Source organism: Rhinopithecus bieti, unplaced genomic scaffold (assembly GCF_001698545.2).
Source record: "Rhinopithecus bieti isolate Rb0 unplaced genomic scaffold, ASM169854v2 scaffold_22452, whole genome shotgun sequence".
NCBI lineage: Eukaryota > Metazoa > Chordata > Mammalia > Primates > Cercopithecidae > Rhinopithecus > Rhinopithecus bieti.
In genome coordinates this window covers 404,805-476,893 of record NW_016810444.1, presented here as the reverse complement: position 1 = coordinate 476,893, position 72,089 = coordinate 404,805, and the positions used below count along the sequence as shown (strand labels likewise).

General features: G+C 39.7%; 1 protein-coding gene across 2 annotated transcripts; it reads left to right on the top strand.

The window, feature by feature from the left end:
- Positions 1-11,619: 11,619 nt before the first annotated feature.
- STYK1 (serine/threonine/tyrosine kinase 1) lies at positions 11,620-67,735 on the top strand. Of its 2 annotated transcripts, none has more exons than XM_017892039.1 (10): positions 11,620-11,726; positions 51,543-51,662; positions 52,109-52,243; positions 54,869-55,132; positions 56,711-56,892; positions 58,612-58,695; positions 61,433-61,641; positions 63,645-63,685; positions 64,350-64,446; positions 66,303-67,735. In XM_017892039.1, exons 2-10 carry the CDS (start codon positions 51,611-51,613, stop codon positions 66,505-66,507), a joined length of 1,269 nt encoding a protein of 422 aa, XP_017747528.1. In that variant the 5' UTR covers positions 11,620-11,726; positions 51,543-51,610; the 3' UTR covers positions 66,508-67,735. The 2 variants fall into 2 exon arrangements, with proteins under 2 accessions (XP_017747528.1, XP_017747529.1); XM_017892040.1 differs by lacking the exon at positions 11,620-11,726 and adding an exon at positions 44,911-44,934.
- The last annotated feature ends 4,354 nt before the right edge of the window (positions 67,736-72,089 follow it).

Sequence of the window (72,089 nt, the reverse complement as noted above, 5' to 3'; positions counted from 1 at the left end):
ACATGCCCTTCTTCACATGGTGACAGGAAAGAGAAGTGCCAAGCAAAAGCGGGGAAAGCCCCTTATAAAACCATCAGATCTCATGAAAACTCACAAGAACAGTAACATGGGGGTAACCAACGCCATGATTCAATTACCTCCCACTGGGTCCCTCCCATGACATGTGGGGATTATGGGAACTACAATTCAAGATGAGATTTGGGAGGGGACACAACCAAATTTTATTAGTTCTGCATGATTGGGGAGGCCTCAGGAAACTTACAATCATGGTGGAAGGCAAAGGGGAAGCAAGGCACATCTTACATGGGAGTAGGGGGCAGGGAAAAGTGCACCACTTTTAAACCATCAGATCTCATGAGAAGTACCTTACTATAATGAGAATAGCATAGGGGAAACTGCCCCTATGATCCAATCACCTCCCATCAGGTCCCTCCCTTGACATGTGGGGATTACAATCTGAGATGAGATTTGGATGGGGACACAGAGCCAAACCATATCAGTAGGTCAACTTGCCAGACCTATGTTTTAATTTAGTTCTCAGTGATCTTGACTGACTTTCTCTTCTTCAAGATATCACAGTGGTTCATTACATTGATGACTTATGTTGATTGAACCTCATGAGCATGAAGTGGGAACTATTCTAGACTTATTGGTAAGAAATTTATATGTCAGAGGGTGGGAAATAAATCTGATGGAAATTCAGGGATCTTCTCCCTTGGTGAAACTTCTAGGATGCAGTGATGTGAGTCATGTTGAGACATCTCTTCGAAGGTGAAGGATATGTTGTTGCATCTGGCCTCTTCTACAAGCAAGAAAGAGGCACAATGCCTAGTGGGTCTCTTTGGATTTTTAAGGAACATGTTACTCATTTGAGTGTGTTACTCTGGCCCATTTACAAGTGAGCTGAAAAGTTGCTGGTTTTGAGTATGGCCCAGAACAAGACAAGGTTCTGCAATGGGTCCAGGCTGCTGTGCAAGCTGCTTTGCTACTTGGGCCATATGGAGCTTGAAGTATCAGTGGCAGATAAGGATGCTGTTTGGAGCCTTTGGCAGGCTCCCTTAGGTGAATCATAGGACAAGTCTTTAGGATTTTGGAGCAAGGCCCTGCCCCATCATCCACAAATAACTATTATTATTATGATAAACAACTCTTGGTGTGCTACTGGGCCTAGTAGAGACTGACTACTTAATTATGGGCCACGAATTTAACTGGACCTGAGCCCCCCACCATGAACTGGGAGTTATCTGGCTCCTCAACCCATAAAATTGGGTATGCCAGTAATACTCCATCATCAAATGGAAGTGGTATATACATGATCAGGCTTGAGCAGGCCTAAAGGCACAAGTAGGTTACATGAAAAGTGGCCCAAATGCCCACTCCGACTATACTGCCTTCTCTCTCCCAGCCTACACTTACAGCTTCACTGGGAGCTCCCTGTGATCAGTGGTCAGAGGAAGAGAAGACTTAGGTCTGGTTTACAGATGGTTCTGCACTATATGCAGGCACTACCTGAAATTACACAGCTGCAGCCCTAAAGCCCCGCTATGGAACATCATTTGAAGGACAGTGGTAAAGGGAAACCCTCCAGTGGGCTGAACTTTGAGAAGCGCACCTGATTGTTTACTTTGCTTGTAACAGAAAATGGCTAAACGTGGTTATGTACTGATTTATGGGCTGTGGTCAATGGTTTCACTAGATGCTCAGGGATTTGGAAGGAACATGATTGGAATATTGGTGGCAAAAAATATTTGCAGAAGAGCTATATGGATAGACTTCTCCTGTGTCCCATGTGAATACTGACCTTAGCAGAGGAAGATCCTGACTCCTAAGGCAAAATGCAACAACTGCTTTGCAATGGAAATAAGGAAGAAAACATGTCTGGAATACAGTAGATCCTTTAGGGCATCTCTTAGATTACATGCTCTGTGATTAAGGTCAGTGAAACTGTAGCAACCCAGTCTAGGGAGGAGGACGAAGGGGGCAGATCCTTCAGAAATGAAGGTTTTGGTCACACCACCTGATAAAGAATCATGACCAGCTGAGGTGTTGCTAAAAGCAAAGGGAACACAGAAAAGGTAGTGAAGACGGTATTACAAATACCAGCTACGACCACTTGACTGCTTACAGAAATAAGGACTGTAATTGTCATGAGTACTTCCTCCTTATTTTGCCATGAATACATTTGTGTTTATGTGCATCTTTGTTTTCGTTCCTCTCTAATTCCCTTATCATGTAACGTAAGATATATTCATTGTATAGACGTAGTGTTTAAGTACAGTTGTTCCTCCGTATCCATGGAGGATTGCTTCCAGGACCTCCTGCTGATACCAAAACTCACAGATGTTCAAGTTCCTTATATAAAGCATAGTATTTGCGTATGACCTATGTACATCATCCCATATACTTTAAATCATCTCTAGGTTACTTATAACACCTAATACTATGTAAATGCTATATAAACAATCGGTATCCCATATTGTTTAGGGAGTAATGACAAGGAAAAAGTCTACATATGTTCAGTAAAGATGCAATCATCCATTTTTTAATGAATATTTTCAATCTGCAATTGGTTGAATCTGTGGATTTGAAACTCACATATATAGAGGATTGATGTTTATTTTATATCATAGTATTTAAGTCATGGGATATTGTTTGCTAGGTAGCATATTCCTGCCAGTACTTATCAAAGAATAGAGCGCAGAGTGGGAAACTTGACTTTGTGTAAAGGGAAAAATGAATAGTATTTTGAACATGATAACTCTTGAGTATTTTGACAGATGATAGCAGTAAAAACAAGTAATTATAATGATTACTCCTGTCATTTTATGGTTTTGCTAAGATCACACTATTTATTGGTTTTTATTTTGTAAACTAAACCACACTGATATCATCATAGGCTGCATTATGTTAAACAGGTACGAACAAATGCATCTTGCACATGAGCAACCCCTTCATTCCATGTATTGCTGTCCTATTCACCAGGATACTAGATGAATATCTCGTCTTCCATACATAATACACAACCCTGTGACATACAGACCCAGTGAGGGTGCCACTGTCATTTCATGATATAAAATATTAGTAAATTTTAGCAAAACCTTATTTTCATATATTTCAAGACACATATATTTTTTCCTCCTGGTTTACATATTACCTACCAAAGTAACCAAAATATCAAGCATTGTAAATATACTATCTTTTACCTTTACTGAAACACATTCTATTTCCCTTTTACTGATGTGGAAAATAGTGGCTCTTGCATTGTAATATGTTTGCATTCTTCAAGATAATGCTAGCTGCTGTAATCAACAATCTCAAATTCCGGTGGCTTAATATATTTTTTTCTTGTGTGTTTGGTTTGGTGGCTCTCTCTGGACATTTCTCCTTCCGGTTGCTACTTAAGAATAAAGTCTCCTTCACACTGTGGCTCTATCACCTTTAACATGGTTTTAGCCTGTTCTGTGCTCATCCAGCCAGTAGGTAGGGAAATGAGGGAGCCCCTGGGCTTCAGACTGGAAGTGACAACTCACTAATGCTTATGGTCTCTGGACAAGAGCTAGTTACATGGTCCTACCCAGATGAGAGGGTGCTGGGAAAGTGCACCTACAGGGAAGAAACAGGTGAGGTGAGCAGAACCTACCACAATCTCTGCCACAGTTCCAAAGCATGAACTGTTTGGAGGTGGATTTAGGTTTCAACCATGGTCTTTCTGATTACAATATCCATGCTTTTGTGTTCATGCTACATTGTCAGTGCAAGGCAAAAGGAAGAACCCATGAAAAGATTAACTGCCTCTTCATGCTGCATTTTGTAGGGGCACAGCATGGTGAAAATGAGATCTGTCTTTAGCTTTGCCCGTTCATAAACTGCTAATTTTAGTTCCCCAAGGATTGTTTAATACTATGTTTGCAAAATCATTTATAAGAAGTGACATTTTAATAACTTTAAAAAACTTCCTCCGTTTATTGAATTTTCTCCTTCCTATTCTAGAACAATTTAAGATGCTTTACTCTCTATATAGTATATGATATACTATATATACTTTATACATAGTATACTGAAATATATTACAATATATACATTATATGGTATATATACTTAAATTTACTATAGTATATATAATATATAGTACACTATATGTAGTATATACTATAGACCATATTTACTATACTATATAGTATATACTATATATTTACTGTATGCTATATCTGTATTTAATATATACTATATTTACTATATACTATATATAGTAAAGCATCTTAAGATTTTATTTTATATATATAAAATATATACATATATGTATACATATGACATATATGACACAAAAGATAAAAATAAGTAAATTGGAAAGATAATGAAGTAAAGGGCAAATAGGTTGAAGTTAAAACTGAGGCAGAGCACAATATGTTAGCCATGAATCCTATACATAATAAAATGGGCCATAAATTTGGTTCTGATATTTTGTAACAAATTCACTTCTAAGAAATACAAGTAGCTATAAGTGAACTGCATCTATAAAAAGAGTGAAATAATTTGCTTCCAAAATGTACAACTACACCTCATGCTTAACCCAGAAGGAAATATGTCCCACGGATCATTGACTCATTCACTCATCCATTTCATAAATATTTATTAAGGGGCTATCATGTACCAGATACTGTTTTAGGTTTTGGAGATACTTCTGTGAACCAAAAAGGACTCTGTCTTTACAAAGTTAAGGAAGAAAGATGATAAATAAAGAAGTAATTGTATAGTATGTTTGGGTATGATAAGCTCTAAAGGGAAAATAATGGCAAGGATGACTATATGTGCCAAGATGGAGTGGGGTTGGGTGGTCAGGAAAGGCCTCACTGATAAGATTACATTTGATCAGAGACCTGAAGGAAGTGATGGTGGCGGGTAGCTGAGGAGAAATCCAGAGTGTTCTAGGAACAATAAATCACAAGTGCATTGCTCCAGGAATATGTTTAGAGTTTTTGAAAGATACTGGGAAGCCAAGGAGACAAAGTCTCCTTGGGGAGACCTGGGGAAGGAAGTATTGGGGATCTTGTGTTATGTAGTAATAGCAACTTTATGCTACACAAAGTGTTCATATCGTGTTATAAAAGCATATTTCCCCTTGGTAATGTTGAACACATAAAAAAATTCACTCTAGTTTTTTTTTTTTTTCTGGACTGTATTCAGACCACGGCATTATTATGATATAAATGAATCCTTGGTGAGGTTTGGGCTTCCTGATCTCAATGCATTTCTTAATTACCTCTTAGAGGCTTTAGCACACAGTTACATTTTTTAAGTTTATTTTACTAGCAATTTTTATGTATTTGGGTACAAACATGTATTTAATAAAGCATTTAATTTGGCAAATATTGACTTTGCAGCTTACTTTCTGTGTGACTACGGACAAGACACAATCACTGAATCTCAATAAAAATTACGTGTTTTTTACAGTATCTGTCCTCTCTGCCTCACTAAGGTTTTATAGAGATCTAACAAAATGATAAATCTGAAAGTATTTTGAGACTTCAATGTAAGACCATCATTTTTTCTTATACTCTTCCAATATTTGACAAACACACCCTGGCACTTTGCAAGGGTCTATAAATAGGATAAATTGGCGTCTCTGTCCTTAGGGAGAATATAGTCTATTAGAAGAAACAGACAAGGAAACTACAAATGAGAAACACTCTGGTGACAAGAAGAAAGAAGGACAGTCTGCATAGGAGAGGATTCAGAGTAAAGCTCAGGGACCATTTACTTCTCAGAGGTGAGCTGCATCCTAAACAGCTAGGTGGGAATTATTAAATAAGTTAGGAGGGGAAGGGCATTACAAGCATAGGGAACAGAGTGTGCAAATGCTTGTCAGGTGAGAGGATTTAGTACTTGTTTCTTTGGTTTTTGTAGAAAAAATGAATATGTAGTATGATTGGTGGATATTAGGAAATATAGATAAGGTGAGGGCTAAGGGAGATTCACCATCAAGAAATTTTATTTTGTAATGATGTAAGAAATCATCTTTAAGAAATTTTATTTTGTAAATATTTTAAATGGGGGTAGGTATTGCATGGTAAGACATACTCATTGGAAAAATATGCTGGCAATAAAATGAAAAATTAGAAGGTGAGATTGAGGAGTGAAGGCCAGTTGGAAGACTCTTACAGAAATTGAGGCAGGAAAAGAAGAGGGGTGAATTCAGATAATGTAAGAGAGAAGAGAGACAAGATAAAGAGATTCAGAAGGTACAACTGTTACTGCTATTTGATTACGTGAAATGGAGGCGAAAAGATTGAACAGCATCTATGTGGCATTTCCCAGCTTCCTGATTTGAGCAGCTCAGTGGATACAGTATTCTTAACCTGAAGCTTACAGTCCATTAGGGAGGGCAGTAGCTATTTGGAAAATCATATTTAAAGACTGCTTATTGAATTAAGTACCAACATTTAGATAATTATTTAGTGGTATTGTAAAACTCTGTTCTTTTACCTTTATCAGTGAAGTAGGTGGAAATAATATTAAAGGGGTGCTTTTTAAAAAAATCAAGTATGTAGTTGAAAATATCTCAGTAATATAGCTAGAAAGCGATAATGTCAGAATTTTGATTCAGAATTATTTTTAATGTTTTACCTGAAGGGGACTGAGATGAACAAATAAAGTGTTTAAAAGAGAGATGTACAATCCACCATAGGTTGCACAAGTATAGATTAATAGAAACGTAAGTTATTATTAGCAATATTAGGTAATAATAATATGGCAATTAACACTTATATAGTGCTTTTGATTTTCAAGAAGTACTTTCAGTATTTTTTTTTTTTTAGTTTGAACTTTCAACAACTCTGTGAGTTAGGCCTTTTTTGTTTCATTTTACATGTAAACAAATTGGGGGTTAGAGAGGTTAAGTATAAGAAAAAAAATTCTGATAATCAGGTGTTATGAATGGAATAAGCTACTTGGTGGCCGGTCCTCAGCACTGAAGAAGTGTAGACAAAGCTGGATGTCTACCTGCCAGAGATGCTCCATAGCATGCAATAGCTCTAGCAGGCAGGAGTTAGGGGGAGAGGAGATTGTGCATGCAATGTTTAGAGGATCATAGAATATGAGCCCTGACAAGAACCTGAGGCTAATGTAGTCTAACCTTTCAATTTTACAAGTGAGAAAACTGACGCCCAGAAAGGTCAACCTGCTGAAGCTGATGCAAGCTCTGGAATCTAGCTGTAGGTCAGTGAACTCTAAACAGTCATTCTCAACTGAACAACTGTATGAGAATCCTGGTGAAAGAAGGAAAACGAGAAGAAAAAAATGAGTGGACCCAAATGGTTGACATCATATCCTTAATTATCACGTTTTTTTTTAATCAGTAGGGAGATCGAATGTTCTTGAGAATAAAAGTAGTTGGCAAGTGGTATACGTTTTTTATGGTCAATAACATTTACTGATTTTTTAGTATTTACAGGAAACAGAGACTATGAAGAGGTGTAAGACATGGACCTTATACTGCACGCTCTTCCAAGCAATGTGTGGTAGGCAGAACAATGGCCCCCAAAGATGTCCACACCCTAATCCTTAGAACCTGTGATTATGAGGCAGGAGAATAGGGTCTGAAGGCAGGGAACCTAAGGCCGATTGGCTCCGACTTCCTAGAACTGAATCAAAAGGAAAACCCCACCTCTCCACACCCAAGTAACAAAACGATCAGGGGCTACTTCCTTTGCAACTCCCCCCTCCACTCTTTTCTGCGTTGCGGATGAAAGGACCTCCGATTGGTCCCCTCCTGCAACCAATCAGACTGGTTGCAGGCCAAGTCTTCATGTGTAACTTTGTAACTTCACTTCAGCTTCCGATTGGTCATTTTGCATCACCAATCAGACTGGTTGCTGGCCACTACTTCATTTACATAGGGTTTAAACCAAGTAACCAACAGGAAACCTCTAGAGAATATTTAAACCCCAGAAAATTCTGTAACCAGGCTCTTGAGTCACTTGCTCGAAACTGGTCAGTCTGTGGAGTGTAATTTATTTTAATAAATCTGTGATTTACTTGCATTGCTTTGTTTGTGCCTTTTGTCCAATTCTTTGTTCAAAACGCCGAGAACCTGGACACCCTCCACCAGTAACGATTATGCTACCTTTAATGGCAAAAGTGACAGTGGAGATGCGACGGAGGTTATGGAGCTTCAGAGAAGAAGATTATCCTGTGGGCCCAATCTACTCATCATGTGAGTCCTTAAAGGTGGAGAAACTTTCTAACCTGTGGTCAGAGAGAGAGCAGGACACACAACAATGGCAGAATAGTCACAGAAACACACACCTGGTGTGAGAGGACTCAACCAGCCACTGTTGGCTTTGAAGATGGGGGGAAGAAAAAGGCTATCAACCAAAGAATATGGGAGACTTTTATAAGCTGGGAAAGGCAAGAAAACAAATTCTTCCCAGGAAACTCTAGAAAAGAATACAGCCCTGATAATACCTTGATTTTAACCCACGTAGAATTATATTAACTTCTGACTTATGGAACTGTAAAATAAAAAATTTATATTGTTTAGGCCACTAAGTTTGTGGTAATGTGTTATGTTAGCAATAGAAAACTAATATATAATGTAAAAAGAAACAACATGTACATGGAAGCTTACCAATGATCAATATTCTGTAGGGTATACCAACCAGGGTTAAACATGAGGTCATATCAGTAGTAATTTCCCATACTCTGTCACTGTCTTTAGTTGGTTGCAGAACCTCTGGTTTTTCTTAAAAGATCCTTTCCCCAACTGTCCCTGAAGATCCTCAAGATAGTAGAGGACCTCATAAATGTTCACAGTCCCAAACCCTAGCTGCTACATAGAATCCACTATTTTTCTTGTCTTAGATTTCCTCTGGTGATGTCTACTGTTCTCTAAATGCCTGGGAAGCTCCATTCAGATGCCAGGCATTGCTGCAGTGACTCTACCGCTGACTCTGTTTATAGCTTTCATCAAAGGGACTCTGATCCTCTGTGCCAGTTTAAGTCTTTCAGGTAAGCCTCAGGCCCATGTGGAGCTACCTCCCACTAGTAGCCACTGCTTGCCCTTTTGTGAAAGTTGAGCTGCATTTCCAGATAAAGTTGGAAGAATTCACCTGCCTCGCTTTTGTGTTATATTCCCTTGAAAACAGTTCCAGAGCAAAGCTACCTTGTGTACACAAGGTCTCATACAGTTTTATTGTTGCTGTTGTATTTTTCTGTGAAATAACTCTACCAGTTGTACTTAGAGTCCCCTCTCACTAGGACTCTGTTAAATTTCATAAGGGCTTGGCCAAAGGACATTGAGATGCAGACACAATGCTGAACCCCAAGCTATTCTTGTTAGTGGAAAATACCTTTGTGCTTTGATTTGCTTTTTTCTTATAATGAATGACTTTCCAGGAATTCCTCCATGCCTTCTGTAAATAGATTCCACCCCACTAAACCAATAGATTCCTTCCTCACGACTGCAGAATCATACAAGAGGGAATATACTAAGTAACACATGGATGGATGGCTTTAACAGTTTAGAGGAGAGCAGGATCTGGCAGTTAGGATTCATGTAGACTAAACTGGAGAAGGAAGAGACCTCCAATGTGTATTTCAGTGTGACTTCCCACTACTGTTCAGTACTTAATCTGGACAGAGAGATAATGGGCATTCAACAAATTCCTACGGAATTAATAATGAGGCAGAAATAATGAGCTGGTGGAAACACTGGAGCCAAAGCATCGTTGACAATGAGTTGGAGGCTCATAAATTTGAGATGGAGGTAATAATTGAAATTACAAGGGAATGAAAACTTGAAAAGAGAAATAATGGATATTCTAACCATCTTATTAATGAGTATAATGTGTGGGACTAGCTATACATATATACCTCATTGTGTATTTCTGCTGTTTAACTCAGACTATGTGGTACTTACTTGTTTCCGTGTCTGGGCATTAGCATTTCCAGTGTTTTCTCTATCTCGAAATGTTTTTAATGTATAATTTATTTGATTTGCTCAACAAAATTGGAGAGTAAAATTTTGCCTCCCCTTTCTGTACCATATATATATATTTTTTAATCCTAGAGGTTATAACCTCTATTACCATAACAGTAACAAGATTTTAAACAAAATTCTGTGCATCAGAATGAGTATCTAGCAATACACTGCAGAAATTTAAAAAATGAGTAAACCACTTTATCTATCATCAAGGAGCATGCTTGGGGAGGTAGAGTAGAAAATTACATCATATGAAGTTCCAAAGAGTTCATTTGGCTTTGATTTATCACTTATGACACAAAGGATGGAAAGAACAACTAACTGATGAGATATCTTCCTCTCTCCTTTTGAGGTAAAATTCACATAACATAAAATCAACCATTAGCCATTTAAAAATGAACAGTTCAGTGGCATTAAGTACAATTCATCCTGTTTTTAAAAAGCCCTAAAGGAAATGAAAATGCCAATAGAGAAAGCTCTAGAGAATTGACATATCTCAATCCTAAATATTCCACATTACATTGCACCCAAGTTCTTTTTGCTCTAATGAATGTCAATTTGTGTTTCGTATGCGTTCAATGCTGAACAAACTGGTGACATATTCAAGTTTCCTATGACCCATATTTCTTTAATAGAATTTGTATTAGGTGTCAATATCTAACAGAATTCCTTCAGGTATCTATTGTCTTAAGTATTTTCTATTATTTTAGTTTCCATGTGGGCAGGTAACATAACTTATTTGTTCACTGTTTCCCCAGAGGAGAACCCAGGACATAATGGGATACACACACACACATATACATATACATATACATATACATATACATATACATATACGTGTGTGTGCGTGCGCGCGCTCTAAATGAATGATCAATTACGTAATATTGGGATTTTAATTCCCATTAATTCCTTATAGGTTCCCCCACGTCTCCGCAGTGATCAGTACTATCTTTTTTTTTTTTTTTTTTTTTTTTCAGACGAAGCCTTGCTCTGTCGCTCAGGCTGCAATGCAGTGGCACAATCTCGGCTCTATGCAATCTCTGCCTCCTGGGTTCAAACGAGTCTCCTGCTTCAGCCTCCTGAGTAGCTGGGATTATAGGCGCCCGCCATCACGCCCGGATAATTTTTGGATTTTTAGTAGAGACGGGGTTTCACCATGTTGGCCAGGCTGGTCTCGATCTCCTGACCACAGGTGATCCACCCGCCTTGGCTTCTCAAAATTCTGGGATTACAGGCGTGAGCCACCACTCCCGGCCCGTCAGTATTACCTTGGAACACCCCGGCAAAGCCTTCAGGTGGAGAACGTTCCTGGCGCAGAATAATCCACCTGAATGTGAATCCTGACTATTTTTAGGCGCCAATGGAGGCCGCTGCTTTGGGACCGGCCGTGAGGTGGCGCTGTTGCCCTGTATCGTGACTCCGTTTTCACCTGGACTGGAGTCTCCGTGATACCTGGCATCTAACGATCACTATAGATCAGCAACAAGTCCAGCTTTTACAGTTTCAGCAGAGGTTTCCTGTGGCTCGCGTGTGGCGAGTCCCGGAAACCTCGGAGCCCGCAGACTTCCCTTCGCGGGAGCCCGCCCGAGCTCCATCCTTTGCCGGCAGCCACGCCCCGCAGTGGGAAGGAGGGACTGAAAAGCATTTCCTTGAGGCTGGCACACCTTGCCCTACCCAACCCGGTCATTATTTCCCCTCTGACTGGGCCGGTCCCACCTGAAACCGGAGTGACCACAGGAGGGACACGGTAGTGAACGGGGTATGGGGGGCTGGCGCGGCGGGGAAGGTAAAGAAGGTGGGAGGGGAATGGCGGCGAGGCAGCTGGGGGTGGACTTTGCAGTTGGGGAGGGAGAAAAAGGGAAGAGGCTGGGAGCAGAACGGTTGTGATCTGCTGTTTGTGTTTATGTGAACAAACAGAAATCACCAAGTGAATTAACCTGTGTTTCTTCGGAACAAGCATCTTGTGGGGTTTGGCTTCTGTGTTTTTATATGGTAAGGGACTAAACCTGCCTCAGCAGATTTGGTGCGGAGAGAAACATGAGAAAACCCAGGAATGGGGGACCTCTGTTTATTCCTGGAGAGGGGACATCAGGAGACGGGGAGGGAAAGAATGAACTTACAGGAATTACTTGTCAGAGGACTGCATAGCCTTTCAGACCATGGGCTCATTGCTTTCAGCTTCAGCTTCTTCAACTGCAAAGCATAAATACTGGAATTACTTTCCAGGGTTGTTGCGATATTTAAATGAGATATCAATAACCATGATTAAAAAGGGTACAGCGTGATGTGCTATCCCTTGTTGACTGAATCTCTGTTTTCTTTCTTTCTTTTTTGGGGGGTGGGGAGAATGGGGGAGGGAGTCTTGCTCTCTCACCCACGCTGGAGTGCAGTGGCGCGATCTCGGCTCACTGCAACCTCCGCCTCCCAGGTCCAAGCGATTATCCTGCCTCCGCCTCCCAAGTAGCTGGGATTACAGGCGCCCACTACCACGCCCGGCTAATATTTTGTATTTTAGTGGAGACGAGGTTTCACCTCTGTTTTCTTTTAACGTCTTTTTCCCTCTTTCATTTTTCTCTATCAACCCCTCATCCCCCCTTTGTCCCCTTTCTTTCTTTCTTTCTTTCTTTCATTTATGCGATTGTTGCTTCCTTCTGTAATGAGTCCTCTCCACATTGGAGTTTCTTATACCTATGAGACCACACTTCCTTGCCACTGGGTGGGAAGTAGTTGTGGCAATAAAGGAGTCGAGTTACTATAATGTGCAGCACAGCTCAACTGAAATACACCTGGAAACGGAACTCTGTGCTTTCTACCCGGTTTTTCCCCCTCAGTACACCGGAGTCTCCACTGACAGCTAGCTGGGCGGCAGCTAGGTCTTTCAATGAGACATCATGAAGTATTTCTTCAATGAAAATCATACGCTTTTTCTTTCAGTGCCTCCATTACTGTATGCGTTTGCTAGGGCTGCTGTAACAACGTACTACAAACTACATGGCTTTTGGCACCAGGTACCAGGGACTGATTTTGTGCAAGACAATTTTTTCATAGATGCGGATGAGGTTGGTGGGTCGGATGAGGTTGGTGGGAGATGGTTTCAGAATGAAACTGTTCCATCTCACGTCATCAGGCGTTAGATTCTCATAAGGAGTTCACAACCTATATCCCTCACATGAGCTGTTCACAATAGGGTTCACGCTCCTATGAGGATCTAATGCCTGCGGGCACAGTGGCTCACATCTGTAACCCCACCACTTTGGGAGGAGGTGGTGGGTGGATCGCCCTGAGCTCAGGAGTTTGAGCTCAGGAGTAGCTGGGACTATAGGCGCCCGCCACCACGCCCGGCTAATTTTTTTTTTGTATTTTTGGTAGAGACGAGGTTTCACTGTGTTAGCCAGGATAGTCTCCATCTCCTGACCTCGTGATCCGCCCGCCTCGGCCTCCCAAAGTGCTGGGATTACAGGCGTGAGCCACCGTGCCCTGCCCCTGAATTTCCCCTTTTTTATAAGGACACTAGTCTTATTGGATTAGGGTCCATCCTAATTACCTTATTTTAATTGATTATCTCTGTACTATCATCTCCCAATAAAGTTACATTATGAGTTCTGGAGGTAAGAATGTCAGCATATTAATTTTGGGAGGGTTTACAGTTCAACCCATTAACAACTAAAGTCTTTAATCATGCACAAGTTAGTTGAGCATTGCATCTATTTCAGTTGTCTCTGGCAGAAACTAATTCCCACCTTTCCCAAACCCTCACAACCAGTCCCAACCAACACGTGCTCCGAAGTTCTGCCAGGAGTTATGTGATTCTGCAGCTCTGTTTTCTTTTAACCTGAGTTTATACATTTCCTGTTGCCGCTGTAACAGATTACCACAAAGGTGGTGGCTTAACACAACATAAAGTTTTATCTTACAGTTCTGGAGGTCAGAAGTAAAAATGGATGGGTACGTCTCCAGATGGATGGTTCCTTTTGGAGGTTCTAAGGGAGAATCAATTTCCTTGTCTCCTCCAGTCTCTAGAGGCTGCTTACAATACTTGGCTCATGGCCCCTTCCTCCATCTTCAAAACCAGGAATGGCCGGTCGAGTGTTTCTCATGTCTTCTCATGCTGACGCTCACACTTTTGCCTTTCTCACACTTAAGGATTCTTGTAACTGCACTGAACTCACTGAGTATTCCAGGGTATTCTTTCTATTTTAAGGTCAGTTGATTCATTCCATCTGTAACCTTAATTCCCCTTCGCTATTTCAACGCTATTAAAAATCAACATATTCATAGGTTCTGGAGATTAGGACATGGACATCTTTGGGAAGCCATTATTCTGCCTACTATACCTGAGCTTTCCCAACTGGGTATTCTTTATTTTTATTATATGTATATTTAAAATTTGTTTAATTTTAAAAAATTAAAATTATATATATATTTATCATATATATGTTGTTTTGAAATATGTATATATTGTGGAATGGTCAAATTAAGCTAATTAACATAGTATTATTTCACATATTTTTGTGGTGAGAACACTTAACATCTACTCTCTTAGCAATTTTCAAGAATACAATACATAGTTATTAACTATAGCCACCATGTTGTAAGTAGATCTCTTGAGCTTATTCCTCCTTGTTAGGAAGAATCCTTTCATATCCTCTGACATCTTTCCAACCCCTCTAATTCCCCCAACCTCTGGTAACCACCTTTCTATTCTCTACTTTTATGAGTTCAACTTTTTTAGATTCTACATATAAGTGAGATCATGGGATATTTCTCTCTTTCTGCCTAGTTTATTTCACTTAACATAATGTCTCCTGGGTTCATCCATGTTGTCAATTTCCATTTTTCAAAAGGCTGAATAATATTTCATTGTGTTTATACTATATGTATTTATACTTTATTCGTTTATCCATTGATGGACATTTACATTGATTCCATCTTTTGGCTATTGTGAACAATGCTGCAATAAACATGGCGGGCAGACAGCAGTATGTCTGAAATCAGACACACTGATTTCATTTTCTTGCTATCTATACACAGAAGGCAAAACATTGAGCCTTCAGAATAAAAGTAAGATAATGTACTCAATAAAGAACACCATATACAAAAGTCAAATCACTATTGGATGTATACCCAATAGTGGGATTGCTGGATCATACAGTAGTTTACTTTTAATTTTTTGAGGAACTTTCCTACTGTTTTCCCTAATGGTTGTACTAATTTACATTCCCACCAACAGTGTGCAAACATTCCCCTTTCCCTATATCCTCTCCAACACTTATTTTTCATTTTTTCGATAATAGCCATTCTAACAGGTATGAGGTAATAGCTCATTGTAGTTTTAACTTACATTTTCCCTGATGATCAGTAATGTTGAACATTTTTTCACGTATGTGTTGGTCATTTGTGTGTCTTCTTTTGAGAAATGTCTATTCAGGTCCTTTGTTCATTTTTAATGCGGTTATTTGTTTTCCGCCTATTGTTTTAGTTCCCTATGTATTTTGGATATTAATCACTTACCAGACATTAATCACTTCTCAGATGTTTCTCCCATTCCATGGGTTATCTCTTCACTCTGTTGATTTTTTCCTTGGTTGTGCAGACATTTTTTAGTTTGATGTAACCCCATTTGTCCATTTTTGCTTTTGTTGCCTGTGCTTTTGGATTTACGTCCAAAAAAACCTCACCTATCCTAATATGATGGAGCTTTTCTCTATGTTCTCTTCTAGTACTTTTAGTGTCAGATCTTACATTTAAGTCTTTAATCCATTTTGAGTTGATTTTTGTATGTGGTGTTCTTTATTGAGTATATTATCTTATTTTTATTCTGAAGGCTCGATGTTTTGCCTGCTGTTTATAGATAGCAAAGAACTTTAAATATTTTATCTGAAGAAAAACAACCTGCTTAATGATGGAACAAAAAATGTGTCCCTATTGAGCAGAAACCTGGGTACCATGGACTTGCTTGCTATATATACTGTTAAAACTACTCCCCATTCCCCTTGTACTTTTAGTATTGTAGTTAAATTCTTTATGCGTCATTAGTTTCTATAGGTTATTTTCTATAAAATTTCTTGCAGAACCAATGCTATTTTCATAGATGAATTAGCTACTTATTTATTCAACAATCATATGAATTCCGATATATGCCAGACACTACTCTTGGTGCTAGGGATACACCAGTGAACAAAATAGCTGGTCCCTAAATTTTTATTCTCTATTTCATGCTTTTTCTTCTTACTTTGCCACTTCATTTTTGTCCTCCCCACCAGCCCAGGCTCAGCCAGTCTCCAGTTCTCCAACATGTTTTCTGAATTTAGATGTAGCTAGTGTTCTGTGCCTACTTCTGGCCTGTGCTAATGAGGGACCTAAAGAAGCTGCCTGTGCTCTCCAGGAAATTACAGTCTTGTTGGGAAGAAACAGATAATAATAGGCAAACTGGTTAAGTACTGAATAAGGAGGTTGGGTATTAGCATATCATGTCTTGGCATAGTTTCTAACTGGAGAAAGTGAAAGTAGAAGGGAATGAATATGCACGAAGGTAAAGAAGCTAATTATGGCCGGTGGGGTGCAGTGGCTCACGCCTGTAATCCCAGCACTTTGGGAGGCTGAGGCGGGCGGATCACCTGAGGTCAGGAGTTTGAGAGCAGCTTTGCCAACATAGTGAAACCCCATCTCTACTAAATATACAAAAAAAAAAAAAAAAAAAAATTAGCCAGGCATGGTGGCAGCTGCCTGTAATCCCAGCTACGCGGGAGCCTGAGGCAGGAGATTAGCTTGAACCCGGGAGGCGGAGGTTGCAGTAAGCTGAGATCGTGCCACTGCACTGCACTCCAGCCTAGGCAACAAGAGTGAAACTCTGTCAAAAAAAAAAAAAAAAAAAAAAAAAAAAAAAAAAAAAAAAAAAAAAAGAAGAAGAAGTAGAAGCAGCAGCAGCAGCAACTAATTACACAGACATCAGTGTAGAGTGGATAGAGTCCTCTCTCAGTCCAGGGGACCTGAAATCTGTTTTAAGCTCTGTCTTTGTGAGCAAACTACAAGGCGTCTACCTCAGGGGTCCTTAGTTGTTTGATTATTATTTTTATTCCTTTTAAAAATGAAGGGTAGAGGTTGACTGGGAAATTGCTGGAGATTCTTCCAGGTTAAAAAAAAAAAAAGAAGTCTTTTATTTTTGAACTTTGCAGAATTTCTTTGAGATTTCTAACCAGAATAATAATAAGATAGTTTAGAGTTTAGAGGAGACGGTAACTTCTGGATAGGGAAAGGATAATGAGGATGGAGTAAGGGGTTTCTATCCATCCGTTGGCTTAAGACCTCATTTCCTGCAGAACCCTCCTCAGCCCAGGTGGCCTTCCTCACTAGCTTTTCCTCCCTATACCTTCTGCTGAATTGGGCCGTTAGAGTCCAGCCCTATCACATTGTGAGTACTACCTCCTAAGGGTGAGTCTTCAGGAAACATGAACATTTCCTGATGATCACTCTTTCCTTAGCCCCCAGCAGTCTAGGTCGTATCCAAGCTTCTGAGTATTATGTGCTTCCCTGAAAGCCATCTCAATCAGTTTTCTCATATTTCTCTTTCACAATAACCCTTCTTGGCATAGTGACAACAAGGAATATCGACAGTTAATTTGTTTTGTTTTGTTTTTTGAGACGGAGTCTCACTCTGTTGCCCAGGCTGGAGGGCAGTGGGATGATCACAGCTTGCTGCAGCCTTGACCTCTCAGACTCAGGTGATCCTCCCATCTCAACTTCCCCAGCAGCTGGGACTACAGGCGTGCACCACCACGTCCAGCTAATTTTTGTATTTTTTTTTTTTTTTTTTTTAAGAGACAGGGTCTTGCTGAAGAGCCTGGCTAACCAGGCTGGCCTGGAACTCCTGGCCTCAAGTGATCCTCATGCCTTCATCTTCCAAAATGCTAGGATTGCAGAAGTGAGCCGTGGAGGCCAGCTGACCGCTAATTCTTAACAGTTGCCATGGTCAGAGCAAATCAAAGGTAGTGTTTTAACTTTTATGACCCAAAATTTATACTTTTATGCTTTAAATTACTGGCCAAAATAAAAAATGAAAAGGAAACCTGCTTTAGTTTTTTTCCTCTGTAGCTGTTAACCTTTTATAACCTCAATAACTAGCCGCATCTTTATACATTTAAGGGTATTTTCAAAAATTGTTAGATAACAATATATAGAAATATGGTAGTTTTAGAATATTGATCTAAATTAAAAGTATTATATGTATATAATTCTAGGCTAAGTTAGAATTCTAGTAAGGACACAGTAGTGGATGCCAAAGGTTTAAGGCAAAAAAAATGTATTTCAAACTATACATTGTGGTTATAGAAAAATCACAGTAATATACATGTGTATTAGTCCTTTCTCACACTGCTATAAATTAGCCAAGACTGGGTAATTTATAAAGAAAAGAGGTTTAATTGACTCATAGTTCCTCATGGCTGGGGAGGCCTCAGGAAACTTATAACCATGGCAGAAGAGGAAGCAGGCACGTCTTACACCTCTTACAGAAGAGGTGGCAGGCGAGAGAAAGCATGTGAAGGAAGCAAAGGGGGAAGAACCCCTTATAAAACCATCAGATCTCGTGAGAACTTATTCACTATCACGAGAACAGCATGGGGGAAACCACCCCCATGATCCAATCACCCCCCACCGGGTCCTTCCCTGGACATGGGGGGATTATGGGGATTACAATTTGAGATGAGATCTGGGTGAAGACATAGAGCCAAACCATATCAACATGTAATATCCACATATGAAGTCAGATGCCTTTCTGGAAAAAGCCTTGAAATGATTGGTTTTAGTTGCACACTCAGACATTGAATGATTTAACCAGATGTACTGTGTTGTGGGAGATGAATGCAGGGTTTGTGTTAGACAACTTTAGGAGACAGGATTACTTTATATTCATATTATGCTACCAAATAAGTGGTGAAAAATACTTGCCAAAGGTGCTAATTTGATGTTTAGAGAAGTTGATCTCAAGTACTTTTTTTTCTGACAATAGTCAGCTACCAGGACCAATTGTATGTCAAGTCACCCCTAGTTTGTGTCAGTGAAAAAAGGCTTAGAATCAACTTCTCCAAAGTCTCGGTTAAGTCAGATCAGGCTGGCTTCACCTAGATAGGAAAAGCTCCTGGTTGACCCTCACCTACAAAAATTAGCTGGACGTGGTGGTGGACGCCTGTAGTCCCAGCTACTGGGGAGGTTAAGATGGGAGGATCACTTGAGCTTGAGAAGTGAAGGCTGCAGCTCTTTGACACCTCTTCATCCTGGGCCCAAATTTAGTACCACTTCTGGCCAGTTAGAAGCTATAATAGCAAGAAAGGACTTGTTTTAGTAGTAGAATGAACAGGTTTGGCTTATGATTCAAGGAATGAGGAGAGAGGAAACTGGAATGCTGAAAATTGATACTGACCTCCTTGTGGTCACATTTATTCTATAAGACTTATTCTCCAATTCCACAAATCCAGCCCATCTGATGTGAAACCACATGGCTTCCCTGACTCCTACTTTTGTGGTCTTTCCTCACAGTGCTCAAGGCCTGACTCCTTTAACTTTCCTTGGGGCTGATATCTCAGTATAAGTCAGAGCGAGTTTTGGCTGAGGAAGAAAAAAGAAGCAGAGTATTAATTAGAATATTCTTAAAGCCCCATCAATGAAAACACAACTGAGATATAAATATTGTAGCCTTCATGTATCTGGTAGAGATTGGCAGAGGCTAGTCTGGATACATGTGCATCCCAAAGGCCCAGAAGAAACTATGAAAGTGTATGCATATTGTGAATTGCAAGGGCCAGCGTCTTCTTCCTCAGTCTCATCCCTACAAAACTCAACTGAAAAAAATAGATGGAATATCCAGTCAGCCGTATGAAGGGTGGGAAATTGTAGCAGGAAGAGCACCAGATAGAGATGCCAACATACAATGCTTAGGTGCTAATTAACTATTGGGAGGTATCTGAACTCTGTACCTTAGTTCCCCCACCAGTAAATTTGGAAGTTAGGTTTTTGTTGTTGCTTTCAAAGCACCCTTGTTATTGTACACATAGGGCATTCTTTGGCATTTGTGAAGCATCTGCTGTATTTCATAGTGTATTTGTCAAAGAGATCAAGAAAGAGACAACAGAGTTGCTGTTCTTATGTTTTTTGTTTCTGTAACAGGGAGGTGTGATTATAGTGGTACAGAGGGTATGGGATGGTTACCTCATTTACAGTGTGTGAACGGCATGGCTTTCTGACACTGAGAATTGAACCTGCTGTGTTTGCAGTCTTTCTTGAAGCCCAGGTGGTTCCCATAACCCCAAATGACCTTGATTTCACTCTCTGTCTCTTTTCCTCACCCATGTTTCATACTTAGAGACAGTCTAATAATGGATTCATGATTGGAAGGTCCCACATCTGATTAGATCTCTGATTCATTTTCTGACTTATGCAAGTCACCTTTTCACTTAAACTTAGTTTCCACATGCAATATGAAGTTGGTAAAATATCCATGAATTATTGTGAAATGGTTTTCTATTACAAAATAATTTTGAAAATACTCCAGTTTTACAGCATTAGAAAAAAAGAAATGTAGGTAAACCAAATGTGATTTAAAACTACAATTATAATCTCCCCTCCCACACCAAAATCATTTTTTGTAGGTCTCCTTTTTTGGGGGGCTAACATTAAAATGAATTATTCTTAATTCGTTAACATTTACTAGGAAATAGAGTCAGGCTCACTTGAACTAAGGTCGTAAAAGTGTGACCTTAGGATATCTACAAACAGACGGACAACACAAATTTGACAGTATCAACAAGACATAACTAGTGACAGGTTGTGGGTTTATAAATATTCAGATAGTGTGTGAGATAGATTGCTCACAAAAAGAAGTTCATTGATCCTTGGCATAGAACTCTCTGTTCTGTGCTAGATGTACTAGCATCTTTACACCTGAGTTTAGGGTTTAGCAGGGATATTGGGGGCTGCATCTTTCTGGGCTTTTACTTAAATCTCAATCAGACATATTTTTGGTGCCTAGGGAGCGGTGGTCTCTGTAGGAGGATGGATAGAAGTAGTTATGTTAATAGGAAGTTAGGGATGCAGATTCTTTGGACACAGTCTCTCGTCCCTGCAATTCATGACAACCTGAGAAATTTAGATCATCCCCTGTGGGCTCTCAGGGGAAAATGAGCTGGGTTCTGACATCAAGACAACTATAGAATGTAGTGCCCTATAGTCTGTCTACTTATCCCAGGTATGAGAAGGATCAATAGTGGCACTGTATTACACCATGCTACTTCACATAGAATGCGTTTCTGGCCAGTCTCTGGGAGGCATTTGTCGCCCGACCTGTCCTAGAACAGATTCTTCCAGAAACAGAACATTCTGTGGTCTCACCAAATCGCACACAAATTCTGATTTAACCTTTAGAGGCCATGGAACTATAAAGTTTATTATCAACAAATGTTACTTGTATACGAAAAACTGCAAAATATCCCAAATATCCATGAAAGAAGCTAAAGAAGACCTAAATGAATGGAAAGACATATTGTTTTCTTCAATGGGATGACTTCATACTGTTAAGATAGTGGTACTCCCCAAACTGATCTACATACTCAACATCATCGCTATCAAAATTCCACCCGTTTTGTTTTGTTTTGTTTTGTTTCCGAAATGGTCAAAGTGATTCTAAAATTTATGAGAACACCAAGGGACTCAGAATAGCCAAAAACGTCTTGAAAAAGAACAAAGTTCGGAGGAATCACACCAGTGATTTTTTTTTTTTTTTTTTTTTTTATTTTTTTTTTTTTTTTTTTTTTGAGACTCTGTCACCAGGTTTGTTTTCACTCAGTAACCGAATATGGAGCGCGGTGGCGCAATCTCAGCTCACTGCAAGCTCTGCCTCCCGGGTTCACGCCATTCTCCTGCTTCAGCCTCCCGAGTAGCTGGGACTACAGGCGCCCGCCACTGTGCCCCGCTCATTCTGTATTTTTAGTAGAGATGGGGTTTCACTGTGGTCTGGATCTCCTGACCTCGTGATCCGCCCGCCTCGCCCTCCCAAAATGCTGGGATTACAGGGGTGAGCCACCGCGCCCAGCCACACTTAATGATATTAAAACTTATGACAAATCTACAGTAATCAAGACTGCGTGGGCTGCGTGCTGTGGCACGCGCCTGTAATCCCAGCTACTTGCGAGGCTGAGGCAGAGGGAATCCCTTGAGTCCAGAGCTTGAGGCTGCAATGAGCTCTGATCACACCATTGCACTCCAGCCTGGGGGACAAAGGGAGACATTTTCTCTAATAATAATAAGCCTGAAAAAGACTATCTTTAATAATAATAAAGAGCAGAAAACGAGTGTTTTTAACAAATTGTGCTGGGACAACTGGATATTCACATGCAAAAGAATGAAGTTGGACCTTTACCTCTAATTCAAAATGAACCAAAGGCCTGAATGTAAGAACTAAAACTATGAAATTATTAGGAAAAACGTAAGTGTAAATCTTTGTGATATTGGTTAGGCAATGGTTCTTTTTTTTTTTTTTTTTTTTTTTTTGAGACGGAGTCTCGCTCTATCGCCTAGGCTGGAGTGCAGTGGCACGATCTCGGCTCACTGCAAGTTCCGCCTCCAGGGTTCACTCCATTCTCCTGCCTCAGCCTCCCGAGTAGCTGGGACTACAGGCGCCGCCACCTCGCCCGGCTAGTTTTTTTGTATTTTTTAGTAGAGACGGGGTTTCACCGTGTCTGCCAGGATGGTCTCGATCTCCTGCCCTCCTGATCCACCCATGTCGGCCTCCCAAAGTGCTGGGATTACAGGCTTGAGCCACCGCGCCCGGCCTGGCAATGGTTTCTTAAACACACATCAAAAGCACTAGCAATCAAACACAAAATTGTCAAAATTAGAAACTATTATGCTCCAAAGGACATTATCAACAGTGAAAAGACAGCATAACAGCATGGAAGAAAATATTGCACGTGATATATCTAATAAGGGTTTAGTTTCTGGAACATGTACTGGGTACTTATACAATAAAAAGACAAATTGTCCAACCAAAAAAAATGGTAAAGGAGTTGAATGTACATTTCTTCAAAGAAGATATACAAATGGCCAAGGAGCATATGAGAAATGTTCAGCATCAAAATGCAAATCAAAACCACAATGAGATATCATTTCACACCAACTATTTGGGTTACAGTAAGAAAGACAAAAAGCAAGAAGTGTTTGTTAAGGATGTGGAGACAGTGGACTCCTTATAAATTACTGGTGGGAGTATAAAGTGATGCAGTCACTTTAAAAGACAGTTGTCAGTTGCTCAAAATTTAAACATAGAGTTACCATGTCAACAATTTCACTCCTACATATATACCAAAGAAAAATGTAAACATGTCCACACAGAAACTTGTATGTGAATGTCCACAGCAGCATTTTATATAAATGTGAAAAAGTGAAAACTATCCAAATGCCCACCCACTGATAAATGGCTAAACAAAATCTCTGTGTATATCCATACAATGCAGTATTATTTAGCCTCAAAAAGGAATGAAGTACTCTTTCATGCTACAACATGGATCATCTTTGAAAACATTTGCAAGCAAAAGAAGCCAGCCAGTTACAAAAGTCCACATACTGTATGAGTCGATTTATATGAAATGTCCTGAATAGGCGAATCCATAAAGACAGAAAATAATTCATGAATCCCCAGGGCTGGGGAAGGGAGCAGTAGGGTATGACTGCTATTGGGTAGGAGTTTCTTTCTGGGGTAATGGAAATATTCTAAAATAAGATAGTGGTGATGGTTGCATACTTTTGTGACTATAATAAAACCACTAAATTGCACACATTAAAAGGGTAAATGTTATGGTATATGAATTATATCTCAATTTAAAAAACAAGTAATATTAAAGATAATTCTAATTTTACAAAAAAAATACTAGTTTTTGAGAATTTACTGGAGAAACAGTATAGGACAGATTTTAAGAACATGGATTCTAAAGCCAAATGATCTGGGTTGGAATCCATCTTCAGTGCTTACTAGCTGTGTGATCTGGAGCAACTTACTTAACCTCTCTGTGCCCCAGTTTCTTCATCTGGTAGAATTAAATGACTAAATATTTGTGAAGTGCTTGGAAGAGTGCCTAACACACGACTACCACAGTACAAATGTTTGCTGTTATAACCACGTGCAATAAACTGTACTAGGTAATAGTGGGAATCAAAACCAGTATCGAGGAAGTTTGTGTAAAACACAAATGTCAGTTAAGGAAGAGCAGAGCAGGGTGGATTCCAAAGCAGATTGCTTCACTCCGTTTATTGGCTGGACTCTGCTCCATGCCGATGTGTGAAAAGAGTCTGGGTTTTGTCCAAGAGGAGGAGGCGATGATATGGATCGAGAATATAACATCTAAATTTTGCCTTCTTACTTGGATCCTGGGAAAAGGTCCAAAAATATGTTAGAGGAGACAGATGGGGACTAGCAAGGAATGGTTAACAATACTTAATATATACTTGTTGTTTAATGTAAATAAAAATTAGGCAAAAAATTTTTCAGGATTTTCCTCTGGAATTTTGGTCATAAACTCATGATGTTTCTCCTCCTGTTCTGATTTGAAGATTACTTTTTTCTTGAGACAGTTTTAGTATTTCATTTCAAAAAGTAAAGGTCAGACTGTTACCGGAAAGGGGTTCCAATCCAGATCCTAACAGAGGGTTCTTGGACTTTGCTCAAGACAAAATTCAGGGCGAGTCCATAGAGTAAAGTGAAAGTAAGTTTACTAAGAAAGTAAAAGAATAAAGAAATGCTCTCCATAGGCAGAGCAGTGGTGTGGGCTACTTGACTGAGTATACTTACCGTTATTTCTTGATTATATGCTAAGCAAGCGGTGGACTATTCATGAGTTTTCTGGGAAAGGGATGGGCAAATCCCAGAACTGAGGGTTCCCCCTTTTTAGACCATATAGGGTAACTTCCTGATGTTGCCATGACATTTGTAAACTGTCTTGACACTGGTGGGAGTGTCTCTTAGCATGCTAATACATTATAATTAGTGTATAATAAGCAATGAGGACCACCAGAGGTCACTTTTGTGGCCATCTTGGTTTAGGTGGGTTTTGGCTGGCTTCTTTACCACATTCCGTATCTTGTGACCTGTATCTTGGGCTGACCTCCCATCTCACTCTATAACTAAGAATGCCTAAACTCCTGCGAATGCAGCCCAGTAGGTCTCAGCCTCATTTTACCCCATCCCTATTCAAGATGGAGCTGCTCTGGTTCAAATGCCTCTAATATATTTCTCTCCTCTCCTTTACGAGGGGACCCTTAATCCTAAGGGTTGTAGAGGGATGAAGATCCATCTTCTGTAACTTCTTCAGGCTGAATAGTGGCAATGATATTGCTGCCTAACTATCAGTGTCTTTTGTATTTAGGGTAGATAGAAGCTCAGTCAGAAAGCATCAATATGCAGATGGTCATTCATAACTCTTGATTTCCCACAAAAGGTAATATCTGGAATATTAATAAGTGTTCAATTTAAGAAAACAATCAGTAAGCTTATACTGCATTCCTACACAAAGGGTACAAAAGCAATATATTCTACAAGAGTAGAGCAAAATAAACAAAATTATCCTAAGTAAACTAACAAGATTTTTGTGAAGTGAGCAACTGTTGGAACCAAGATGATATGGGGTCACTAACTGATTCCAGTACTTACCCAGAATTGGAATACTAATCCAGATTTTTATATTACCCATCCATCTTGTTTCTTCTGAGCTGCAGTCAGAGATCACTGGTTGATTCACAGGAATAAGCAGGGTCAGTCTAAATTGCAGAAAAAAACTAAAAGCTGATGGAACTAGAATCTAACAACAGGTGTACCATAGTTCTTGAAACATAGTTTTTCTATCTCCTCATTTTGACTAAAGACAAATCATAATAGAACTAATTTGTTTGCAAAAATAAGCTTTAGTCTTATACTTGGCCTGATTATTTATATGAAGTTCAGCAAGAATAATTATTTTTCACATAGGTTCTTTTAAATTATCTCTGATGAAACTTTATTCCATCGGGAATTTCAGTTAAGAGTTTTTAAAACTCCTTGAGCTCAGCCACGGTTTTGTACCATAAAATACCTATGAGTTGGATAAATTCCCCTCCTCTTGAGGTCCCAAGATAACTTGGGGCTCCTGGGCCCATCAGAAAATGACATTCTTCACTTACCAGAGATCAGGAACCCTGTACAGGGACTGCATAGACGAGGTATGTGGCCAGTTTTCCCAAGGAGCTTTTATTGGCTGTATAAGTCAAGTTTAATTCCTTAAAGGAGAGCACGCTATTCCAGTCAAAGACTTGGTAATAAAAAGTTTATTCAATTGTATCCTGTTGCAAAAGAAAGCATTCTTTTTCACTTATGCAAATAACTATATTGCCGTAAATTAAGCATACTCACAAATAGTTTCCAAATTCTGGAGAAATCAGAGAGAAATATGCTCTAAAATTTTGTTTACAGGAGTATTGCCACAAGCTATAGAAAACTCAAAGATTTTCTCTACTCTGAAAAACAAAGCAAAGAATTAGCAATGTTTTAAGCAAAAAGTCACAAAATGATTATTTCAGTCATTCCTCATTAGTTCAATCCATGCAGTTAACTCCTGTTCTGTTTGATATTCATGAACATTTCAGCTCTCCATGAGAATCATGAAAGTTTTCTCCTCTATCCTAATGTCACAATCTCCAAAGTTATTAGAAACCTGCATTCAAGAGCACCTGTCAAAGTCCTATTGCTGATTATAAGGCACCTTTAAAAGAGGATCAAAACAAGACAACAGTTGTCTGTGAATGACAAAAAGTCTTAGGGCAGTCACAGTCAGACATGATTGACAAGGAAATGTGGTTACCTCTATGGCACACAATAATATTACGTAACAATTATAATTACTAACAATACACTAAGTTATATTAGAATTATAGGAGCTTCCCATAATTTTGGAACACATAACCAAGAACATATTTATTCAAATACAGCCCAAAGAAAGTCAAACATAATTTTATATTTTATAATGCTTCCTGTATGATTTCTATAGATTTCTATACCACATTAAGCCAAATACGGCTCTTCTGGACTTTAGGGGACCTAATATGAAAAGATTAATTAGGTCAGAAAAAGACATAATTAATCATTTGATTTTAGAAAGTTTGTCAAATATCGAAGGTTTAAGCACTTGATGTTACAAACATAGAATCTCAGGTCACCATAAGTCATTCATTTAGCCAAAATGATAACTCAAAAATTTTAAAAAGACAAAAAACTTTACTTATTAATACAGGGAAGACAGCTTTCCACACAATGCCTCTTTTCCTTCCTGTCTTTTTCTTATAGTTTAGTCAAAAGGCAAACAGAGTTTCATTTTAAAATATTACACAAAATCTTATTCAAGAGAGAAAGCCAGATTTTACCCTTTGCATTAGTGTACTGTTAATATCAATCCCAATTCTTAATAAAACCTTATAGACAAATCTATTCAATCTTAAGCAGTTACACCAAAAGGTAAGATTCCCATAAGCCTTTTTAAACTCTTTAAAAGGAGCAGATCAGTGCTCTAAGAACACCCTGTTGTGCTTTTATTCCAATGTTCAATTTACATAAAAACTGAATAAGACCCCTTTAACTTTAGCCAATATGTTCACACAGAATTTCCTTCACAAGATTAATTTTTCACAGATCTTCCACAATTTGCTCAAACTTTCAGGATAAAGAATACTTACAACCCCTTAGCCTTCTAAACCAGGCTAAAATATTCACATTCCCATGCCTTCTTATAATCTTTTACCAAAAACACATTTCACTTTCCTTACACACCTTGCATGTTAAAACTGTTTTTCGCCGGGCGCGGTGGCTCAAGCCTGTAATCCCAGCACTTTGGGAGGCCGAGACGGGCGGATCACGAGGTCAGGAGATTGAGAACATCCTGGCTAACACGGTGAAACCCCGTCTCTACTAAAAAATACAAAAAACTAGCCAGGCGAGGTGGCGGGCGCCTGTAGTCCCAGCTACTCAGAGGCTGAGGCAGGAGAATGGCATAAACCCGGGAGGCGGAGCTTGCAGTGAGCTGAGAACCGGCCACTGCACTCCAGCCCGGGCGACAGAGCAAGACTCCGTCTCAAAACAAAACAAAAAAAAAAACTGTTTTCCGGTTGTCTCAATTATATGTTACAATGTTAACTCTTAGCAACTTTTATTTTTGGTGAAAAACCTGGTAAGTCATTTTAATTAGGTACTAGGTGTGAAGCTTAGGACACCAGACAGAAGTACAAGATAAGATCTGATTCTCTCCAGCATAGCCAGGGGGCATGGTGAATTGTACATATCCCCAGGCCTTATCTAGAATCTAATGTCTCTAAAGCAGGTACACCAAACAATTTTCAGAAGTCAAATAAGCAGTTTATGACCTTAAAGCATTTAGTAAATCTAATATCTTATCTGCCTAATTTAGACCAAATATGTAAGTTTGGAAGACGTTTTATTTTACCAATAATCTTTAAAACTGTCTTTATTTCCCAAAGCTTACTAAAGTTACATGAACTAAAAGCCTTACAGTTTTATTTTCTGACAAAATATTTGATTTAAGTGCTTATTATTTTTAAACCAATTAATCAGAGCTCTTTCATATATAAACATTACACATACAACACATACAAATACACAACAGACAGAAGATCCAGTAGTTGTAAGATTTTCATTTGCCAGTTTTAAGTTTCTTAATTGAATTACTGGCTTCAGGGAGGAGCCCTTTGAGGAAGAGGGTCAGGAAAGCATGTAATTTCTAGAGCCTAACAGGCAGGCATAGCTGGAAGGCAAAACAGATTTAAAAAAATTAAGGGTCCCATTTTTATACCAGATGTTGAATCTCCAAAAAGAGGAAATCAGTCCACATCCTTTGGGACTCTTATCTCTCAGTGTGGCAATGGGGACACTTCCATATCTTCCAGGTGGCCAAGAGTATACTTCTCTGATCCAAACATGCAAAGAGCCGAGTATCCTCCCCCCATAACTTCCGTTAGCCATCCCTAAAAGTATGTTTCCTAGTTATTACAAACCAAAGCTCTCTCATAATGAGAAGTAATTTCTGATACCCACAAAAGTCAAAACCATCAGATAACACAATACAAAATGAAACACAGCATTCGATTTTGAGAGGGATTTATTTATCCCCTTTCAATTCCAGTGGTTTCATAAGGAAAACAGAAGCTTTTTTCCAAAACAGGATCTGTGGCAACTCCTCTGCTTTCCCCAAGGACTCCCAGGCTGTTAGAAATTGTTTTAGATCACCTCATGTATATCAAGAGTGGCAAGAAGACAAAATGGAGAAAAGTAATTGTATTCATCCATTTTTTTTTTTTTTTTTTTTTTTTTTTTTTTTTTTTTTTTTTTTTTTGAGACAGAGTTGCCCAGGCTGGAGTGCAGTGATGTGATCTTGGCTCACTCCAAGTTCCGCCTCCCAGGTTCACACCATTCTCCTGCCTAAGCCTCCCGAGTAGCTGGGACTACAGGCGCCCACCACCTCGCCCAATTTTTTGTATTCTTAGTAGAGACGGATTTCACCATGTTAGCCAGATCGTCTCTATCTCCTGACCTCATGATCCGCCCTCCTTGGCCTCCCAAAGTGCTGGGATTACAGACGTGAGCCACTGCGCCCGGCCCTGTATTCATCCATTTTCACGCTGCTGATAAAGACAAACCTGAGTACTCGACGATTTACAAAAGAAGAGCTTTAATGGACTTACAATTCCATGTGGCTGGGGAGGCCTCACAATCATGGTGGAAGGCAAGGAGGAGGAGCAAGCCATGTCTCACGTAGGCGGCAGGCAGAGAGAGAACCTGTGCAGGCAAACTCCTACTTTTAAAACTCTCAGGTCTCACGAGACTTATTCAGTATCACAAGAACAGCATGGCAAAGATCCACCCCCATAATTCAGTTATCTCCTACTGTGTCCCTCCCACAACACATGGGAATTATGGGAGCTACAAGAGGAGATTTGGATGGGGACATAGCCAAACCCTATCAACAATTCAGTCAACTGAGAAGAAAAAATTTTTTTTTCCTCAGAGAAATAAGATCCAAGAAGAGAAAAATTATAAAGACCTTTTAAATATACATATAGCTCATATATCTGCTTTTAATTAAAGCTGACTTTTAACCACAGCACTTTAAAAATCCTCTTAAATCTCTTATTACCTGACTTTAGCCAGGCCAAACAATCCATTTTTCTGGCTTTTAAACTCTACCAAAAGTAACCTCCCAGATGAAACCGGTAAGCCTTCACTAAGGTTATGACTTAATCACAAGTGTACCAGTATTTTAAAAGAGATGGTTAGCAGTTTTTACAAGATTTAGAGTCTACAAGGTAGCTTGGAGAAAGGAAGATTCAAGAAGGGAAGATAGAAGTTGTTCATGGAGGGGAATAAAATCAACAAATGGCAAAGATCACACAAATATCAACCAGAAAGTACTAATTCCCTAAACCAGAAATTAAACCCTGAACCAGGGATGCCACTGTGAAAAGACAAAGCCTTAACTACTAAGCTACAGCATTGGGAAGTTTCCATTGCCTTCCCAGAAAGGGCCTAGAGCAGACAGTTTTGAGCCAATGAAGGCTTTTAACCGCTCAAAACAATTTTTAGAGCTAACTATGTCATAAACTCCAAAATTGCTGTCCTCTGGATGGCAGAGACTAAGAGAAAGTACTGCCACGTGGTTACAAGGTCAAGCTCCCAAGGATGTAAAACAAGATGAGAGAGAAACCCTATCCAGCTTATGGAGTCCTAAGCCTGTGTTCTATCCCAAGGTACCTCCCCTTTATGACTGAATAACACAGAAAGACAAATTCAACCACAAAATACACCAGATTCGCTACAGCGTTAAGACAAGCATCGTGAATCCTTTTACTCATTAATCAAAATGTTGCAAGAGCTGGTGATTTCTACCATTCCTGCAACTGGTTTGTACAGAAAGAGGAACAGGAAGGGATAAAAGTGTTGCCTACGGTGGGGTGGGGAAGCCAAGGAGCTCAGGGAGACTAGAGAAAGACCCAGGTGGCCACTTGTCAGTAGTGAAGGATGTTTTCTAGCAGTCCCATCAGCTCTCAAGTTTCCCCCTTTGGGGAGAAAAAAGCTCCCCATGTCTGGTGATCCTGTACATGCCTAATCCTGTCACCCATGGCTGTCAGCAAAGAGTGCAAGGCAGATTAATCCAAAGAGAATAGCAGTTAACATCCCATAGTGTTAAATCCACTTTTAACCAAGAAGGACTTTACTGAGAGGAGCCTCTAACCCCTAAATCTTCGGAAGGACTCTAACCTTTCTAAATTGGGCCTCAAACTCACGTTCCATTAAGCATCCTTGCCTTTTATTAGGAGGGACCTTAACCCTCTCTATCTTAGGAGATAGTCTCCTAAGTTCGACCTCTAACCCAATCTGATCCTTTGCCTGGGCAAAACATATCCCGCCCCTTACCTAAAGTTGGCCAATTGGCAGTGCTATAGTCTATTTCCTTTGGGTCCATAGAATTTTCCTCAGTATAGTCTCTTCATGGTTTCCAGGAAGATGTTACTGGAAAGGGGTCCCAACCCAGACCCCAAGAGAGGGTTCTTGGACATTGCTCAAGAAATAATTCAGAGTGAGTCCATAAAGTGAAAGCACGTTTACTAAGAAAGTAAAGGAATAAAGGAATGGCTGCTCCATAGGCAGAGGAACAGTGTGGGCTACTAGACTGAGTAGACTTACAGTTATTTCTTGATTATATGCTAAACAAGGGGTGGATTATTCATGAGTTTTCTGGGAAAAGATTGGGAAGTGAAATTTCCACCCCTTTTTAGACCACGTAGGGTAACTTGCAGATGTTGCTGTGGCATTTGTAAACTGTCACGACACTGATGGGCGTGTCTCTTAGCATGCTAATGCCTTATAATTAGCGTATAATGAGCAGTGAGGATGACCAGCGGTCACTTTTGTGGCCATCTCGGTTGAGGTGGGTTTTGGCTGGCTTCTTTACTGCATTCTGTTTTATCAGCAAGGCCATTGTGACCTGCATCTTGTTGACCTCCTGTTTCATCCTATAACTAAGAATGCCTAAACTCCTGGGAATGCAACCCAGTAGGTCTCAGCCTTGTTTTACCCAGCCCCTAATCAAAATGGAGCTGCTCTGGTTCAAATACCTCCAACAAGACCAATCTTTAAACATTAATGCAGTGCCACGTTTTTGTTCCCACGACAAGTCAAGAACCCACGAGGGTAGCAGGTATTGCTAGCATCATTCATATACCTTTGCTTTAAACTGCTTTCTGTATCATTGTAGGGGCACATCTACCATTCTTGATTTTCCAGGAGCTCTGACTCTTTCTGTCAACATACAGGATGTACAGATTCTACTAAAAGGACTGCAAGGACTGGATTTTGAGGAAAGGATATAAGGTGTTAAATTTCTTGCTTAAGATGATAGAGAAAAACTCTTATCCACTTTTTCTCAGGTTTTACACTTCTGAATTCTCATATGTAAATATAGTTTATATATCTTAGTTTCATTATAGTTCTACTTTCTTGAGTACTCCTCGTGAGATATCAATAAATAATGATAATACCTCATATTTGTACTGATTGTTATACATCTCAAATACTTTACATGCAACTCTCTAGAAAAGATATGTTAATTGGGCCAGGCACGGTGGCTCATGCCTGTAATCCCAGCACTTTGGGAGGCCGAGGCAGGCGGATCACAAGGTCAGGAGATTAAGACCATCTTGGCTAACACTGTGAAACCCCATCTCTATTGAAAAAAAACAAAACAAAAAAAATTAGCCGGGCATAGTGTCGGCGCCTGTAATCCCAGCTACTCGGGAGGGTGAGGCAGGAGAATAGTGTGAACCCAGAAGGCGGAGCTTGCAGTGAGCCAAGATCGCGCCACTGCACTCCAGCCTGGGCAACAGAGCGAGACTCTGTCTCAAAGATAAAAAAAAAAAAAAAAAGAAAAGATATGTTAATTGATTTGCCAAAGGTCACACAGGAAGTCATTGACCCAGTGTTATAACTGAGATCTCCTGACTCCTTTCCCTGTTTCAAGAGAAGTTTCTTCCTTTCAACCAAGCATTTCTCCTAGAACTTTCTATTGAGACAAATTTAGGTGAGGAAAACAAGATGAATTTCAGAGCAGAAGGAAGTTGAAGCCAAAGTGAAGATTACTGTCAGGACCTCATCATACTGGAGACCATATTGGTGTGCAAAAATAGCATTATTTTAAAGTTCATTTATCTTAGATTTTTTCCAGAGTGCACCTCATATTATTTCTCCGTAGACTCGTTAACCCTTTTCTCTCTAAAACTGTAAGTAGTGACATAAGACAAGATAAAAGTGTGGTCAACCAATGATACAACCTTGAGTAAAGTTGGCTTGAAAGTCTGTGAAAGAAATACCAAAACCTTAAGAGTTTAACAGATCCTCAAGTTATTTACCATAGAAAAGCTTTACTTCAGGAAGCAAGGGTACTTCAAAAGAGATGGCCTTGCACATGTCTACATGAGAGGAGAAGGAAGGATGTGGGGAATATGATAATTCTACCTTGGATTTCTGAAATACTTGTATTCTAAAACTTTAAAGTACTTTCATATGTTTTATCTCATTTGTGCTGTCAAAACATCTCTGATTACATTGTGCAAGACTATGACCCATTATTTTACAGATTAGGAATTAAACCCCAGGGAAATGATCTCACTTGCTGAAGATTACATACAAATGAGGGAGAGATGAATGAAGGGAGGAGGGGGAGAGAAAGAATGAGAGAGAGAAAGAGAGAGAGAGAACTAGAATAGTGGATGTCAATGTAGAATCTTATCTAATAAATTAGAGTCTGGTGAATTTTCTCTGGATGAATTAAGAAAAGGAGATAACAAGGGTTTAAGGCAGGATTCCCAAACTTGGTCGCATATTGGAATTACCTTAGGAGCTTTACATAAATCTCAATGCCTGGTTCCTATTCCCAGAGTCTGATTCTGATTTAATTGGTTTGAGATGCATCCCGGGCAATGGGATTTTTAAAAAGCTCCTCAAGTAGAACCACTGGCTTACGTTTTGGTTGTTAGAGCCTAGGAAAAGAATAGTATAAAATCTGCTACATCCACTTTAATACTCATATGACCTTTTAAATTTGAAAACTATGAAGTAATTTACAAAAAAAGTATAGAACAATTGACAATTTAAGATTTAAAAAAGCAGATACATTGCAGAAGGATGGTAAGAAAATTGTACTGAAGCATAAGTAAGATTTTCTGTAAACTCAGGCATCAGGAAATAATTCTTATTCCTGTGGAATATACAGAAATGTGAGTGGTATTATGTTATCATATTGATGTTACATAGAATGAAGGTCTTACCCACAAGGAGAGGTCATTCAAAAATGTCATAATCTGAGGAATAATAATAGTAATTATTATAGAAATATTCTTATTTTTATAGCTATCATAGGAATAATTAGTAACAGCTACTGCTTACTATGTACTAGGTATTGTTCTAGGTGCATTATCATGTAAAATTGGTTAATTATTACAATGGCTCTTTGTGTTAGATACTATTGCAAACCCAATTTGCAGATGAGAAACTGAGGATTAGGAGAGACTAAGTAATTCACTCAAGAGTACAAAGCTAATTATAATAGTAGGAGAGATGGGTATACTGAATTTCAGAAATGGGCTGGGCTATGCTTCTGAGACTTATAATAAAAAAAACTGGAAAGTGAGCTGAAACCTAGGAGTCTGAATAGTAAATATGCCTTTATCATGGCAGATATAAAAGATGAAAAGGAAAGGAGTGAGTGAGCCCAGCATTTCCCTCACACATACAAGTTCAAGGCAGGAGGCTGTTGGGCTCCAGCATGGCCCTCTTAAGACAACAAGCTAGCTGCAGTAGAATTGCAAACTTCAACTTAGGAAAATACACACTCCTGCATATACACCTCACACACCCACAACCACACGTGCACACACACTGCTCCTGCACTTTTTTTTTTTTGAGATGGAGTCTCGCTCTGTCACCCAGGCTGGAGTGCAATGGCACAGTCTCGGCTCACTGCAACCTCCGCCTCCCAGGTTCAAGTAATTCTCCTGCCTCAGCCTCCCGAGTAGCTGAGACTACAGGTGCATGCCACCACACCCGGCTAATTTTTGTGGGGTTTTTTTTGGTAGAGACGGGGCTTCTCTATGTTGACCAGGCTGGTCTTGAACTCCTGACCTCAGGTGATCCACCTGTCTCAGCTTCCCAAAGTGCTGGGATAACAGGCATGAGCCACCGCACCCGGACCTGCTTCTTCACGTTTTGTTCACTGAATTGGTTTCCTAAATTTACTTAACATTTAGCAAGTCTTCGGGCACTTTCATTTTATTGTGCCTGTGCTGAGAAGAAAGGAATTTTAGCTACATTTATGCTAATGCATTGAAGGAAAGCCATCAAAAAGGGAACCTTGATCAGGAGCACAAAGTTGGAACCCTTTGTCTGAAAAGTAATTATGTTACACAAATACATTCTTGCTAGAAGAGGCACTTTTAGCTACTATCACTGAAGAACAATTTTACATTCTTATTAATTCTCACTAGAATCCTCTGATGTAGGCAGGCAGAATTATCTCAGCTGTATAGGTTAGTAAACCAAGGCTTCAGTACATTAAGATAAACCCACCCCTAACTCTGACACGGGTTATTTTATTCTTTCTCCTTTACTACAGTTGAATGGAGATGATACATTAACTTTGTTCCTGGGAGTTCCAACTTGGCTTTCTCCCAGGTAGGCAAGATAATGCCTTCAACAAGCAACAGTGAAGCTTGTTAAACTCCAGATCTTTACCTTGGCTGTAGGCCAGGAGAGCCCTCTTTGAAGCCATTAATCTTGATTTAATGATTGTACTTTGTCTTTAATTCTAAACACTAGTTCTTTAGGAAGATTGTTTTCCCTCTTTGACTTTTTTTTATTACCCTCAGCCAATTTTCTCTTTTGTATTTTGGCTATCAAACTTTTCTGCCTTGTAACCTTTCTTCTTTTGCATGTTCTTATTATAAAATAACTAAGGCTCAATCCATTCCATTTGGAAAATAGAAAATAGAGGAAAAAATTATTCATACTAACCATCATCACTGTTGCTATAACATTCTAATATACTTCTCTTTGGGATTCCCCTACACAGGTGTTTTTCTCACTCAATTTCATTGTACTCTTGTGGTATATATATTATTAAAACATGCCTTTTTACTTAACTCACTAACATTTTAAAACTTTGTCGTGAACCAACTAGAATTTAATAACATGGTGTGTGTATGTTCATGGTCCAACTATATCAAAATACTTTGAAACACTCCCCTCCTCTTAGATGAAACTTTAGCTTCTTTCATTCTATCTTCTGCTATTTTTCATCTTCAGAAATTTTCAATATGATCTACAAAAGCACCCGCCAAAAATGTAGTCAGAACTCCGGGCTTCCCCATTATATCCCTGAATTCAGTCCAATTTTGAACACATGGTTAATTTTTTTTTTCTATTTACCATCTCCACCTAGTTTCTCCTCCTTCAAGTTTCATGATTATTTTGGAAGCAAATCCCCCTATTTAGTATTTTCAACAACAGTCTAAATAAGTGTCACAGATTTTTTCTTGTGCTGTTCAGAAACATCTTCCCATTCTCTACTAAAAAACATATACATACTGCCACTTGGGAGAGATACTTACCAGAGTCAATAATCATTAAGGCATTCAGACGTCAGTTTTCCATAGTGCCAGAGTTGTTTTTTCAAAATGTAGACATTTAGATTCCTTGTCAACTCTTATACCCAGTCCGGTCCTTTTTAATAAAACTCTTTAGAGCATAATACCCTAGTTTTCCACAATTTTGTTTTCTGACTGCGGTGTGGTAGCTCACACTTCTATAACCTTCAGCACTTTGGAGGCCTGAGGTGGAGGATACTCAAAGCCAGAATTCTTAGATCAGCCTCGGGCAATCATGGCAAGGCTCCACCCTCTTCTCAAAAAAAATATTGCAATTTAAATAGCCATGTGGTGTGGCCACCTGCGCTGTGATCCCACGCTACTCAGAAGCTCAGGTGGAAGGACTTCACTTGAGTGCTGGAGATCAAGGCTGCATGAGCCAAGATCCTACGCCTCTCCCACTCTAGCCTGCCAACAGAGCACACGGCCCCAGCCTCAAAACAATTAAAAAAGTAAATAAATACATAATAAATACAATACAATACAATAGGAATAAACTACCTCTTTTTGTTCTCTTAAATGGTTGGCAAAAATGTATCTTGTTCTTAGTTTTAACAGAAAGTATTTTAAAATTACTAGTTAAGATAAAAAAATTTCCATCTTAGTTCACCATGCTTCCACATTTGTGAAACATTTTGTTTTGGTGAACTGGTTTTCTTTTGTTTTTCGTGTTCCTTGACTATTTATTTATTGGCAGATTAGTGGTTTTCTTATTACTATAAAAGTACTATGTTTTTATTTGTTTATTGGTTGATGTTTTCGTTGTGATTTTTTTTTTTTTTTCCTGTTGGAAGACAGTTTTTTGTTTAAGCTTAGGAAGTTATCACAAACCCAATATAATTTATAATGTTAATTTTTTATGTCTCTCAAAGCATCTAGCTTTTTTCCCAAAATTAATTTTGTGTACAGGTGGATCAAAACTATACTTTTTGTTATCCAACAAGTATTCTATTGCCTAAATTCCATTTGATGAATATATCTTAGTAGTTCTCAACCCCAGCTGTACGTTAGTATCTCCTGGGAAGCATTTCCTTGATTGAAGCTGATATGTGAAGTCATAATCTATGGGGTTTATAATCATCATAATCTCTAAGAGGAGTAGTGTATTAGTCCATTTTTATGCTGCAGATAAAGACATACCTGAGACTGGGCAATTTACAAAAGAAAGAGGTTTAGTGTACTTACAGTTCCGAGTGGCTGGGGAGGCCTTACAATCATGGCAGAAGACAAGGAGGAGCAAGTCACATCTTGTGTGAATGATGGCAGGCAAAGAGAGAGAACTCTTTTGTGCAGGGAAACTCCCCTTTATAAAACCATCAGATCTTGTGAGACTTATTCACTATCACGAGCACAGGACAGACCTACCCCCATGTTTCAATTACCTCCCACTTTGTCCCTCCCATAGCATATGGGAATTCAAGAAAAGATTTGGGTGGGGACACATCCAAACCACATCATTTTATACCTGGCCCTTCCCAAATCTCACGTTTTCACATTTCAAAACCGATATTGCCTTCCCAACAGTTCCCCAAAATCTTAACTCATTTCAGCATTAACTCAGAAGTCCACAGTTCGACACCTTATCTGAGACAAAGCAAGTCGCTTCCACCTATAAGCCTGTAAAATCAAAAGCAAGTTAGTTATTACTTAGATACAATGAGGATATAGACATTGGGTAAATACAGCTGTTTCACAGGGAGAAATTGGCCAAAACAAAGGGCTACAGGCTCCATGCAAGTCCAAAATCCAGCAGAGCAGTCAAATCTTAAAGCTCCAACATGATCTTCCTTGACTCCATGTCTCACATCCGGGTCATGGTGATTCAAGTGGTGGATTCCCATGGTTTTGGACATCTCTGCTGCTGTGGCTTGGCAGGGTATAGCCCCACTCCTGGCTGCTTTCATGGACTGGTGTTGAGTGTATGCAGCTTGCCCAAGCACATGGTGCAAGCTGTTGGTGGATCTAACATTCTGGGGTTTTGGAGGATGGTAGCCCTCTTCTCATAGCTCCACTAGGTGGTGCCTCAGTAGGGACATTGTGTGGGGGCTCCAACCCCACATTTCCCTTCTGCACTGCCCTAGCAGATATTCTCCAGGAGGGCCCCGCCCCTGCAGCAAACATTCTCTGAAATCTAGGCAGAGGTTCTCAAGCCTTAATTCTTGACTTCTGTGTACCCACAGGCTCAACACCACATGGAAGCTGCCAAGGCTTGGGACTTTCACCCTCTGAAGCAGCAGCCCAAGTTCTACTTTGGCCCTTTAATCACAGCTGGAGCAGCTGGGACACAGGGCACCAAGTCCCTAGATTGCACATAGCAGAGGGACCTTGGGCTCAACCCATGAAACCATTTTTTCCTCCTAAACCTCTGTGTCTGTGATGGAAGGGGCTGCCTCAAAGATCTCTGACATGCCCTGGAGACATTTTCCTCCTTGTCTTAGTGATTAACATTCGGCTGCTTGTTACTTATGCAAATTTCTGCAGCTGGCTTGAATTTCTCCTCAGAAAATGGGATTTTCTATTCTATCACATTGTCAGGCTGCAAATTTTCCAAACTTGTATGCTCTGTTTCCCTTTTAAAACTGAATGCCTTTAACAGCACCCAAGTCACCTCTTGAATGCTTCATTACTTAGAACTTTCTTTGCCAGATACCTTAAATCATCTCCTTCAAGTTAAAAGTTCCACAGATATCTAGGGCAGGGGCAAATGCCACCAGTCTCTTTGCTAAAACATAACAAGAGTCACCTTTGCTCCAGATCCCCAAAAAATTTTTTTTTCTTCTTTAATTTATCTTATATTTTTTTTTTTTTTTTTTTTTTTTTGAGACAGGAGTCTCACCGTCGCCCAGGCTGGAGTGCAGTGGCATGATCTTGGCTCACTGCAACCTTCACCTCCTGGTTCAAGCAAGTCTCCTGCCTCAGCTTCCCGAGTAGCTGGGACTATAGGCGCCTGCCACTGCACCTGGCTAATTTTTTGTATTTTTAGTAGAGACTGGGTTTCACCATGTTGCCAGATGGTCTCGATCTCCTGACCTCGTGATCCAACCTCATGATCCGCCCACCTCGGCCTCCCAAAGTGCTGGGATTACAGGCATGAACCGCTGCTCCCAGCCTGGCTTTTTGGTCAAAGTCATTCAACAAGTCTCTAGGGAGTTTCAAACTTTCCCACAGTTTCCTGTCTTCTTCTGAGCCCTCCAAACTGTTCCAACTTCTGCCTATTACCCAGTTTCAAAATCACTTCCACAGTTTTGGGTATCTTTTCAGTAGCTCCCCACTCCTGGTACCAGTTGACTGTATTAATCCATTTTCATGCTGCTGATAAAGACATACATGAAACTGGGCAATTTACAAAAGAAAGAGGTTTAATGGACTTACAGTTCCCAGTGACTGGGGAGGCCTCCCAATCATGGTGGAAGGCAAGGAGGAACAAGTCACATCTTACATGGGTGGTGACAGGCAAAGAGAGAGAAGTTGTTCGGGGAAACTCCCCCTTATAAAGCCATCAGATCCCATGAGACTTATTCATTATCATGAGAACAGCATGGGAAAGACCTGGCCCTTGATTCAATTACCTCCCACTGGGTCCCTCTCACAACACATAGGAATTCAAGATGAGATTTGGGTGGGGACACAGCCAAACCATATCAAGTGGGAAATGAATATCAGGACTGATATTTTAAAAAAACGCCTCCTAGGAGATTCTAATGTGCTCTCTGGTTTGAGAACCACTGATCTGCTCATTTTGATTCATGCTGACTTCTTTATTTTAAAGTCCTAAATATGTGTCTTTTTTTCTGGGTTATTTATGTATTCTAGTAATCCATCTTAATGTTTTTCAGTATCTGTGTGTGTGTGTGTGTGTGTGTGTGTGTGTGTGTGTGTGTTTAGGCTTTGTAAAACATTTATGCCTGATACAGGCCTCTCCATACCAAACTTTGCTTTGTTTTTTTTAGAATGAGAGATTACTGCATGTTGGGGTATTACCAGTTCCCTTTCTCATCTTGCTGGAGCCCTAAGTTTTCAAAGAAATCAACTATAAAATCTCTCTCTGAACTCCTCTTTTCAGTCCTCTCATTCATACAGGTGTCAAAGATCACAGAAGAGCCCCCTAAACACATTTTCTCCACATCCTCACCACCTATTTATTCCCAGAACCACCCTGCTCTCTGGCCACTACACTATAGCTATTCTTTCTATGACGAGTCACCTCCATGTTGCCTGTATCCACTACTTATTGTTTTCCTGACCTCTCATCAGATTTTAGTCCAGCTGTTGTCCATTCTCCTCTCCTTTGCTTCTACAACAGCACAAATTCTTGGTTCCCCTTTACTTCTCTAGTTTTTCCCTCTTAGGCCCTTTTTGAGTTTCTTCCTGGACCCCAACTCCTCTTCCTTCATGTAGCATTATCCATTGGAACTCCATGCATTCTTTCCTAGGGCCTCTTTTTCTCTCTTCTCTTTCCTTTTTGTTTATTTTTTCCTCTTTCTCTCTTATTCACTTTCAAGCTTTCAGTATTATCTAATGACTCCCATATATTTATCTCTGGTCCAGGCTTCCCTTATAAATCCTAAGAACTGTACAGCCAAATGCTTATTTCTAATATTCTACTTAAAAGTCACACTGGCATCTCAAATCAAAATGTCCAGAACGACTCATCACCTTCTCCTCTTATTTGATTTCTCCTTCTTCTTCTTACCTTCTACAACCACTGTGTCCTGTTGGCTCAATCTCCTCAAGGTTTCCAATCCATTCTTTTTCATTTTTTACTGTCACTACTGTAACCCAAAAATGATTATGAAATTATTAGTTTCACAATTGATATTCTCGTATGTATTTATTATCACCTGCAATTTGTTATTCAATGGCTGCAAAAATAATACTACTTTTACTTTTCAATTTGAAATGATTAGAAGTTCACAAGTAGTTGCAAAAATAGTATAGAATCCAATGTAACAATTACCCATTTTCCCAATGGGAACATCTAAATTACTGTAGCAAATAATCCAAATTATGAAACTGACAATGGCATAGTATAATTAACTAGACTATAGAGCTTCCTGGGATTTCAGTTTTTGCATTCACACGTCATCTTGTTCCTCTCTGTGCATATTTCTTTGATATTTTATCACATATATTCATGTAATTATCACCACAGTCAAGATACAGTATTGTCTGTCACCATAAAGGAACTCCCTCATGCTACCCCTTCAAAGTCACACCTTCTCCCTGTTCCTACTGGTAAACACTGATTTATTTTCTGTCTCTCTAATTTTGCCATTTTGGAAATATTATACAGATGGAACCATACAGCATGTAACCTTTTGAGACAGGCTTTTTCCACTCAACATGAAGTCCTTAAGTTCCATCCAAGTGTTGCATGTAGCAATAATTTGTTCCTTCTTATTGCTGAGTAGTATTCCAAATAATGTTTTTTTTAAAAAATACAAAATGGATTATGTCACTCTACTTAAACACTTCGATGATACTTAGAATAAAACAAGCAATGTTTAACATGGCCTAAAGGCTCATTATGATCTGTCTCTGGACTACCTGCACAGTGCCATCTCTTCGTGTTTTCTCCTCTCTTGTTACTGTCCAGGCGCACTGACCTTCCAGTTCTGAGAATGTATCAAGCTCTGTTCTCATCCAAGGCCTGGATACTCCTCCTCTCTTGCCTTGTGCCTGTGTCCACCTTTATCTAGTCAGCTCCTACTCATCATTTGTTTAAATATTGTTTACTTAGAGAAACTTTTTTTGACTTCCTTTCTATTGCACCTTTTTTTATAGCACCTTAAACTTCTCCTTCATAGCGAAACATATTTAATAACTTTTATGGTTAGTTATTTAACATCTGAGTGAATGACTTGGAATAAGGCTGGCCCCCCAAGGAATGATGTGAGATAAACTCACTAGATTGTAGAAGTGGAAGAAGTAGAACTGTCTCAAATGGATGGTCCAGTTTTAGAGTAAAATTCAGGCAAGATTTAGCAACTCAGGTTTTCAGTGTGGTCGGCCGAAAAAAAGGCAATGGGGTTCAGGGGTGTGAATGAGGTAGGAATGAAGTAGAGTGGAGCAGGATGATGGTCAGTAAAGAGGCATTTGACCATTGTGGTTGCATTTATCTGGGAGGCTTTTACATTAGTAGCAAGAGCACGGTAATCAGAGTATAAAGCAACATTTCAATCTTACTTAGGATTGATTTAGGCAAAGGGAGGACAACAAGGCCTCATCGACTTGTGTGGCATTCAGGTGAGGGGTCCAGATTTGAGAGAGTTCTGTTAACAAGCATGAGTAATTGGGCAGATTTTGGGAAGCGGATAAAGACTACATCTTCCCCAAATTGGGAAGTATGTAAGATAAATAGGATGAAGAGGACTGAGACTGCTGATTGCCATAATGCCCTCATCAGAATTGGTTCAGGAACTGGGTGGAAATTAGCCAGAATATAAGTGTTATCAGTGGAATCAGTACGAGGAGCTGAAAAATTTAGAGGCAGAAGAAATCAGGCAGGTGCTGATACATTTTCCCTGATAAATACCATACCACTATCTAGCATTCTTTCCATTTCTATACCTTAGTTTACAGCATTATGCTATTTGATTTATCTGGTTTAAATCTCTCTTCCTCAGCGTGATTGTTAAATTCAGATACCTACTGGCAGCTGTACTATTTTTGCTGTCAAATGACACCTAATTGAAGTATAAGAAGTTTTAAATCCTGCATTAACTTTTTGATTACTTTAACTCCCTCTCTGTACATGGAGATGAGTATATTTACATCCACAAATATTATAAATATTCAGATGACAGGTTTTTTGTTTCATTTTGTTATTTTTGGTTATACATGTTTACCTGATTGATACAGCTGTATGACTATTTCCCAGCTGGAAAGGCAAGTGAAGAAGTAAGGGAGGAAGAGGGACAGCAACACATATTGATGATCCGCCATGGCTCTGGTAATGTTCTAGGTATTTTACAGAAATTATGCTATACAGCTCTCAACAACCCTGGTAGGTAGATATCATCAGCAGCACTTCACATATGGGAAAACAGGGGTTCACAAAGTTAAAATACCTATATGAAGTCATAATGAATGACAGAAATGAGATTCAAACAGAAGCCAAACTCCAAAGCCCCTTTTCTTACCATTATAGCATAGGAAATTGTATGCAGGGTAAGGGTAGGAATAGATACCTATCAGATTCCAGGGCTGCCATGATATGGGTGGGAAGATGTGGATGAAAGGAAGCCTCCAAAATTTGGGAGCTCTTGCAGGGACAAGCAGAGGTAGCATAACTGGCTGAGGGTACTTATTGATTGGCATGCCCGTTTTCCAGTTGATAAACTTCCTGCTGCTCTCTGCAGCAGGAGAGAGACACACAACCCTTAGGAGACATGCACGTTTCCTGCTTCCTAAACTAGGAAGGCAAGGAATGGCAAGGTCAGGTGACATGCTTCCGGATGCCGAATGAATCACCCACCCAACCAGAACTAGAACTTCAAACCTCTCACTCTGTTATTACGGCACTAAGTCAGGGCTGACTCCACTTCCCTTAATTCCTGGACTGCTCAGCTCTGAACCACGCTGACCCACACCCTAGGGAGGGGAACCTGCCCTTGGATACTGGCTGTACAGAATGAGGCAGGAGGTTATGTGTTCCCAGGGGTGTCTTTTTCCGCTTACCAGGAGTTTGTTATTGTTTACCTGGAATTACATTCTACATATAGAACTTTTATAGTGACACACCCTGTCCGGCACAGCACTGAGGTGAGCAGCAGCTGAGTTAGCTTTCTGATGGTGAGACCTCATGGCCACATCTCTCTGTCTGCCTGGGCCCGAGTCTCATTTATCAGAGAATGAGAAAGTGCCTGTATGTGTATATGTGCCCCTACAGCCTGTGTAGCCTGTCCTCCTTCAGTCCTCCTCAGCTTGGGCCCGCCTCTCTGCCAGGGGGCAGTGTGTTAGATAGCCTGGAAAAGTGGCCAGAAAACAAAACCGATCTCCTCACTTATGGGGGGAGACTTCCAAGAGACTTTTAGAGAACCCAAAATCTTCCTTAGAAGGAAAAACCCAGCAGACTGAATACCAAAGAAGAGGACCGATCCTTGGAAATGCAAGGTCACTGACAACAGTAGGAACAAGGTATTTGAAAGCAGCCCCAAGCCGTCTTCTGGTGCATTAATCAGGTAGGAAAAGGAGACGCGGATGGATCAGAGATAATCCTGTACTGAGTGGGAGTGGCGTTGTGTGTTCTAGGCGTTTCCCTCTTGCTGATGATAGCCCTTATTCTGAGCTGCGGAAACTGAGGAGCTGGGGAAATTGTTATTCATTAGGAATCTCAGGAAGAGAAAGTAATCAGCAGGAGAATATTTAGTTTAAGATATGCTATTTCTGGGCTTTTGTTTGAAACTGGTAGATGAAGGATTATGGAATTGGGCACATAAAAAATAGCAAGATAATTATGATAAAAATAAGCTGTTTTGAATTTGTATAATACCTCAAAGGAAATAAAATGTGTTTATCTGTGAAACCATATTTAAAATCTGATGCTGTTTGTGTCTGTGAGCACTGCGTTTCTTACCTAGATGTTATGGGGCCTGGCTTCCAATCACTTTGCTCCTTTACAAAGTAAACTTTTGTGAGGTACCAGGATACAGATTAAACTTCCTCATCTCAACTATATATCGTATGTTTCAGGAATCTCTGGAGATAGGTAAAAATAGGAAGCAAGAAAAGCTGATAGCCCTCAGATGTCATAATCTGGTGAGCACCAGTGAGTCAAAAGATCTGTTGAAACAGGCTCAGGGACTCCTAGGCACCATGGTGGAAAGGGGTTTCCCTATGAGAACCCCTTTGAAACACTTTCCCTAGAGTTTCAAAGTTCGTTTTGATCCCTGGGTCTCTAGGAAGATGAGGGAGGGCAAAGATCAGAATAAGCACAATTTCTCAATATCTGAGAAGAGTGAGAGGACAAGATAACCTCTCTTAGGTAACCTCCTCCCTGCCTCACCCACACTAGGCGATATCACAGGGCGTAAGGCAAGTTATCTATACCAATATGCTTCTCTGGATTTAAAAAGAATCACATCTCCAGTGTGCCCTTCCATGCACTCTGTGTCCTCTCACTGGTTTGTTTCCCTAGAAAGATCGAGCCTGGGGCACTGAGAGAGCCGCATGAAGACCCTAATTCCTAGGCCAGTGCCCTGTGCCCTGCAATTTCTGGCCTCTTTCTGACCCTCATGCTCTCAGTGAAAGATGGCTAGTCCTAAGAACCGGACTGTTTTACTCAAAAAGCAGAAGATAGAAATAGGATTGGGGATCAGACCCAGGAAAATGAACAAAGGAAACAACGCAAGATGGCATAATCTGGTGAATACTGGGAAAAAAATTCTGATTCTACCTCTGTTTTCAGAATATACTTTAAAGACAGACATGCAGATGTCATCTATGTCCCTATGAGGTTCCTATAGGACACCCTTACAGGCAGATTCAATTCATCCATTCTTTCCAAATTGGAGTGCATTTGTTAGTAAAATTTGGTTTCAGCCTTGTGGTTTCCATGATTCTTTGGATTCTAATGTAATTCCTTCTTTTTTTTTTTTTTTTTTTTTTGAGACGGAGTCTCGCTCTGTCACCCAAGCTGGAGTGAAGTGGCCAGATCTCAGCTCACTGCAAGCTCCGCCTCCCGGGTTCACGCCATTCTCCTGCCTCAGCCTCCCGAGTAGCTGGGACTACAGGCGCCCGCCACCTCGCCCGGCTAGTTTTTTGTATTTTTTAGTAGAGACGGGGTTTCACCGTGTTAGCCAGGATGGTCTCGATCTCCTGACCTTGTGATCCGCCCGTCTCGGCCTCCCAAAGTGCTGGGATTACAGGCTTGAGCCACCGCGCCCGGCCTGTAATTCCTTCTTGACCTTGTTGGTCTTGCTCATTTGGAAGACAAGTATATATGTATAAGGAAATGGTATAAAGAACATTGGGTTTGTAAGTAAAAGACCTGGGTGTGCAACCTTGCTCTGCCATTTTTTTTAAAAAGTGGCTAATTTGGCGGGGTACGGTGGTTCATGCTTATAATCCCAGCACTTGGGGAGGCCATGACGGACGGATAACCTGAGGTCAGGAGTTCGAGAACAGCCTGGCCAACATGGTGAAAACCCGTCTCTACTTAAAAGACAAAAATTAGCTGGGTATGGTGGCACGCATGTGTAATCCCAGCTATTTGGGAGGCTGAGGCACGAGCATTGCTGGAACCTGGGAGGCAGAGGTTGCAGTGAGCTGAGATCATGCCATTGCACTCCAGCATGGGCCGACAACAGCGAGACTCCACCTCAAAAAAAAAAAAAAAAAAAAGTGGCCAATTTGTAACTTAATCACTAATTCATAACTTAACCCTTCAGTTTCTGCCTTGCCTTCTTTGTATGAAAGTGCCTAGCACAATACCTGGCACACCGTAGTCACTAAACACAGGTTTATTAGATCTGCAAACAGGAAACTTGTTTTATAGGATGCTGGTAACAAGTAATTCTCAAATCCTTTAGATCTGAGCATTGTTCTCTGTCTCACTTCCAAATTAATATGTTCAGCCCATTAAACATGTTTTTTGTTTGTTTGTTTTGGTTTTGGTTTGGTTTGGTTTTTTGTTTTTGTTTTGTTTTTCTTTCCAGATAGCTCAAGGGTAAGGATGAAAGACTGACTGTACAGGAAGGCAGACTGTTTCAGGCTAGGGGCTGCTACCTCCATATATTTTACCCTCCTCACTTTTAGTCTGAGTCATCTGCCGCATAGCCCAAAGCCGTTAATAACTTCCTTGACCCATATGGCATCCACTTGGGAGGGTGGATCACTTGTCTATCTAAAAAGAACATGGCTAGAAGATCCGCATGTGTTGATAAGCAAGCAGTAAGCTTGAAGGTGAGGCTGGCACAACGGATTTAATTGTACCCTACTGGAACAGAGCCAGATGTTCTAGTGAGTTCAATCATGGAATTTTTCACCACACATAAGCAGGCAGAGTACAGCAAATCTGATTTTAGAAGTCTTATGCCTAGGTATATTTTGGTAAAAAGAGTTTACTCTGGAAAGTCATGAGTAAATTGCAGATTGTGTCTGGGAGACTGTATTGTGCTAACCGAAAAGAAATGCCACTTAATAAGAGTTGTGTTATGGTTGCAAATAGATTATAGTGTGAATTAAAATAGATGCTTAAATGCAGTGTGACATTATGCTTGTATTGTATGTGTAAAAGTTTAGAGAATTAATATTACTATTTAGTTCAATTTCGTTATAGTTATATTCATGAGCTTTTATGGTCTTCAGACTATAGTCCTGTAAAGATTTAGCGTGGACTTTACTCCTCATTTTACTTTCATTCTCCTCCCCTTTGTATCTCCTTCATTGCACTGTTTCTCCTCAGGATTCCCAATTAAAGAGGGGAGTTAAAACTTTAACATGCTAAGAGAAAGTCTGAAGCAACTGATGAGAGAAAATTTAGGAATGATAACTAGCAGTGAGATAATATTATTGTTCTAATTCGAACCCTGCCTGAAGAGGTTTGGCTCTGTAAATATAGGATTATGTAAACTAGAGGCAAAGTATGTACAAACATATTTTACAACTATCAAACATAGTTGTCAGAATAAAATATATTACAATTCCACTAGACCCTTGGTTCCAAAGCCATGGATTTCATTATTCATAACATTCAATAGAGAACTGTGGATAATGCTTTATAGTGTTAAGAACTTTACAGTTCAGCTAAGAGAAGAAGCAGTAGCCTACATATTTTCTCTGACATATTGGGAAAAGTATTTAGATACAATGAAAGAGAGTGGAGTATCGGTCAGACTGAACAGGAACCTTGGTCAGAAGTATCCTTCTAGTGGTCAGGTGGGCCAGAATTGAACCCATGGGAAAAGTCATCCTCGAGGGTTTTGGCATCAAGGCATGCCTTTTCTCAGCTTGTCAGAGTGGGCAGGCAAAGCCATGTGGTTTCTGTGTGTGAATTTCAAGGAAAAAAGTGATGTAGAGAGGAATATTGCTGTTACAAGTAAATACAAGCATTCTCTGATGTATGAGCTTTGGTGGCCCCTTTGTGGTGAGGTTTCCCACATTAGCGTTCATGGATATGTGGGTGTGCCCGGTGTGTGTGCCCTAAAAATCCTAGACTCATCTGGTACACTGCATATGCCTCTACCTAAACTGTAACCATCAGAAAGGGCTTACTGTATACACATATGGAAAGCAATTTCATTGAGTGGGCCTCATCATTCTCTACATTGATCTGCTTGCGCTAGCATCCAATTTCACTGGGCTGCGAGATATCCATAAGCCTTGCCTCTTTAAACGACTTATGTACAAGTAAATGTGATGGTGAGAACCTGGTTCAGGAAATGCAGTAGCAGGCCATAGTGCCTCCAAAGGTGACTGCTCTGTGATAGGTGTGATAGTCAGTGTAAGGGTGTAAGCATGAGTTTGAGTTATCAGGGATAGGTGTGTTTGGCCAGGTGCATATGGTTGAGTATGGATACCTTCCATGAGCAGTTCACTGTACCCATGTCGGGGTACATGTACACACATGGCTTTAAACAACTCCCTTCAGTATGTATCAGTGGGTGTGTAGTTTGTTTTCTGGGCAGAGCTCACGAGTCTGAGCTAGCTGCTGACTGACCCTTTTTTTCCACTTGTGCTGTGGTAAGAGGGAGTATGCTGAGAACCTCCTCCTCAGAAAGCCAAACTGGTTAAACTGGCTGCTCCGTGAATGAAAATAATTACTTCTGATAATCCACTAAAAAGGAAGCAAAGGAAAGGAAAATAAGAATGAAAACAGCAGTGATGAATTTTCTAATAGCCTTCCTGAATTCACCCTACTGATCCAGTGTTTTATTTTTCAGACCTTCTCCTTTGTGCCACTCTCTTAAGAGTCTGTTTCTTGAAAGTTTCATCATGAGTGCCAGTCCTTCCATGTGGCCTCGTGAATTGTGAAAACCTTCTCAGCCACATTTCTCCTTGCCTTTTTGGTTTACACACTAGATACGGTGGACTTTGCTATCTAACTATTCATCGACTTCTTAGATCCCGTTCTAAGAATAAGGATAAGGATAAGAATTTCCCTCTTCTGTGCAAATTTTCCACCCGCTGGCTACTTTGCTGTCTACCTGGGCTTTTGTCAACCAACTACACAGTTTTGTCTCTCTTGAGTTATAAGGGAATTGCTTAACTATTGAACACACATACAAGTTCATGGTGCTCCAGGAAGAGTCGAAAACAGGTAAGGCAGAATCTGGGAGGCTTCTTTACATAGGTCTTTCAGGCACTGAGAGATTCTACCTCAGTAAATAACACTGTGGTTGTTAGTATCAATAATAAAAACAATGCGTAATGTAATAGTAGAGGACAGCACAATATGGCCAATGTAACACCTGTACAATATAGTGGCATATTATATAAGCTATGCTTCTGATTTTGTTTTATGTTTTTATCAAGTCACTCCAAAACTGGATGGCATATTTAGACTTATTTAGGAGAAAAATCACTGTATTTTCTTTCAAGTTAATCAGAATTAAAGAAGTAGGCTTTGCTGACTATAGAACCATGGGCGTGTCTTGTCAAGCAAAGGCAAAATATAAATTTAGGAGAGGGATGGGAGAGTGGTAAACATGAGTTCTCTTCTGAAAGAAAGAACCAGGTTTTTGGGGGTGTTATTTGAAATATGTACTGATTATATTATATAGACTTAACAGTGATACACATAAAGAATCCATTGCCAGACAAACAAGAAACTAATAACTAGAGTCTACTTGGAGGAGAGTTAAGAACTGGATAAATGGAAAAGAATGGGGTGGGAAAAGGTTTTATGCTATCCTATTTTACGTTTTATTTTTTGAATCATATGAATGTATTTTCTTTTTATTTAAGAGAGAAAGAGAAGGTGGCTTGGTACTGATACTTCCTTTATATCCTGGTAGCAATCAGTGTCCATGTCTATATCTGATATGAGCAGAGGAAGCACCTTGAAGCTCTGAGGGATGAGGAATTAAATAGTTTTCATTGATAAATGCTGTCTGTTCATTGCTTGTGAGGGTGCGGATATTTCAGAGAAATAAAGCAAATGTGTAATTCATATCCTTTGACATCTGTCAATTTTTTATTCATTATCTGAATTAACTGTGTGTAAAAATGAAATTAAATGTTTTCTTTAGAGCTAGACATGGTAGCTCGTGCCTGTAATTCCAGAGACTCGGGGGGCTGAGGCAGAAGGATTACGTGAACCCAAGAATTTGAGAATTCAGTGAGCCGTGATCACACCACTGCACTCAAGCCTGGACTACAGAGCAAGATCCCAACTTCAAAAAAATATTTTGCTTAAAAAATGTGATGCACAGCTAAAAAAATATATTAGACATGCTTAATACTGTAGGGGAGGTAGATCATGCCTATATAACCCATGGATCACAGTTCAGATGCATGTTGCAAATCTGTACTTGATCATGGGAGCAGAAGTCTCAGGTGGGAGGGGAGACTTTAAAATAATTTCAGTAACAATTGAATGAAAGGAGAAGAGCAGATCAGAGCTGTCTTTGCTGTATAATAGAGAAAAGAGAAATGTTGAAAGGAGAAGGTTGGGAGGGTTCTTCCAACCTGAATGTCAGCTAGGTAGATAGAGATAAACAGACGACTCAGAGAGGTAGCCAATTACCTAACTAGCAATCTGTAGAGGCAGTTTAAAATTCTGTCTGTGTTTCATGTATTTTTTTTCATTCATTTTATTTTTTTTTTTCAAAAACCACTCAATCCTTAGGAATTACTCACAGCTGTGCTCTGTACATTCTCTGTGGGCCTAGCAGGGAAGAGGACAGCCCTGTGGCAATGGGCATGACACGGATGCTCCTGGAATGCAGTCTCAGTGACAAATTGTGTGGTAAGTACAGATTCCACAGATGTCTATCCTCTGATTGTAGAATTATGAAGGCTAAGGTCTGGATAGATTCTAGAAGGAGGATGATTTGATTTCCAGTAGAAATGAAGACAGTGGTGATAAAAGGATGGGGACTAGAAGCCATTGTCTTTTTGGGGAGAGGGTAAGTGCTAATCAGCGATCCAGATGCTGCATCTTCAATCTTGGTAAGAAAACTGCCAGAAGCAACGTCATATACATTTGATGGGCTAAGAAACAGGGCCACTGGGGTTTCGGATTAGAGAGTTACTCCCAGCAGTGTTTCTGTTGAATGGAAGTAGAGGGGAAGGTAGAAGAGATGACCTTTTCATGTATGATGAGCTGATTGCTGGTGCATAGGGGAAATTGCATGAACGCCAGGTTAGGCTTCTTCTTCACTCTCTTCTCTTCCTATGTGATTGCCTACCCAGTCATCCAGGAGAAGCAGTATGAAGTGATTATCATCCCAACTTTCTTGGTTACTATCTTCCTCATCCTTCTTGGGGTCATCCTGTGGCTTTTTATCAGAGAACAAAGAACTCAACAGCACCGTCCTGGACCTCGAGGTAAAGCTCAAACTTTGGGGCTGGGCAGGGGCTTAAAGAAGATGGAGATTAGGAAAAAGTATGGTCTAAGTTTCAATGAGCCCATGTCTAGAAGTCTAGGTACCTGCAATGAGAGAGGCATGGGTTCCCTCCCATGGAGTTGAGAGGGGGGTGATCTCTTTTCTAGGAAGTCCTGAGTTGGAATTCAACATGTGCTTACTGACTGAAAAAAGAGTGTGCAAGAAAAAACCTCATATAACCTGTTTCTATTCCTATTGGACTATCAAAACTGTTTCTATTCCTGTTGGACTATATGAGTGCCTAAGGACCTAGGAGAAAGACCTAAGCGGGTAAAGTCCAGGGCTTTATTAACATCCTAGGAGGATGACATATCACCCTATGATACATTCCATTCCTAATCTTTGCCTCCAGGATATATGATGGAAAGGAGGGGCCTTCATATTTTAATAGTCTTTGAAGTGCTAAGTAGATGATAACAATCTGTTCCAGAGTTCCACTGAGCATATAATAAAAGGGAATCAGCTCATACATGAAACTCAGGGTAAAAAGAAGGAAAAAGAAAACTCTCATAATAATATGAAACTCTATAGTGGCTAATCCTTAGTTTTCTTTAAATTTTATCCCACTTCTCTTATACTTCACTTTTATAGAAAACTTCTCAAACAAGTTGTCTAAACTCACTTCTAGTACTTCTACTCATCACATTCTCTTCTGAACCCACTAAAATAAGGTTTTTGTCTCTACCACTTTGCCAAAACAAGTCTTTCCAAGGTCATCAGTGACAGCTCTGTTGACAAGTCCAATGATCAATTCTTAGTCTTCATCTTACCTGATCTGTCGAAAGCATTTGAAACAGTTTTGAACTTTTTTTCTTGAAATACTTAAAAAAACTAAAGCCACTTCCTAAATGTTATAATTTTTAGTCTTATGTATTCAAATATGTTTTCTATTCCAATGATAATCCCTTGAACTCGATTCTCATATTAACCCACCTACTGCACAGTTTCAATAGAATACACATCTCATATGTAATATGACCAAAACAAAGGTCCTGAAATTCTCTCACAAATGTCCTCCCCAAATAGTCTTGCCTGTCTTAGTAAAGGGCAAGTCCTGTCTTCTGTGTTTTCAGTCTCAAACCTTGACGATATCCTTAACTCCCTTCTTTCTCTCATAGTCCATATCTAATCCACAAGCAAACACTGTTACCCTGTTTTCAAAATAACCCCAAGTTACTCTCACATCTCACAGATCACTGCAACACACTCTTAACGTTCCCTGCTTCTGCCCCTACTCCTTTATAGAAAGGCCAGAATGAGTCTTTTAATAGTCAGTCCTGTTAGTTGTCAGATTGAAATCTCTCTGCCACACACACACATGCAGTAACCTCCCATCTTGCTCAGAATTAAAAATGACAAAATACTTTCCATGGCCTTACATGATCTGGGCCTCCCTGGCCTTATCTCCTACTACTCTCCAATGATCCCACTTGGCTCCAGCTACAGTGGCTTCCTTGCTGTTTCTCAGCTATTCTAGGTATGCTCCCTGCTTAATGCTTTTTGCAATTTTTGCTCCCTTTGCCTACAGTACTCTCCCTGACACCAGCATGGTTTGCTCCCTAGTTGCTTCCAGGCCTTTCTCAAATGTTATCTCATCATAAAGGCCTTTCTTGACCTTCATTTATAACATAGGTGACTGATTCACTGGTGTTGCTTCTCCCCACTGCCTTTTTTTTTTTTTTTTTTTAAGAGATGGAGTCTCGCTATGTTGCTCAGGCTGAATGCTAATTCCTGGGCTCAGGAGATCCTCTTGCCTTGGCCTCCCCAGTAGCTGGGATTACAGGCTCATGGCACCACACTCAGCTTTTTCTCCATCTTTTATTTTCCTCCACAACATTAATTGCTTGATATATTATTACCTGCTTCCTCTCCCCTCTCACTAGAAAGTAATCTTCAGGTGAATCTGGACTTTGCCTGTTCCCAACACTTAGAACAGTACCTGGCATGTAATAAGTGGTATTTGTTGAATAAATGAATAAATGTAGATTTAATAGGAAGGATGAACCTCTCTTTTTTGCTGGCCAAGGGAGGGAGAAAGTACCCAAAGACTTTTTTAACCGAGACTCAAGGATATATGAAATAACTTGACTTTTGGGGTAACTTGAGGGAGGAAGAATAGCCATAGCTTAAAGTTGATTAATTATCCATACCTTTCCTCCAACTTTGAAAGCCATTTGTCTGACTTAAATGACAGTTCTCACTGGCAGTTACCTCCACCTTTAGGCCTCTGTGGTTTGGATTCCCATTCAGGAACTTCCCTAATTGTCTCCATACCACACTCATGGGGAGTACTCAATTGTAACCCAGAGGAAGGAAGGCAGAAAGGAAGTGTCATGACCACTTTCCTACGGTCCTTCTTGAGTTGTCTTAAGAAGTAATGGGGATTATCGTAAAGGTTCTACAAACTTGGCATTGATGCTGGTTTATAGAGAAGCATCAGAAGACAACTCCACGTTGGCCAGAGAGAAAACTGCTGAAGGAACTTGCTTGCCAGTTTGTTTCAGTGTCTGCTTTCTGGAATCCCCAGGGCAGGGAAAAACTGGTTGACATCATCTCTCTGTTCTAGACACTGCCCCTGTCCCTCTGTCTAGGGACCTAAGCTGGGAAGCAGCTGGACATGGAGGAAATGTGGCTTTGCCACTTAAGGAGACATCAGTGGAAAACTTTCTGGGAGCTACACCTGCCCTGGCTAAGCTGCAGGTGCCGCGGGAGCAACTCTCTGAAGTTGTGGAGCAGATTTGCAACGGTAGCTATGGGCCTATCTTGAGAGCCAATATGAACACTGGGGACGCTTCTAAGTCCAAGAGTGTTATTCTCAAGGCTTTAAAAGGTAAAACAAGAAGTGTTTGACTCCCCTTCCCCTAACAGTAAATATTAACAGGCTTTGTGAACATTGAGATGTTAACTAACCGTTGTGATCACAACTGTGTACAGAAAAAGGAAATAGAGTGGAAACTTGAGACAGAAATGTTTTTCATGGTGTCCTCTTTTTTTTTTTGTTTTATTGAGGCAGAGTCTTGCTCTGTCGCCCAAGCTGGAGTGCAGTGTCCAGATCTCAGCTCACTGCAAGCTCCGCCTCCCGGGTTTACGCCATTCTCCTGCCTCAGCCTCCCGAGTAGCTGGGACTACAGGCGCCGCCACCTCACCCGGCTAGTTTTTTGTATCTTTTAGTAGAGACAGGGTTTCACCGTGTTAGCCAGGATCGTCTTGATCTCCTGACCTCATGATCCGCCCGCCTCGGCCTCGCAAAGTGCTGGGATTACAGGCTTCAGCCACCGCGCCCAGCCCTTTTTTAATTACACAAATTGTTTATTTGTGAATCCTCACCCAATCTCCAAATAATAACTAAAATGACTACCACGAATAAGTACAATGTTATGATGAGTAAGATGTTAGCTGTGGGTTTTTACACAGTCTTTATTGTGTTGAGGTACATTCCTTCTGTATTTAGTTTGTGTAGTGTTTTTATCATGAAAGGATATTGCATTTTATCAAATGCCTTTTCTGCATTGATTGAAATGATCATATGATGTTTATACTTTATTCTGTTAATGCGGTATGTCACAGAATTGATTTGCATACGTTAAAACATCCTTGCATCCTAGGTTCCCTAGCTCTTCTTTGCTATGGAGGCTGTTAAAACTGATTTTTTTTCACAATGGATGTTACTTGGACTAGGATTCTGAGGTTGTTTCCTCATTTTACTTTATTCTTTGATACCCTTTCCTGATATTGTGTTTCTTTTTTTTGAGATGGAGTTTTGCTCTTGTCACCCAGGCTGGAGTGCAGTGGTGCCATCTGGGCTCACTGCAACCTCCGCCTCCCAGGTTTAAGTGATTCTCCTGTCTCAGCCTCCCGAGTAGCTGGGCTTACAGGCATGTGCTACCATGGCCAGCTAATTTTTGTATTATTAGTAGAAATGGGGTTTCACCATATTGGCCAGGCCAGTCTCGAACTCCTGACCTTAGCCACCAGCCTCGGCCTCCCAAAGTGCTGGGATTACAGGCGTGAGCCATTGAACCCAGCTTATATTATATTTCTTTCTCTCTCTCTCTTCTTCATGATATGGGCCAGTAATGGTGGATACATAGAACAAAGATAAGACAAGCAAGGGTATTAATCCAAAGGACTAGACAGTGATAACTTTTTAATGCAAACAGACTATCTCTCTAGGCAGATGAAAGCCTATCCAGTTCTAATAATTATGATTCTGTGTTACCTTTGATAAAAGATCAGTGATATTAAGCATCATCTTCTTCTAATTGGTCCCCTTTGTATTTATTTTTGCCTACATTCACTCCCATGTGGGGCCTTAAGAATTACCGTCTTAAGTTGCCTCCCGCTCCCTGCCTCCCACTCATCGAGGATGTGCTGACTGCTCACTTCCTGGCTCTTTCATCCTCTACAGAACCAGCTGGGCTCCATGAGGTACAAGATTTCTTAGGGCGAATCCAATTCCATCAATACCTGGGGAAACACAAGAACCTAGTGCAGCTGGAAGGCTGCTGCACTGAAAAGCTGCCACTCTATATGGTGTTGGAGGATGTGGTCCATGGGGACCTGCTCAACTTTCTCTGGACCTGTCGGCGGGTGAGCAGTAGGGCAGAGGTATTAGGAGGTTAAGGCTTGACCTTGTTGATTAGCTTTTCACATGTCAATTAGTGTGACAAATGACAAAATGCAGAGACATTATAATAGCATGACAGAATAAGAGAACTTTTTGTAATTATAGAAATGTTCTATAACTGCTCCATCCAATATGATAAGCCACTAATCACAGATAGCTTCTAGACACTTGAAATGTGGCTGATATGATGGAGAAATTAAATTTTAAATTTTATTTAACTTTAAGTAATAGAAGTTTAAATAGCCACATGTGGCTAATGAGCACAGAGTGGACAGTACAAGTTTAGAGCATGGACTTTAGGCTTCACCTCCTACTAGTTATGTGACTGAGCAAGTCACCTTTCTGTTACTGAGTTTTCTGAATCTGTAAAATGGGAGTAATAATTATTATAAAAAATACAAGAAATTATATATGTGAAAATGGTGGTTCATACAGAGTAAGCACTCAAAATGGTAGCTGTTTTAAAGATAATTATATAATGACATGAGTATTTTTGGTAATGATTGTAATTTTGTCATGGTTATTAAGTGTGTTTTCCATTCTGTAACATCACCATAGTATGGTGGGGCAAACTCAGGGAGAAATTTAGCTTGTAAAACTTTTGTAGCTCAAACTCATGTTTTTTAAAATTAAAATGTTCAGACATTTTTAGCCTCAAATGGATGTCCTTTTCCTTACAATTTCTCATGTTCTACATTCCTCTTTGATAAGTGTTACCTGTTTCCCTAGTTTCTCACTTGCTAATGAGCAAGTTCAATATTCTTTGAACGTCCTTCATACGCTGATTATTGTACAACTGAATGTGTATGAGAAAAGGACCCTGTTATTGTCTTCCATCCAGTGTTGTCAGTAGGACAATTGCAAGTATTTAGGCATTTTAAACTTTTTAAAGAGGTCACTCATCTAAAACTTGTTTTGTCCTCTAACTGCACTAGCTTCTTTCCATTTTTCAAAAATACCACGCAGCTCTATTTCAGATTATCTTTATATGTTTTTCTTGTTCCACCAAACTTCTCTCTTCTCTTCTTTTCATAGTTAATTTCCATTCATCCTTCAGATCTCATCAAACAATTTCCCTGTCCCTCCAACTCAATCAACTCTCTTCTGCCCGCGATCATATGCTCTCTTAGCACTTTGTACATTTCCTTTATGGCACTTACAGATATGTAACGATTTATTTGTGTGTGATTATTTGATTCCGATTCACATGTGCCTGTCACACAACAAGCTCCAGAAGGCAGCAGCCATGCTATTTTACTCATGCTTGTATTCCCAGTTCCCAACATGAAATAAGGGACATTTCAGGCATTCAATAAAGATGCATTCAGTTAATGTGCTAAATTAATCATGAACACATGTGTGCTCACATGTGCATACACACACACACACTCACACAGAGCCCCAGAAAAACTGCTGTTTTATTCAGTGGATAGTCTTATTTATACTTGCCTTACTTACCTGCTATTCATCTATGTCTGTCATTGTTTTTCCAGTCCAGTTGATCGTTTTATTTCTCTGCCTATCTGAAAATCTCCCACATCAGCCTCACTTTGAACATTAGCCCTTATATTTTTCTTTGCTTTGGTAACTGCATTTCAGAGTATCTCTGCCCAACTTTATTTCTTTTCCAAATCTGTTAGTGCCATTTTGATATAATGGCTTTTTTCCCCCTGTCTCTTTAGGATGTGATGACCATGGATGGTCTTCTCTATGATCTCACAGAAAAACAAGTATATCACATTGGAAAGCAGGTCCTTTTGGCACTGGTAAGACGACGCAAAATGACAACTGATGGTGTGACATTTTCTTGTTAGCCTTGTTTTTTATGCCATATTTCTCATATTAATATTCTCAAGTGGTGTATATGTTCTAAAGAAAATTAGAAGTTAGGGAGCAGAAACTCAAGCATGGATAAATTGTTTTTAGTCCCTTCTTTAGGGATTTATCTAGATAATTTACTACGTTATTGGTAATTTCAGGAAGAAAGTAGTCAACTTAGGGTTTATACAAGGAACAGGAAGGATTTTAAAGATTTTTCAGTCCTAAAATTCAACAGCCAGGGCCAAGAGGTATACGCCCATTTACCTGATACTTTTACATCCCCATATGTACTAATAATAGAATTAAAAGAGATGGATAGGGAAGCAAGTAGGGAAAAGATACAGAAAGAGAAACTGAATGGGTGAAAGGCGACAGAACCAGAAGGAAGTATGCAATTTTGTAACTGAAAAACAAGAAAAACTAGTTCAGAACATGTTTGGTTAGAGACTTGCTTTGATACTGAATGTGACAGGGAGTACATATAATTATAAAATGATTAAGGAACAAGTGGAAAAGGATGAATGAGAAGAGCAACAGTTGGATAATTCCTTTATTTTAAAACAACTTAAAGAGATAAGACAAAGAACTCAGGGTTTAAGATAAAAAATTTACCTTTACCAGAATTACCCAGGAACTTTCTATGTCCATTTCTATGAAATTATTTCAATAGTTGTGTTTAAAATTAACATTTGCTATGGAAAATCAGGGCTCTGTGAAGCTGCTGTTTTAAATATTTGATTTATCTTACCACCTTGAGGTGTGGAATATAGGGATCTAAGTGGAATCAGGAAAAGGTTAGAAAAAAAGGATTAAGGTGGGTAAGGAGTAATAGTTATGGCTGAAGCTCCTATGGGTCAAGGGAGAGTACACATCATATACGTGAATATTGTCTATGGTGCTTGGATGGCCTCGTTGGTATGTTCCCTTGATAAAGAGTGTCAGGATACAACCTACCCTGTATTCAGAGCCACAATTGCAGAGGTGCTGTACAGGGATGAATTGATCAAACTGGTGCATTCATCAAGACCCTGTGCTACCTGTTACAAGGCAATATCATACTATTTTTTTCTTACCTTTTTTTTTTTTTTTTTTTTGAGGCGGAGTCTCGCTCTGTCTCCCAGGCTGGAGTGCAGTGGCCGGATCTCAGCTCACTGCAAGCTCCGCCTCCCGGATTTACGCCATTCTCCTGCCTCAGTCCCCGAGTAGCTGGGACTACAGGCGCCCGCCACCTCGCCCGGCTAGTTTTGTATTTTAGTAGAGACGAGGTTTCACCGTGTTAGCCAGGATGGTCTCGATCTCCTGACCTCGTGATCCGCCTGTCTCGGCCTCCCAAAGTGCTGGGGATTACAGGCTTGAGCCACCGCGCCCGGCCAGTTACATTCTTTAATTCTTATCATGGCAGTATAATTTCTTATTTTAAAGCTTCACCAGACACAGAAAACTGCTAGTTTTCTTTATCATCAGTGATTGGAAATTATCACCTTTACGTTTTAATTTTCTATACCATCCTTGTTTAGTAATTACAGCCCTCAATCTCCAGGTCTTCAGTCATATATAGTTTTGCAGCTTCTCCTTATGTCTTGAATAGTTTGATGCCATCGGAAATAACTCCAAAAATCAATTACCATAGGGTGCCATAGCTCTCTGATGCTCTGTTGGCTGTACTAGAATTTGATACTTCTCAAAAATGTAGGTTACCAGGTCTTTCTTCTTACATTTTGGTTTAGTAAATCTGGGGTGAAAATCTTATGTTTAAAAAGCTCTCAGGCAATTCCAATATGCAGACTGACTTGAGAATTTTTAGTAGACTTTATATAGTATATCCTATGAATTATAATACCTGGTTCTGGTCAGTACCACTTAATAACTCTGTGGCCATTTGTAATCATTTCAATTTATCTAAAAGAGAATTTCTGAATTCAACTCATGCAGTTATTTTAGGGGAAAAAGTGAGATATGTATGTAAATTTTTCATTATGATACTCAATTTTGGTATGTATTACATTGTTTTGGGGACTACTGCTAGAAACTTGGAATCAGGCCGGGTGCGGTGGCTCACACCCGTAATCTCAGCACTTTGGGAGGCCAAGGTGGGCGGATCACGAGGTCAAGAGATTGAGACCATCCTGGCTAACACGGTGAAACCCTGTCTCTACTAAAAATGCAAAACAATAGCTGGGCTTGTAGCAGGCGCCTGAAATCCCAGCTACTCAGGAGGCTGAGGCAGGAGAATGGCATGAACCCAGGAGGCGGAGCTTGCAGTGAGCTGAGATCCCGCCACTGCACTCCAGCCTGGGCGACAGAATGAGACTCTGTCTCAAAAAAAAAAAAAGAAAAAAGGAAGAAACTTGGAATCTACTCCCTTCTCCAGTGTCTAGCTGGGTCCTTTCTCACGGGAAAGGAAAATCAAGCAGGGGTCAGTGTTTAACACAGAGGTGATTATATTTTCAAAATCCAGTATTAATGTCATTTGAATTATTTGCTCAATTTGGTATTCCTAAACACAATACAGAAACGTACGATTCATTAGCATGCTTTGGAAGTGACGTATCATTATTAGTGAGACTTGTTCAGAATAGAAAATGTCCTTCTGTTTTTGAAGATTCCTAGGACTGTCTCTCCTTGTCTGTGACCCAAGCTGTGATCTCAGACAGCTGATCATATTTGATTTTATCTTGACAGGAATTCCTGCAGGATAAGCATCTGTTCCATGGGGATGTGGCAGCCAGGAATATCCTGATCCAAAGTGATCTCACTGCTAAGCTCTGTGGATTGGGCCTGGCTTATGAAGTTTACACCCGAGGGGCCATCTCCTCTACTCAAACCATACCTCTCAAGTGGCTTGCCCCAGAACGGCTTCTCCTAAGACCTGCTGGCATCAGAGCAGATGTGTACGGTTTATTCCTGGACTCTGAGTTTACTTTCTTCATGACTTGGGTGTTCTCCCTGAATATGATTTGATCTGTTGCCAATTATTTCTACAAATATAATCTCTACTTAGAAATCAGGCATACTCTCAAGCAGAAATGTTATGTGACAGAGTTCATGTTTGTCATCTGTCTGCAGTCCTTTTTGGTAGTTTTTCAACCTTTTCTTTTCCTTTATTTTCTTTTCTTTCTTTTCTAAGTCAGGATCTCACTGTATTGCCCAGGCTGAAGTGCAGTGGCATGATCACAGCTCACTGCAGCCTCCACCTCCCAGGCTCAAGCGATCCTCCCACCTCAGCCTCCCTAGAAGCTAGGACTGTAGGCATGTACCACCCCACTTGGCTTTCTTTCTTTCTTTCTCTTTCTTTCTTTCTTTCTTTCTTTCTTTCTTTCTTTCTTTCTTTCTTTCTTTTTTTTTTTTTTTGACTAAGTTCACCATGTTGCCCAGGCTGGCCTAAAACTTCCGGGCTGAAGTGATCCTCTCACCTCAGCCTCCCAAAGTGCTGGGATTATAGGCATGAGCAACCACGCCCAGCCTCAAGTACTTCTTCTGTATTAGATTAGCAGCCTTAATTAGAAAAAAAAAAAGTGAAAAGATTATCCACATCAATATCCGAGGACTTAATCTAGTAAAGTCTCTTTTATCTGAAGGAGGTAGGTCCACATAACCAAAATGCCAGTTAACATACATTGTTAAAATAAAAAGAAACATACATACCTTCAATAACTTATTTTAACATAAAACTTATAAATGTAGATTATCTGTTTTTTTCAAGGAGGGGGTGAGGCTTCTTTTTATGAGGATGAGTCTCCCAAATGAAGTTGTATGTTGTTCTTTTAGTGTAAATAGTATCTTTTAGTGTAAATAAGAATGATTTATTTTTGAGTTCCAGTTCAGAATGATTTTACGTAGCATGAGAAACCTGAAAATAATTATGAAATTGTTTGCAGACTTTTGATGTTACTTTTCCCAGTTTTCTACAGTTGTCTCCCTCACACAATTTGACAACACTTTCTTTTCAGCAGTTTATTTTATAAATAATTTTAAAACATTCAACTTAGTTTGAAGGAAGATAACACTTTTTTTCATGTAATCAGTATATAAAATATCTAATTGATTATATAACTACATATAATTGCAATTACATGTAAAATTGACATTAACAGGATCATAAAGAATCACAATTGACTTTTGGTAGCCATATAGCTCAATTGCTTGGAGAAGTGAATAGATATAATGTGGAACATCCTGCTAGTCATGAATGCCATGAGCAGCAGAGGAAATTTAGAATATCAGTTAATAGGATGAGTCAGTTATGAGATTTCCATTGCTGCTTCACTGACATCTGCTTTTCAGTAGACATCTGGGGGTAATAAACTTAACTGTAAAATATTAATCATTTAATAATGATATTATAGAATAGTGAATTATACACCTCTCAAGTCATATTGCTTAGGCAAATACCAATTTCAACTATATATAAAGCTTGCTCTGTTAATATTTTTCCTAGGTTTGGGGAATTAAATCTACTGAGAAAATAGTGACTAAATGATAAAACTTGGTTGGATTTGTGCTAAGAATAAAGGCTAGAATTTCAGCAGAGAGGGATGGAAAGGAAGAAAGAGACACAGAGGGAATATTTTTAGGTAAATGTGCTTCTGTGATTGAGGTAAATGTGTTTGTGTGATTATATGCACACACATTTGCAAATAATAAACATCTATTAATTTAAAATACAGGAGAGTAAATAGAGATATAGCTTCAATCCTAAAAGAGATTCAAATCTACGGAAATTGAGCAGAAATGCTTTCTAATCGCAGTTATTTTGCTTTTCAGACACTCATCCTTGATTCTCCTTCATCCGCCTTTTTTATGGGGCTCTTACTAAAGGCCTCTGACACTTAAATGAGCTCTCTTTAGAAAAACAGAAATAGCAATTAAGTAGATGGCTTTGTTTCTTTTACAGCTGGTCTTTTGGGATCCTGCTCTATGAGATGGTGACTCTAGGTAAGGATGAACCCCAAAATAGTGTGTACCTGTATGCAAATATGCAAGCATGTTTATTTAAGGGGTGGATGATGTATGCTTTCGGAAAGGGTTTCAGTACAGTGCTGAAGCTTGAAATGGACGACATGTTATCTAAGCCTGATTCCCGTGATGGTCATATAAACTGATTATTTTCTCCTTGCCCCACTCCCTTCTTCCCTGTCCTTTTTTACCTTTCTTTTGCTCTCTTCATCTTTATTTTCCCCAAAATATTACCAAATCCACAGGATGTTTTCAAATCCCAAGGATAATTCCCAGAGTGGTCTTGGATAAACATAAAAATGTTTACTTCAGACTTATTAATTCATTTGATTGAGAAACTGCACACCTTCCCATGTGCAGAGAGTGGAGGACAGGTCTTATGACTTACTTTGTCTTATTTGATTACTTTCTTAGAGATTCAGGTTTCTCCTAACTTATCAGGTTTTTTTCTCCAAAACACCTTTCCCCCCAGTTCACTACGTTATATCCATATTTGATCACCAGGGAGCAACTGAATTGTATGTAGTATTTTTCCTACGGCTATATCTTTTGCAAGCAACCAATCCAAGTGGATGAAGAATAGTGTTAGTTACAGTTTGTATTTTAGAGGACCCTAAAGTGCTCATTATTTTCATAATGACAGGGGCACCACCGTATCCTGAAGTCCCTCCTGCCAGCATCCTACAGCATCTCCAAAAAAGGAAAATCATGAAGAGACCCAGTAGCTGCACACGTACCATGTAAGTGAGTTTTAAAGATCTGCTCTTCTGTCATGCCAAATGTTGTTTTGCTCTCTATCAATCATGCCCTTTTCAAAGTGCTCAGATGATCCTTGCCTGTCTGTATGTACCAATGTACAGCTTTTAACCAAACCCATGAAGTGAAATACACCTGTCTCATATATTATATATGCATATATGTTATATATACATATACATCCACACTCATGCATACTCACACACATACACACACATACCCCCACCACACACTGAGAACTACACTAGGAATCTAATTTTATTCTAGTTTAGTTCCACGGGAAGCTTCTAACATAGGTGGCAAGTAAACTAAACCCAATGCAAGTACAGTTGTGTTTAGTCTACATGTCAGTCTTCTGCCAGCCACAGTTCAGACAGCTGTCATAAAACCCATTGCACTAGAGTTACCCATTCAGAGTATACCAGTTCTTATTTAGTATTTAACTTTTAAATGACTGTCTCCCTGTTTTTCCAGCTCTCAGTGTGGCAGAAGCCAACCAGAGGAAGGGGAGATAAGCAGAAATTACAAAGGCAGAAGGAGGATCTGGTGTTATCAGCAGATAGGGACAGTTAGTGAACCAACCTAGAGTCAGGAAATGGAAAAATATAAAATTACACAGACTGTTATTACCAATGAAGTTCAAAAAGGAACTGCTATAGAATGTAAGAGAAGGTTAAATTGTGTATAAGAAGGAAGCAGAGAATATATTAATGATTTTATTAGAATTGTTGCTATTTTATAAGGTTTTCATCATTGAATGGGTAAATCTACAGCACTTGGTTTTCATTATGACAAACAATTACTGCATCAAGCAGACTAAATTTAAATATCTTAACTATATATGAGTATACACACACACACACAGGCACACAGTATAGTGATGGAGCTAGGTACAACAGAAAGAAATTGATGACAAACATTTCTATGTGTAAAAGGCTGGTCTTGATACTGGGAGAGACGCGTAACTGACAAAATACCTGACCTGGTACCACAACCTCTGGTACTTGTAGCACAGCCTTGTCATCTGCAGTTCTAGCAGCAGCTTCGAGGCACAAGCATTAAAGAATGTAACATTTTGATGAGGAGATATATGAAACATGAAAATCAACCTAAAATGTGCAGCAGTATATAATGATTAAAAACTCTGTCTCATATCAGAGTAAAAATGATATGTGTTCAGTTCTACCCAGCCCTGTTACTTTACTGCACGTTGCTCACAATGTACAGCAAACAATGTCTAGTGATAAAACTGTCCTGTCATACCCTAGTTTGGAAAATATTAAGTCATTCCTATCATACAAGAGCACGTGTTGAGAAAGTGCTATTAAGACTTGATATAAAAAGGTTGAGAAGGAATATCACTCTCTCTTTTTTTTTTTTTTTTTTTTTTTTTTTTTTTTTTGAGACGGAGTCTCACTCTGTAGCCGGGGCTGGAGTGCAGTGGCCGGATCTCGGCTCACTGCAAGCTCCGCCTCTCGGGTTCACGCCATTCTCCTGCCTCAGCCTCCGGAGTAGCTGGGACTACAGGCGCCTGCCACCTCACCAGGCTAGTTTTTTTTGTATTTTTAGTAGAGACGGGGTTTCACAGTGTTAGCCAGGATGGTCTCGGTCTTCTGACCTCGTGATCCGCCCGCCTCGGCCTCCCAAAGTGCTGGGATTACAGGCTTGAGCCACCGCGCCCGGCCAGAATATCACTCTCTGGGAAGAATATGAGTAGCAGGGCAAACAGAAGACAATTAAAGAACTGTAGAGTTGTTTGTTAAGGTTTGTGAGGAGAGGAGACACACTCCCCATACATTTGCCTTGTCAAGGAAGTCAGCTTCTCTTGTTTCCCTCTCAGGTACGGTATTATGAAGTCCTGCTGGCGCTGGCATGAGGCTGGCCGCCCCTCACCTAGAGAGCTGCGCTTGCGCCTAGAAGTTGCCATTAAAACTGCAGATGACAAGGCTGTGTTACAAGTACCAGAGTTGGTGGTACCTGAACTGTATGCAGCTGTGGCCGGCATCAGAGTGGAGAGCCTCTTCTACAACTATAGCATGCTTTGAAGAGTCCCGGGCAACGCACATTCATGCATGATTATACGTTCTTGTAATCAATTCCTGTAAGAACAGAGAATGGTCTTTCCAGGGGACACAAAGGAAGAAATGGGACATGGATTCTTGATCTTCCTTGGCACATTTCTCGGGAAATCTAAATGATGCCGGATGAGACTCTGCACACCCTGAGCTAAGACATACTGTCAGTCGCACTTCTGCTGTTCCAGTCCTAGAAATCCTGGGTAGAAGTGGTAGACATGTGCAAAGGAAGTTTTAGAACTCTGCAGTATTTGTTGGGGCATGACACAAATAAGCTCATCCCTCCCATCCTAGGCTAGTTTCCTCTGGAACCACATTTTTCTCTAGATGATTACCAGGTCCAGAAAATTTGGAATGAAATAAAGGAGTAGAAATCCAATAAAAGAGTTGAAGGGAAAGAAAATTTAAGGCTCTTCTTGCTCAGGATTACAGATGTGGACCAACACCTCCTTCAAGAAAAGGTGGTAGGACACAAAGTTCTTCAGTCCTGAGCCCTACCTGTAGGGTTGGAAGAGAACTATAATGGAAAAACCTCTGAGTTTCACCTTAGGTGTAGATAAAAGAAAGATGGTCCCCTTTTATCTGATTCTGAAACAGGTAAACTCTGTTACTACGTTTAATTAGAAGATGGAGGAGTCATTTCATGATTATGAACATTCAACATGTATTGTTCATTAAGCTAGGTTCCTAGTTCCAATTAGACTAAGGAGACTAAGCCTAGAGAGTCAATGTTAGAACAGTGATAAGAATGCTGTGTGTGTGTATGTGAGTGTGTGCACAATAAATAGGAAATGTAGAAACTAAGCAAGAAGGCTCTGTAGCCCAGTCTTTAACAAGGGCTAGAAAAGAATGTAATCTGTTATGGAAGGATAGCAGCTTCTAATTTTCAATCATCCATTGATATACTGTGAAACTTATTTTATTAAATTAATATTTATTAAATGGAAATATGTTTTCTGGTTTATAACTGCTAAAAATAAAGGGAGGATAAATGTAAATAAATGAAAGTTAATGTCAATAGAAAAATTCAAGAGATAACGTACAATGTCAGAAAAGGGACCCTTTATGTGTAAATGTGGATAATACCTGTCTCACAAGGTTGTTCTGAGGACTGATATGTATTGAGTATGTATTTGTATACTATCTGGCACAGATGTGCTCAATAAATGTGTTTCTCCTTTTCTTTTGCCTTTCCTAACCCAGAACCTTTCATATATTTTTCATTTAAAATCTACTATGGCCAAGAAGAGAAACTCAGTTGGTAACACTGCGAGGCAGGACGTGCCTAAAGATGACATGGCACAGGTAGTGATATTATACATGTGCAATGATGAAGTCATCATTTTGCACGTTTTAGATGATGATAGTGGACTCATACTATTTCAAAATATTGAAAACATCATCATGAGGGCAATTCTGTTGAACATGATGGTCTGCAATTTTAAAAAACACTCAGGTACCCTGGAAGGGACATCTAAGACTGCCGTAAGAAAGATGACTGGCAGCTAAAAATGTTGTAGCAGATGGAATCCTGATGGAATCCTAATAAGTTAGCTAAAGGAATAATGATTCTTGCTGCTGTGAGAATTCCACAATGACTAGTCAGGATTTAAATGGGTAGCAAATTGCAGTAGGAAGAAGGGTGGAAGAGTGACTTCACACAAAATTACAAAGTCCTTTGGAATCCCATTGTTGCCTCTTAGCTGTCCATTTAAGTCAAAATTACAAATATTTACTTATTTATCTGATCACTGAAAAATATTGAGTGTTAAGGTTTGCTGTGCCAGACACTTGGCTAGGTGTAAGATAAAAGAAATAGGGAGCTTTTGATTACAGTCTAGAAGGTGAGACACATTATACATTTATTTATGTGGGTATCTGTTAAGTGCAAAGTGTTAAGTGCCATCAAGAAAAAGCATAGGGTAGTAGAAGGGAGTTTAAAAGGAACACTTCCCTGAGCAGAAATGGGCTATAAACTGAGACCTTAGGGATGGGTAAGTAACCCAGGCCGAATGAGAAGAGTGGCCCAGTAGTAGGACATGCGTGTGTGAAAATTCTGAGGCAAGGAACTGCAAGAAAGCATATGGGTTGCAGCACAGTGAGCTAAGGGAAAGTGGAACGCAGTGAAATGGAAGGTTGCTTTGTTGTACTGTCTTATTTGTTTTAGTAGGAGGGAAAGAAGCAGACAATTGATATTTAAATTTTTTTACCCCAATTTTATTTGTTTTTCTGGCCTGGAAAACTGGATACAGTAATTTTTATTCTAAGAAAACTGGTTCTTCCTCTCACTTGGCCAGGCTTCTTCCAGAAGGAGGATGGTATTTCTGACATCTTTGACCTTTCAGCCAACCTAGGTGTTTCCAAGCTAATGAATGAAAAACAGAATCAAAATATTTATCATTTAATCAGGTTGACTCTAGATAGATTTTTTTGTATTGGTTTGATTGCCTTCTCTTCCAGTCTTGTTTTTCTAATCTGTGCTTTATTGTTAAAAAAGTTCCAACACTTAGGAATAAAGCAAACACCCACCTAGATATAGTCTCTAAGGGACACTTGGTGATGTCATTTAAAATAGAATAGTCTGAACCAGTAGTTTTCAAATTATGCTCATGGAGAACACTATGTTTTTCATGCCAGATTTAGGTATTCTGTTATTAAAATTAAATAATAGTAGTGGGTTTTTTAGCATTTTAAAACAAAAAAGTTAATGGAGTTTTCTTAATCTTAACTTTGTTGCAATAATTTTTTTTTTTAATTTTGCTTTGACATGCTCATTGAAATAAACAAATAGCAAACACAGTGGAAGACTGGAAGATATCCTATTATCCTTAATTTAGCAGACTATGTTTATCCATTTTGGGCAAAAGAGTTAGAGATTATGCTATGTGTTTGAAGCATATAAGATTGTTAAATGCTGGAAAAAAATTTTAGATTGAATAATCGAATTAAATATATCATGTCATGATAATCTAGAAGTAGCTCCAAGCGCTCTCCATATATGAACGTATGTGATAAAGAATGGTGTGGAAAGTTAGGTGTTTCTGCATGATAGTGATTCTCTTATTTAAAAAGTTAATACCACTGAGTGGTAAAAAGACAGATAAGGCTAAAGTCCACAGGGAAGTCTATTATGGAAAAGAGAAGAGCAAGGTGGGTGGATGAATTAAAAATAGACTACCTGATTCTGAGTATTTAAAAAAAATTTTTTTTTTTTTTGAGGCGGAGTCTGGCTCTGTCACCCGGACTGGAGTGCAGTGGCCGGATCTCAGGTCACTGCAAGCTCTGCCTCCTGGGTTTACGCAATTCTCCTGCCTCAGCCTCCCTAGTAGCTGGGACTACAGGCGCCCGCCACCTCGCCCGGCTAGTTTTGTATTTTAGTAGAGACGGGGTTTCACCGTGTTAGCCAGGACGGTCTCGATCTCCTGACCTCGTGATCTGCCCGTCTCGGCCTCCCAAAGTGCTGGGATTACAGGGTTGAGCCACCGCGCCCGGCCTATTTTTTAAAATTTAAACCACATTATGCACTTATTCTTGACTTACTACTCTGATCCATTTATTAATAACTGAATGAAATAGCCCTGACATCTTTTGTTCTGTAAATACAAAATCAAATGAATCAAAAATTATTCATAAATTTAAAACATGAGACTATAATATCTAGTGCTTATCACGATAAAGATGGAACATGTTTCTGAAAATTGGAAGTCAGAATGATTTCATCATTAAGCCTTAATTTCAGTTGGAAATAAAACGTTTATTTCTTACCTTCTTCACTTTGTGCTTTGAAATTTACCACTGTATTAGCAAAGGTGGAAACAGTATTTTGGCTTCAATTAAGCAGCTCAAACATTTATTTTCATAAGTAAACTGTGTTGATATCAGTAAGTATGTCCTAATTTGGAGCCTACAACAACCGATTTGAAAAATGTTCACAATTTTTTTTTTTTGCTATTTCTAGCCCAACTAAAAGTATATGAAAAGATTCTAACTGTGCTGAGCAATACAGTAGCTTCTAGCCACATGTTTATATAAATTTTAATCTAAATTAATCAAAATGAAGAATTCAGTTCGAAGTCACACTAGTCACCTTTCAAGTACTCAGCAGCCATACAGAAGAACTTTACGTCACTGTGGTGTACCATCCACGAACGCCACAAAACGCAAATGCTTTATCACTTTGTAATTCTTGCTTCCACACAAAAGGTTCAAATTTTGGTTTAAAACATGAAGAGTTAAGTAAATATGGTTTCATATTTTATCTTACAAACAGGGTTATAGTCTTGAACCCCTATGTCATTTTTGGAGATCTTAATGATCTTAATGGCCCACTTAACAAAGACGTTAATACTTTGTGCATTCCATAACCTCTACTTACATAGTTACACATTCTGGTATCCTTAGTTCTATTTAGGTAAACATGAAGATGAACACTGGCACATGTGCCAAAAACCTGAAGGAGAGACATTAAGGAATCTAATATTGAATGAGGCTTTCCATATAATTCAACAAAATGGATTACAGCTGATATTTCCAGGGACACTATGGAATACAGTGCTCAAATTTCTGTGAATTATTCTCGTGATAAGTGTGGTGACCAACCCATCTCAGTTTTCCTGGGTGTTTCCAGGTATGGAAAGTCCCATGTCCCAGTAAACTCCACAGTCCTGGTCAAACTGGAATGGCTAGTCACCCTAGTGATAAAACATGGTGCTTGCTGTTTCTTACGTACTTTCCAAAACGGTGGCCTATTGTAGGGATTGATTCATTTTTCTATATTAATAGTTATATAAGTACTAATATGGACTCAAGGAAACGTGGCTCAATTTGTCTTTTTAGTCATTCTACTTAAACCTTATGCTCTAGCTATACCGAATTTTGTGGTGTTCCCAAAACATGCATTTCACACCACTGTCTTTGCTCAGGTCATTTTCTGCCTGGAATGCTTTTTCATCCCACTGAACATACATAGAACTTACTTCTCAAGGTCCAATTCAAATACTTCCGTTGATGGTCCTTCTCCAATACTCTTTTTACAAATTTACCTACTCTGCAATAGAATGCTCTTGCTTCCTCTGCTGTACTACCAGCATGTTTTAGACACACACACACACACACACACACACACACACACACACACATATATATATTTTTTTTTTGACGAAGTTTCGTTCTTGTCACCCAGGCTAGAGTGCAATGGCGTGATCTCCGCCTCCCGTGTTCAAGCGATTCTCCTGCCTCAGCCTCATGAGTAGCTGGGAATACAGGCGCATGGCACTAGACCTGGCTAATTTTTGTATTTTTAGTAAAGACAGGGTTTTGCCACGTTGGCCAGGCTGGTCTTGAACTCCTGACCTCAGGTGATTTGCCCCCTTTGGCCTCCCAAAGTGCTGGGATTACAGGCATGAGCCACTGCGCCCGGCCACATATTATCTTCTTCCTCCTCCACTTCCCCCTCCCTCCTCATCCTTTTTCTTTTCCTTTTCCTTTCCTTTTTTTTTTTTTTTTTTTTGAGACGAAGTTTCGCTCTTGTTGCCCAGGCTGGAGTGCGGTGG

Excerpts from the sequence above, each read along its gene's own strand:
- STYK1 (XM_017892039.1), top strand. The coding sequence starts at position 51,611 with ATGGGCATGACACGGATGCTCCTGGAATGCAGTCTCAGTGACAAATTG. Across the intron at positions 55,133-56,710 it reads TATTCTCAAGGCTTTAAAAG|AACCAGCTGGGCTCCATGAG; the intron begins GTAAAACAAGAA and ends CATCCTCTACAG. Across the intron at positions 58,696-61,432 it reads AGCAGGTCCTTTTGGCACTG|GAATTCCTGCAGGATAAGCA; the intron begins GTAAGACGACGC and ends TTATCTTGACAG.